Raw genomic sequence first — 72,089 nt, forward strand, 5'->3', positions numbered from 1 at the left:
TTTTGTTAGACATGAAATTGAAGACATTCTGTGCGAGGAGACAGACAGGTCTGCTCGCACAAATGACCAGTCACAGACACAGCTGAGAGCTGTCAGAGTCTTCACCCAAGTGCACAGCTGAGGCGGTCAGCTGTGCTCCCGGGTATCCTCGACTGACGTCACTGCAACACTGCCGTTAAGAGAGTGCTTGTCGGCAGTGACAGCACTGACATCAGAGTCAGGGTTACCTGAGGTCATTGCTGACATCACCGCAAGATATCACGAAAGGTCCTATAACCCACGAGGTAACAACAACATTCACACCAGACTGGTCACATGGCTGTGATGTCATAGAAGGTCTTGTAACTAAACTAAAAGAGGTGAAACTAAAAGGAAGGAGATTCAGATTAGACATTACGAAAAACTTTCTGACAGTGAGGGCAGTCATAGAGTGGAACAGGCTACTGCGAGAGGTAGTGAGCTCTCCATCAATGGAAATCTTCAAGCGGAAGCTGGATAAACATATAGCTGGACTGATTTAGGAAAACGTAGTCGCAGGGGGTTGGACCAGATGGCCCTTGAGGTCGCTTCCAACTCTTACCATTCTATGATTCTGTAGTCAGTGGAGCTTACCCGGGGCACAGCTGACCATCCTCAGCTGTGCACTCGGGTGAAGTCTCTGACAGCTCTCAGCTGAGTCTGTGTGAGCAGACCTGTGTTTGTCTCCTTGCAGAGATGTAGCAGAGCTGAAGAGATGCTTGACTATGGACTACAGCAGAGGTATTTTTTAAAACCCCTAGACCCGAACTGGATTTTAACTGTAACACGACTTTTCCAGGAAAACGTGTGTTCAGGACCTTGTGCACAAACACTATGTGTTCAGTACGAACCCCATACTTTACAGTTCGGGTTCGCCCATCACTACTGTTAAACATTTATAATCACACTTCCCTGTATTTGGTGCATGACAGCATGGCTTCAACACATTTCTCAGTTCGGCAGGAGGCCAGGGGGAAAAATAATAACAGGGTTCAGGATACAGAATCATTCATGGTTGTAACAAAAACATTATGGCCGTCAGAGTTTAAATAGTCTGGCTCAAAATTAACCATGGCTAATGCGCCATGATAAAGTTTGCAGGCTTCTGTCTCCCAGCATATACCGTGCATGTCACCAGACCATCCACTCACCAGAGCGCTGCACAGCCTAAAGTGCACACCAACAGGTCTTAGCAACCAGAGGTTTGGTACGTGCACCCCAGAATGGCCATGGGGATCGTGCATGAAATCCTGCCATGGCAACCAACTGGAAGTGCGGGGCATGCACTCCGTAGCGCCCGTGAAAATGATCAAGCAGGCGCAACCGTACCCACTCCGGGAATGAGTCAAGCTGGGAGGTGTGCACAAGAGCAGAGGTGGATAGTCCCGGCCTCAGTAACAGGTAGCAGCACGTAGGCACCCATCTTAGCGCACCAGAGTAGCGCACAGAGAGATATTCATACGCAGGTACACAAAAAGAGTGTATAGACATCCCACATTATGAACTAAATTACAGGGAAAACAACCCCACATTGTATTAAGCAGTGTATTAAGCCTAATAGAAAATGAATAGAAGAGAAAGTGGGTATTGAATGTGGTCCAGTGAAAACACTACAACAATCCTTGTAGACGTATAAAAGGTGAATGGTAAAAAATAAGTGTCTTCAACATATCCTGGTGAACAGTGGACCACTACAGCCTACAACCAAAGATGTCCAATGTGGATACTTAAAAGTACAGTCAAATCATGATATGGATTAAATCTTAACCAATAAAGAGGGTTTTATTTCAAAAGATAAACCAAAGAGTCCATCAAAAACTAAGGTCACTACACATTTAACAGATAAATAAGCTAAATAATAGCAGATCAGTCATACAAATGCATGTAGAACAACCTCTTTTTCAGATGAATATACTGTACATGGGTAATGATTGTCTATTCCCAAAAGAAATTCATCATTAGTTGGGAGTTCCATGGAAAGATTCATCTACAAATATGGTGTTTAAGTGAGTCTTATTTAAACTACTAGCTGTAGTACCCAAGCGTTTCCCGGGATAGTAACTGTGTCTCTATCTCTCTCCCAGTCTCTGTCTGTTGGTGTCTGTCTGTCTATGTCACTTTCTGTCTGTCTCTTTCTGTCTATCTCTTTCTCTCTGTCTGTCTCTTTCTGTCTAGTTCTGTGTGTCTGTCTCTGTCTGTTTTTCTGTTTGTCGCTTTCTGTCTGTCTGTCTGTCTCTTTCTGTCTGTCTGTCTGTGTTCCTGTCTCTGTGTGTCTGTCTCTGTGTGTCTGTCTGTGTGTCGGTATCTTTCTCTGTCTGTCTGTTTGTCTGTCTCTATTCTATCCATGCGTATCTCTGTTTCTATCCATGGCTGTCTGTCTCTCTGTCTGTCTCTATCTCTTTGTCTGTCTTTCTGTCTCTCTATCTCTGTTTCTGTCTGTGTCTGTCTCTCTCTCTATCTCTGTGTCTGTCAGTTTGTTTTCCCTTCTGTCTCTTTCCTCGTCTGTCTCTTCTCCATCTGTCTCTTTCCACATCTGTCTCGTTCCAGGTCTGTCTTGTTCCACGTCTGTCTCTTTCCCTGCCTGTCTCTTTCCCCATCTGTCCCTGTCTCTTTCCCTGTTTTTTTCCCTGTCTCTTTCCCTGTTTCTGTCTCTTTCTCTGTCTGTTTCTTTCCCTTTCTGTCTGTGCCTGTCTCTTTCCCTGTCTGCATCTGTCTGCCTCTGTCTCTTTTGACTGTCTGTCTCTCTCTCTGTCCCTTTCCCTGTCTGTTTGTCTGTCTCATTCCCTGTCTGTGCCTGTCTGTCTGTGTCTGTCTGCCTCTGTCTGTCTCTTTCCCTGTCTGGTTCTTTCCCTTTCTGTGCCCATCTGTCTGTGACTGACTGCCTCTGTCTCTTTGATTGTCTGTCTCTCTCGCTCTTTCTCTGTCTGTCTCTGGCTCTCTGTCTTTGTCTGTCTGTCTCTTTCCCTGTCGGCCTCTTATTCTGTCTGTGCCTATCTGTCTGTCTCTTTCTGTCTCTCTCTATCCATCTCCCTACCGATATCTTATTACGTCACACATAAGCTTCATATACTATGAATGTCCTTTGTTCCTATAGGATCAATCACAGCTGCCATTAATACATTTTAGCTTGCAGCTCCATTGACTTTAATGCAGGCAGTTTTTTGGAGAGCATCTATAAAGCGCGGGGTTAAATTTTCCCATCAAAACATAGTCCATGATGTTTCCTGAGTCACATGGGGTGTCTGTGCAAAATTTCGTGATTGTAAATGCGACGATGCGGATTCCTTCAGCGGACATACATACATACACATATACACTCAGCTTTATATATTAGATTGAGGGTCTGTGATCTCAGTCAGAAGATCCATTGTCATTCCTGCTGCAAGATCCTATTTTCCCTTTCACTCCCCTGGGGTTTACTTATTATATCCACCACACTGAAGGACACAGACTTGGAGTCACCCTGATGGTACATGTCTGACAATAGCGGTGTCCCTTTTGTGTCTTATATCCCTGATGTGCTCCTCTATCCATCTCCTCAGTTCTCTTGTGCTTTTTCCCACAAAATTAAGAGGGCACCTACTGTACATGTGGCCATATACACCAATCCACTGCTTTTGCAATTTACAAAATCTCTCATATAATAGTGGTGGCCCGTACTGGCACTGGTGAAAAACTGGGAAGGTACCACCCAGCACAATACTTACGGCCCCCATAGCAGAAATTCCCCAATCGTTTTCTGCCCAGTTACGTCCAAGGTGTTCTGAGTCAACTGTAAAAGTATGCACTAGGTGGTCACCTATGGAGGCCCCTATTCTAAAGATCCCAATTGCGCTGTATTGCTTAAGGAAGTTCTGATCTCCTGAGCAATTTCTCTGTATTCTGAGTTATTGTCCTATGAGAATACCCCACTTGAGGGGCGGGTAGGATGGAAACTGTCCCATCTAAGTAAACAATTCATTGCAGTTGGTTTTCTAAACGTTTTAGTAGACAGAACCCCCTCTTTGTTGATAATGATCAGAACGTCCAGAAATGCAAGTTGTGAGTGATAGACTTCACTAGTAAATATAAAATTCAGCTGGTTAACATTAATAAACACTACAAATTCAGGATATTGATCTGGGGTGCCTGACCAAATACTCAGAACTAGAGTTGAGCGATGTTCGATTTGAATGGTTCGCCAATTTCAAATTCGAGTGATTTTGGAGGGTGTTCAAGTCATTCGACGAACTCGAACGATTTGCTTCAAGTTCGGCAGTTCGAGTTACCGTTCGATAACAGTTCAATCACCAAAAGCGTGGCTTTTCACAGTAAGCCTATGTGCGCACATTGCATATCTGCATGCATACTGCATCTCCAGCACAATCCCTCTCTCTTTCCTACTCACTGATCATGGGCGCGAGGCTGCACGGCTATCACAAATCTCCGGCAGCTTTTTCTCTTTTGAAAATGGTTGCCGCTTCATTATTCAATCAGGTATTCCCTGCTTTCCCCGCCCACCAGCGCCCATGATTGGTTGCAGTCAGACATGTCCCCACGATGAGTGACAGCTGTCTCACTGCAACCAATCACAGCCGCTGGGTCTATATCATGCAGTAAAATAAATAATTTAAAAAAAAAACTGCGGTTCCCCCCAATTTGATATCAGCCAGGATAAAGCCACACGGCTGGAGGCTGGTATTGTCAGGATGGGGAGCGCCACGTTATGGGGAGCCCACCACCCTAAAAATATCACCCAGCAGGTGTCCGGAATTCCCGCATCCATTAGATGCGGCAGTCCCCGGACTCTACCTGGTTCATCCCGAATTGCCCTGGTGCGGTGGCAATCGGGATAATAAGGGGTTAATCATTTCAGGCGTCTCCCCGAGATACCTTCCATGATTAACCTGTAAGTGAAAGTAAATAAACACACACAACAAAAAATCCTTTATTTGGAATATCGGACAAAAACACTCCTCATTTACCTCTTTATTAATCCCCAAACAACAATCTAGGTCCGAAGTAATCCACACGACACTGTCATCTCTGCTACATGAAGATGACAGGGAGCGCCGTAGAACACGAGCGCACTGTGTCCTCTCCACGCAGCACCAGAAGTGAGCTGCGCTGTCATCGGAGACTTCACTCTGCAATGCAGAGGTCAAGATGATCAAATCTTCCTATGCTTCTCACTAGAGGCAGTGGCTCAATGGTTAGAGCTACTGCCTAAGGAGTGTTAGTTCATGAGCTCAAGTCCCAGCCGCCCCAGTAAAGAATTTAATTTATTTTTCATTTCTTAATTATAATTTTTATTTATTTATAATTATAATTTCATCTAATTTAATTATGCACTGAGGGGAGGAGCTGGACATAAGCTGTGAGCCGCGGGACACACCTCAAAAATCGGAGCAGTTCATGGAAGGAGGCTGCATTGCTCTCTCCTCTCTCTCTTCTCTCTCTCTCTTCTCTCTCTCCTCTCTCGTCTCTCTCTCATCTCTCTCTCTTTTTCTCTCCTTTTCTCTCTCTCTTGTTCTCTTTTTTCTCTCTCTTTTTCTCCCTTTCTCTTTCTCTCTCTTTTTCTCTCTTTCTCCCTATTTTTCTCTCTATCTTTTTTTCTCTTTCTCTCTCTCTCTCTCTTTTTCTCTCTCTTTTTCTCTCTCTCTCTCCTCTTTGTAGCTGAATAATCCCCTTCTGGATTCTCAAGTGCAAAACAGAGGTGAAGACTACCAAATCTTCCTGTGCTTTTCATTAGAGGCAGTGGCTCAATGGCTAGAGCTCCTGCCTGAGGAGAATTAGGTCACAAGTTTGAGTCCCAGCCGTCTCAGTAAAGAATTTAATTTTAAATTATAATTATTATTTATTTATAATTAAATTTAATTTAATTATGCACTGAGGGGAGGAGCCGGACATCAGCTGTGAGCCGTGGGACACACCTCTAAAATCGGAATGAGGCTGCATTGCTCTCTCCTCTCTCTCCTCTTTCTCCTCTCTCTTCTCTCTCTCTTCTCTCACTCTCTCCTCTCTCTTTTCTCTCTTCTCTCTTCTCTCTCTCTTCTCTCCTCTTCTCTCTCTCTGCTCTCCTCTTCTCTCCTCTTCTCTCTCTCTTCTCTCTTTCTCCTTCTTCTCTTTTCTCTCTCTTTTCTCTCTCTCAGACCTGGTGATGATCTTCTGATGCAGACACCTCACGGAATCAGCTGACACTATAAGTCGAGCGGTGAGGCCGGCTTTTTACCGCCCGACCGGCTAAACTGTCAACTGCTGCTGTCGGACAGGAGTCTGCACAGAAGTGTGTAGTTTGGTTTTTTTGGGTTTTTTTTGCATTTTGATATTTGATTCAGGCCCTTGAACCTGACACAGGTTCCAGCAAACCGATCAGATGATATTGGATCCGGATTGGACAGCGCGGGACCCATGACCCAGGATTACTGCGGAGAGTTTCTTTTTATTTCAATAAAGATGGAGTCACTAATTGTGTTGTCTTTTATTTATAATAAAAATATTTTTCTGTGTGTTGTGGTTCTTTTTATCGGTACTAGAAATTCATGGTGGCCATGTCTAATATTGGCGTGACACCATGAATTTCGGGCTTAGGGCCAGTTGACAATATACAGCTAGCCCTAACCCCATTTTTACCCAGTGAGCCACCCATCACCTGGGCAGCTGGAAGAGTTGGATACAGCGCCAGAAGATGGCGCTTCTATGAAAGCGCCATTTTCTGGGGCGGCTGCGGACTGCAATTCGCAGCAGGGGTGCCCCGAAACCTTGGGCACCCTGCACTGCAGATTCATATCCCCAGCTGCCTAGTTGTACCTGGCTGGACACAAAAATTGGGTGAAACCAACGTTATTTTTTTTTTATTTTTTTGTGAAATTCATGAAATAATTAAAAAAAAAAGGGCTTCCCTATATTTTTGGTTCCCAGCGGGTACAAATAGGCAGCTGGGGGTTGGGGCAGCCCATAGCTGCTTGCTGTACCTGGCTAGCGTACAAAAACATGGCAGAGCCCACATAATGTTTTTGGGAGGCAATAAACTCCTGCATACATTCCTAGATGGAGTATGCTGAGCCTTGTAGTTCTGCAGCTGCTGTCTGCTGTTTGTCTGTACGGAGGAGAGCAAACAGCAGCTGCAGAACTACAAGGCTCAGCTTCCTCCATCCAGGACTGTATGCTGGAGGGAGAGACAGGGGGAGCAGAACTACAAGGTTCAGCATGCTCCATTCACTAATGTATGCAGGAGAGCGGACAGCAGCTGCAGAACTACAAGGCTCAGCATGCTCCATCCAGGACTGTATGCAGGAGTTTTTTGCCCACCAAAAAAATGATGTGGGCTTCGCCATATTTTTGTATGCTATCCAGGTACAGCAGGCAGGTACGGCTGCTCCCAACCCCCAGCTGCCTATTTGTTCCCGGCTGCGAACTAAAAACATAGGGAAGCCCTTTTTTTAATTATTTCATGAATTTCATGAAATAATTAAAAAAAACAACAACATGCGCTTCGCCCCATTTTTGTGTCCAGGGCAGCTGGAAGAGTTGGATACAGCGCCAGATGATGGCGCTTCTATGAAAGCGCTATTTTTTGGGGCGGCTGCAGACTACCCAGAAAGTTTGGGCCAACCTGTGCTTCGGATTCCAATCCCCAGCTGCCTAGTTGTACCTGGTTGGACACAAAGATGGGGTGAAGCCCATGTCATTTTTTTTTTATTATTTCATGATTACGGAGATGGTCAAATGAACACCGCGTTTCGGAGAGATGCACTGACAGGGCCTAGCATGACATCTAGCCATGTTTCCGGTCTGTAGTCAGTGAGATAATACACATGTGACTGGTCACATGCTATTTTGACGTCACGGAAGGTCCTTTCATCAGTGCTGGTTACCATGAGGGCACAGCAATTGTCAGAAGGGAAAGCGGCAGGAGACAGAGTGCAGGACGCATCGCAGGGACCTGTAAGTGTAATGGCAATGTTTAGTAACTGTATGTGTATATGTATAAGGTGTTTGTATGTGTTTGTATTTGCCTGCCATTGTTTTCAATGGGGTTCGTCGAATGTTTGGCGAACGGAGCCGCCGTTCGACGAACCAAACCGAACTCGAACACTAGGTGGGTGGCTCAACACTAATCAGGACATCATCAATATATATCCCCAATATTAGATCAGAGGAACCCACCAAGGTGTGTCCACATGGAAGATGATTGTTTCCTCCCAACAGCCCAGGAAAGGGTTGGCATAAGATGGGGCAGAAGAACTCCCGTCACTGTGCCCCTGAGCTGGTGGAAGTACTTGCCATGAAACATAAAGTAGTTGTGCCTAGCACAAAATCAAATAAATCCATTCCAAACAAATTGTGGACCTGAAGGTAGGTAGCCCATGATTGTAAAAAAATAATATACTACTTCAATTCCCTCCTTAAGCAGTGTGGAGTTATAAAGCGACTCAACATAAATTGAGGCCAGGTAGATTTTATGGTCCACTGTGACATCTTGTATTTTCAATAATAGTTCTGATGTGCCCCTAATGAGTGAAGAGGGGGCCGAGACAAATGACCTTAAGATTTTGTCCAAATATATGGTTGCTGCGTTTTGGGTTACTGAATCCACCCCGAAGACTATGGTCCATCATCTAAGGGGCTCAAGCCCTTTATGGACTTTTGGAAGTGCATAAAAAGTGGTGATTGTTGGTTTACTGAGTATCATGAACTCGTATTATTTTTTAATTAATTTAGGTGACAGGAGCCAGTAAATGATTGGCTATAGGGAGTGAAGGAGAGATCTGTGTCAAATATGACCCCAAGACAACAGGAGTGCTGCTGGGGAGTAATGCTCGAACCACACATGGAAGTGGTATTATTATTGAATTAAGGAAGGTTAGTAGAGGGAGGAAACATGAGAAGTTCAGTTTTTAATAGAATCAGTTTTAGATAGAATGAGAGCATTTTGTTGAAGAAAGCAGATAGACAATCACTTGTATTATGCAGTAATGAAGGGGTGATGTCAGTAGACGATGTGTATAATTGGATATTATCAGTATACAGATGGTACTGGAAAGCAAATCTACTGATAGTTTGTTGAATAGGGGCAGTGTACAGAGAGAAGAGGAGACGGCCTAGGATCAAATTCTGAGGAACCTCGACAGTAAGAAGAAGGGGAGGCGGCAAACGATACAGTGAAGGAGTAGTCAAAGATGTAGGAGGAGAACCAGAAAACGGTGGTGTCTTTGTGGCCGATAGAGCAGAATATAGTGAAGAGGAGATCGTGATCCACAGCATTGAATGCAGCAAAGAGATCTCTGAGAATCAGCAGGGAATAGTGACCATTAGATTTAGCTGTTAGTAGATCATTAGAAACTTTACTAAGGAAGGAGTAGTTTCAGTAGAGTGTTTTCAACATAAACTGCATTGAAAATGGGCAGGAAGAGAGTTATCTAAAAAGATAGCAGATTAAATGGGAGTGGACCAAATGTTCCAGAATTTTAGAGATCAAGGGGAGATTAGAGACAGGTCTGTAATTAACAGCACAGTTTTCAGTGAGGATTTAATTTTTCAGTGATGGGAATATGCTGGCATGTTTGAAGGAGAAGGTAAAGACAACAGATGAGAGACAGAGGCTAAATATTTTATTTAGGTGAGTGGTGACAGCTTGATAAAGGAAGTGATGGAGATGTGAGGATAAGAGGTCACTAATGTAGGTAGTAGGGCGAAAAGATGAATGGAGCCATATAACTTCTTCTTGCATGCAGGATGAGAATGCAGGAAATTAGGAGACTGGGGGAAACGTTCCTGTCAGATATGGTCAATTTTTTATTTAAAATAATTGATTATGCGTGCTGAAGTTGGTGGTTGAGGCCTGCACTCTTGGACTGAGGGGGGAATGAAAATAGTAGTTAAGGATTGTTGAATACTGAGGTGATGAGGGTGTTGAAGTAAGATTGTTTGTAGAGATTAACCCCTTCACCCCCGGGAGTTTTTTCTTTCATTTTTTTTTTGCTCCCCTTCTTATGAGAGCCGTAATTTTTTTATTCTCCATCTATCTTCCGATATGTTGGCTTGTTTTTTGCGGGAAAAGTTGTACTTTTAAATTAAACCATAACTTTTACCATATAGTGTACTGGAAAACAGCAAAAAATTTCAAGTGGGGAAAAACTGCAAAATAAGTGTGATCGCACACTAGTTTTTAGGATATTTTATTCATCATGTTCACTGTATGGTAAAACTGATGTGTTACTGTGATGCCAGAGGTTGGTATGAGTTTGTAGACATCAAACATGTATATGGTTACTTACAGTTAGGTCCAGAAATATTTGGACAGTGACACAATTTTCGCGAGTTGGGCTCTGCATGCCACCACATTGGATTTGAAATGAAACCTCTACAACAGAATTCAAGTGCAGATTGTAACATTTAATTTGAAGGTTTGATCAAAAATATCTGATAGAAATTGTAGGAATTGTACACATTTCTTTACAAACACTCCACATTTTAGGAGGTCAAAAGTAATTGGACAAATAAACCAAACCCAAACAAAATATTTTTATTTTCAATATTTTGTTGCGAATCCTTTGGAGGCAATCACTGCCTTAAGTCTGGAACCCATGGACATCACCAAACGCTGGGTTTCCTCCTTCTTAATGCTTTGCCAGGCCTTTACAGCTGCAGCCTTCAGGTCTTGCTTGTTTGTGGGTCTTTCCGTCTTAAGTCTGGATTTGAGCAAGTGAAATGCATGCTTAATTGGGTTAAGATCTGGTGATTGACTTGGCCATTGCAGAATGTTCCACTTTTTTGCACTCATGAACTCCTGGGTAGCTTTGGCCGTATGCTTGGGGTCATTGTCCATCTGTACTATGAAGCGCTGTCTGATCAACTTTGTAGCATTTGGCTGAATCTGGGCTGAAAGTATATCCCGGTACACTTCAGAATTCATCCGGCTACTCTTGTCTGCTGTTATGTCATCAATAAACACAAGTGACCCAGTGCCATTGAAAGCCATGCATGCCCATGCCATCACGTTGCCTCCACCATGTTTTACAGAGGATGTGGTGTGCCTTGGATCATGTGCCGTTCCCTTTCTTCTCCAAACTTTTTTCTTCCTATCATTCTGGTACAGGTTGATCTTTGTCTCATCTGTCCATAGAATACTTTTCCAGAACTGAGCTGGCTTCATGAGGTGTTTTTCAGCAAACTTAACTCTGGCCTGTCTATTTTTGGAATTGATGAATGGTTTGCATCTAGATGTGAACCCTTTGTATTTACTTTCATGGAGTCTTCTCTTTACTGTTGACTTAGAGACAGATACACCTACTTCACTGAGATTGTTCTGGACTTCAGTTGATGTTGTGAACGGGTTCTTCTTCACCAAAGAAAGTATGCGGCGATCATGCACCATTGTTGTCATCCGTGGACGCCCAGGCCTTTTTGAGTTCCCAAGCTCACCAGTCAATTCCTTTTTTCTCAGAATGTACCCAACTGTTGATTTTGCTACTCCAAGCATGTCTGCTATCTCTCTGATGGATTTTTTCTTTTTTTTCAGCCTCAGGATGTTCTGCTTCACCTCAATTGAGAGTTCCTTAGACCGCATGTTGTCTGGTCACAGCAACAGCTTCCAAATGCAAAACCACACACCTGTAATCAACCCCAGACCTTTTAACTACTTCATTGATTACAGGTTAACGAGGGAGACGCCTTCAGAGTTAATTGCAGCCCTTAGAGTCCCTTGTCCAATTACTTTTGGTCCCTTTAAAAAGAGGAGGCTATGCATTATAGAGCTATGATTCCTAAACCCTTTCTCCGAGTTGGATGTGAAAACTCTCATATTGCAGCTGGGAGTGTGCACTTTCAGCCCATATTATATATATAATTGTATTTCTGAACATGTTTTTGTAAACAGCTAAAATAACAAAACTTGTGTCACTGTCCAAATATTTCTGGATCTAACTGTATATCTAAGGGGTTAAAAAAATTCACAAGTTTGTCCAATAAAAGTGGCTCATGTTTTGCGCCATTTTTCAAAACCCGTAGCGTTCTCATTTTTTGGGATCTATGGCTCAGTGTCAACTAATTTTTTGTGTCTTGAGCTGATGTTTTTAAATGTACCATTTTTGCGCAGATGCTATGTTTTGATTGCCTGTTATTGCATTTTGCGCAAAATTTATGACGCCCAAAAAACATAATTTTGGCGTTTGGAATTTTTTTGCCGTTACGTTATTTAACAATCAGATTAATTGATTAATTGATTTTATATTTTGATAGATCGAGCATTTCTGAACGTGGTGATACCAAATATCTGTATATTTTTTATTTTTTTAACCCTTTAATATTGAATGGGGGGTGATTTGAACTTTCAGGTTTTTTTACTTTTTTTCATTTTTTGAAACTTTTTTTAACTTTTTGTTTTTTATTTTACTAGGTCCCCTAGGAGACTATAATGATCAGCAATCTGATCGCTCTTCCATTTCTCCAGATTACAGCTACAGAGCTGAGATCTGGAGAAAATCTGCTCTCCTCTCTAACACTGCCCTCTGCCGGCAGTGAGAGAAAGAGACTCATGATAGCTACAGGAGTCATCACACCATTACCAACCAAGTCACGTGATCACATCACGTGACTTCCGATGGGGGCTGGGTATGTTACCGTTATGGCTGCGCGCATATACAGCTCGCTGACAGATTTTGGCAGCGAGATGTAAGGGGTTAATAGTCGCGGGTGGAATGCGATTCCACTCATGACTAGCAGGCACACATGTCAACTGTTGAACTCAGCTGATATGTGTTTGGATCGCCGTGGACTGCAAATGGCAGCCCGAGGCGATCATAGTGACACGATCCATGACGTACCAAATACGTCATGTGTCATGATGAGGATAAGGGTAGAGTTGTATGTTCTAAGAATAAACATTATAATGTTTCAGAGTACAGTTGGGAAATGAGAGGGAGGAGATTGGGGCTAGTGATGACTGAAAATGTTTTATAAGTTTCTGGATATTAATGGCACGAATATTCCTATATGTGTGGTAAGTGGATGTATCCTGACTGGGTTGACAGTTCTTGACAGAGATTGAAAGAAGGTTGTGGTCAGAGAGCAGGAGAGGTGTGTTAGTAAGATCGTGCACTGAGCAGAGTCAGAATACCAGGTCCAGCAAATTCCCATCTTCATGTGTAGAAGAGTTAGTAAGTTGTGAAAGGCCAAGAGAGTAGGCTAAATATAAAAGATGAAAACCAGATGTGGAGAGAGGATCATCAATAAGGATGTTAAAGTCTCCCAGCATGAGAATAGGAATCTCACAGGCTAGAAAATGTGGACGCCAAGTGGCAAAGTGGTCAACAAACTGATGAAAGGGGGCAGATGGGCAATACAGAACCACCACATGCATGGAGAAGGGCCTGTAAAGTCTGATTGTGTAGACCTCAAAAGAAGAGAAGATAAGTAGCAGTTCTGAAGGGATGACCTGAAAAGCATAATTTGTGTAAAGCAGCAGACCAACTCCTCCACCTGATCTGTTTTCAGTTCTAGTGGTATGTGGAAATTATAGGCCACCTTACGAGAGAGAAGTCGTGGGGGTGGTGTCTGACTGCTGGATCTAGGTCTCAGTAAGAGCTAGAAGGTTAACTGAATTTGGTAAGAAATTCTCTGGCATTGTCTATTATTCATGATGAGTATCTTGACACAAGGTATGTGACAGTTGTAGCCCATGTCCTGGATTTGTCTGTGTGTGTGGTGGCTCTTGAAGCACTGGCTCCAGCAGCAGTCAACTCCTTGTGAATCTCCCCCAAATTTTTGAATGGCCTTTTCTTCACAATTATACCAAGGCTGAGGGTTTTCCGGTTGCTTGGGCACCTTTTTTTATTCCACTTTTTCCTTCCACTCAACTTTCCATTAATAAACTTCAATACAGCACTCTGTGAACAGCCAGTTTCTTTAGCAATGACCTTTTGTGGCTTGCTCTCCTTGTGGAGTATGTCAATGACTGCCTTCTGGACAGCAGTCTTCCCCATGATTGTGTAGCCTACTGAACCAGACTAAAGGACCATTTTAAATGCTTAGAAAGCCTTTGCAGGTGTTTTGTGGTAATTATTCTAATTCTGAGGTAATGATTTTTGGGTTTTTATTGGCTGTAAACATCAACATTAACAGAAAAAAACACTTGAAACAGAAGACTCTTTTTGTAATGACTCAACATAAGCATTTCCCTATTTGTATTGAATTACTGAAATAAATTAACTTTTTGATGATATTCTAATTAATTGAGATGCACCTGTACCATTACAAAAAGAACCTCTGTTAGGGGAGATATTTCCTGTGACTAGGAGAAGGAGAATAGAGAGAGTGAGCAGATGGTTAAGTGATTGTGAGAGTGCCTCTTGGTTCTACGGTGAGAGTAAATAGCTCTTTGTGGTATGGTATAAGATTGTGAGAAGAGCATGAGAGCTGTATATAGCAGAGGGGAGATGAAACTGACTGATATAAATTGAATGTACAGAGTGGGTGTGAAAGAACAGTAGATATGAAAAATTTAAGCAGCTAGCACATAGATGACACATATATATATTGGGAAAACATTTTGCAGCGCAAATTAACTAGGAACAAGTTTGTTTGTCTTCCATGACTTACTTGTTTCCTGTCCTGTCAAACTGCCATATGTAACTGCAGGGCATAAAAATCTGGCACTTCTATAGAAGCTGCACAAATGCCCCCTGCAACTATTTAAATTATTATCTATGTATTTTTTATCTAGTACACATCACATATTTTTGTAATTATTTGTCATTGGGGAGCAGGTTTGTTTTATTTGGTGGTACCGCTCACACACTCTCTCATATTGGACACTGGAAGTTTAATATGGCACCTCATGGCAAAGAATTCTCTGAAGATTTGAGAAAAGGATTGTGGCTATACATAAAGATGGCCTAGGCTATAAAAATATTGCTAATACCTTGAAACTGAGTAGAAGTAGGAAAGCCAAAACTGTACAGTGATTTAACAAGGTTCCACTCAGAACAGGCTTTGTCATGGTTGACCAGAAAAAATCTGTCGCACTGGGTGTGGGGAGAGACACCCAGCAAGTGGACTCCTGGGAATAAGGGAGGCTTAAACACAAAGAAGGGAGGTTAACCAGGGGCTCCTGTGCTGACTCTGACACTGGGGGGCCCTGTGCTTGCCCTCAAACCACAGGCACCTATAATGGTTCGGAGGTGTGGCCCGCCAACGTTCCCCTGCCTAGCCAGCCCTAGGACTAAATCCCACCACCCACCAATCCACGGAGGGAAGAACAAACACAAAAATAAACAGCAAAAAGGGGAAAAAGGAAAGACAACAACTTATCTTGAGAGGGAATCTTCAGAATGTACTGCAACAGTAGTCTGAAGCCACAAAAAGGAAACACAACAACTTATCTTGAGAGGCAATCTTCAGAATATACAGCAACAGAAGTCTTTAGCCACATGCACTCCTGAGCAAGCAATTTCTCCAAATGAAGAGTATAACCTGCACTGCAGGAATCAGAGGTCTCATGTTATAAAGTCCCTTAATTACCAGCTGGAGGATAGGCTCCTCCAACCTGGCAAGGAAACAGAAAAAAAACTAAATCAAGCCCTTAAAGGGACAGCATCCATTAATGTTTGGACGATTGCCGGGCCCTTCTGCACCTGGTCCCAGCAGCAGCACCTGAAGGTCCAGACACATCCGTCACAGAAACTGAGTGCACGTGCTCAGCATCATATTCAGAAATTGTCAATTCAAATAGATATAAAAATGCTGCCAGCATTGCTTTAGAGTTTAAAGTGGGGAATCAGTCTGTGAGTGGTCAAACCATACACAGCACATGGCTTCAAATTGGTTTGCATGGCTGAAATCCCAGAGGGAAGCCTCTTCTAATGATGATGCACAAAAAAGCCCGCAAACAGTTACTATTGGGACTGTATCTAACGTATTGCCAGGATTACTAAAGATTTTTTCCTTTTTTTATAATCAAACTTTAAATGAAAATTAAATTTTATTCTACATGTGAATATGATCCTTTTATGGAATTTTTCTCCTGTTGTATTCCACATCAAAGGCAGGAACACCACCTTGGACTTCTCACTTGTGGGAAGGGGTTAATGATATTTTGGATGCGATTGAACGTAAAATGTTAGTCTATGAGACTCATTATTCATAACTATATGTGGGAATAAAAACTGACCTAGATTCTATAATATTACAGAAAGATCTAGATAGTGGTCTCCATGGTCAAAGCATAGCAAATTAATTTTAATGTTGATTAATGTAAAGTAATGCACCTCTACCACAATAATTAAAATTGTATTGCTACATATTGCTACAGACATAAATTATAAATATACAGTACTAGGGTTACAGAACAGGAGAAGGACTTTTGTCTCTTGGCACAAGTAAGTTAGGCAGCAGCACTCAATACTAGAGATGAGCGAACCGGTCGCGGTTCGGCTCTAGTTCGGTTCGCAGAACAGAGGTCTCGTTCGAGTTCGGTTCGGCGAACCAGTTCGGTGAACCACTCGAACCGCATAGGAAACAATGGGAGGCAATCACAAACACATAAAAACACCTAGAAAACACCCTCAAAGGTGTCCAAAAGGTGACAAACAACTCACAACACAACACAAACACATAAGAAAGTGACAAGAACATATACTCATGCGAAAACAAAAGAGCTGGACAAGGAAAAAGAGGAGGAGACACAGATATATGAGTATATGCAAGGAAACATCGATCCCATTACTGTGCAACATGAGCCCTGCTCATTTTAGGCTTCCAATCTAGATAAATTGCCTGAGCTCGCCACGTACGCCTTCGGGATCTTGTGGTGTCCTGCAGCCAGCGTTCTCTCGGAACCTGTCTTCAGTGCTGCTGGGGGTCTGCTGGCAGATAAGCTCACGCGTCTGTCCATTGACAATGTCGACATGGCTCTCAGAGGACTTTTCTTCCCCTGGGTCATCTAGGAGAGGCGAAGGGCACGCGTATTTTTGAGAGTGCTTCATGCAAAGCATTTTTTTCATTTTGAAAAGGGGGATCAACTGATGCCAGTCAAGTGAGGTGTGTGTGGCCCAATTAGTGGAAACGAGGGAGACTGTGGTTGGAGTCCCCTCGCTGTGTTTCTAAAAGAACCAAGATGAACAAGTCATGGCTCTCAGAGGACTTTTCTTCCCCTGGGTCAGCCAGGGGAGGCGAAAGGCATGCGTATTTTTGAGAGTGCTTCTTGCAAAGCATCTTTTTAATTTTGAAAAGGGGGATCAACTGATGACAGTCAAGTGGGGTGTGTGTGGCCCAATTAGTGGCAACAAGGGAGACTGTGGTTGGAGTCCCCTCGCTGTTTTTTACATGATTTTCGAAGTGCATGACATGCCTAAGAGGTTTAGTTTCAGCATCTGAAACTTGTTGGCTACAAAAAGGCTGCCTTTACACCCTTTTGTCACCAAGGATTTTCGAGACCTTATGCCCATTGCAGTGCCCCAAGAGCCAATGGCCATTTGCCACTCCTTCTCCAAGAAAGGGGTGCCCACGCTAACACAGCAGATCGCACACAACATCACCGCTTCCTTGAGAAACTCTGTGTGTGACAGGGTGCATTTCACCACAGATACTTGGAACAGTAAGCATAGACAGGGGCGTTACATGTCGCTGACTGGGCACTGGGTAACTATGGTGATAGATGGAGAAGTGTCTGCTGTACAAGTCTTTCCGTCCCCACGAGTTGTGTGTTTCAATCCTTCCTCTGTATGTACAAGTTCCTCCACTGCTTCTGCCTCATCAACCTCGTGTTGTTCCTGCACCTCAGCCCAAACCCTGTGTGGTCAGGCCACCCTTCCTTGTAACTGTGCCCAAGGAATCCCACACACCTCCTTACTATGCTGGCAGCAGAGCTCAAGGCGATCAGGCGGTCAAATGTTTACTTTGAAATGTAGGGGAAATGTGAGACACTGCTGAGGAGTTGTGGACGGTTAGCTCTGTAGAGTGAGACCGAGTTTCATCAATGGTTGTCTCCACTCAACCAGCAGCCAGGGAATGCTGGGTGCGACAATGATGCTTAACAGTCTGCGGCCCTTCTTCAGGGCAATGTGACACACATGCCTTGTATGGCTCACGTGTTGAATCCGAATCTCCAGCAATTTTTAAAACACTATCCCGGCCTACATGTCCTTCTGTCGAGGGCATGGTGTAATGCCTGCCTGGATCGACACACTCAGACGGGCTGTAAAGGATAGGCTAGAGGGAACCCACTCACCAAGCTGGACCCCCAGAACCCTGAAACCCTTTAATCCCTATACAGTGATGTTGAATGACACAGGGCCCAAGTTGATCAATACCTGTGGAAGGCTGCAGTTCCAGAGAATAGTAGTCATGAAGGGTCAAAATATTAATTGAGGAAGAGGAACGGAATGGGAGGGACAGGACTTAATCAGAAAACAAGCAGAGGTGAAATGCAAATCGGCCACCGAGGTACCTAAATAGCAAGCAGGAAAAGTAGTCAGGTAACAAGCACACAAACTCATAAAACTAAACTGGGGGCAACAGTAACCAGAGGTTCATACCTATGTCTGGCAGTGGTCTTCAGACAGGAGGGGCCTAAAAAAAGGTGTTGTGTCTTCCCATTGGTTGTAGCTGAATGATGGTACTTCATCTGTGAGATACCCACTACTTACATTCAGCCATTGGTTCTGCATATGTCAAGGTAATGCATCCCAGTGGGTGAGCATAACCTGCGTCCACCTGCGCCGCTGGCGTCGACTCCTCTCCCATCATCAGCACTATGCACGAAAGGAACACATTGTCACCTTGCGACAGGAGTACAAATTGACGTAGCGGACTACGGTGGTGACATAACAGCCGTGTGCGGCAATGATGCAAACATTGCAGCGTGCCTTTGTCAGGCCAATGTGACACACGTGACTTGTATGGCTCACGTGTTTAACCTGATTCTCCAGCAATTTTTAAAACAACATCCCGGCCTACATGGCCTTGTACAGCAGGCACGCTCACTATGTGCTCACTTCCATCATTCGCACCCAGTAGCTCAACAACTTTCATCGCTCCTGAAGTCTTAAGGTCTAGCGGTTAAACGTCAGAAATGCGATGTTCCGACACGCAGGAATTTTAATCTGCACATGTTGCAGCGTCTGTGGCAGCACCGCAGAGCCCAGCTGAAATACGTTATGACGTATACCCTGGGCTAACTTGATCCAGAGGTGGTGCAGATCACGCTGCTGGAGTGGTGTCAGATCAAGGACATATGCACCGTTCTACACAGTTTACAAATGTCGACGCAGATGTTTAACACTGGCGATAACATTCTCAGCGTGACAATTTTGGTCATCTACATGATGGAGCACACTGTAAGTATTATTCGGAGTCAGGTGTTGGTCCAAGAGGAAGGGAGGAAGTACTGGAGGAGTCATATGTGGAAGGGATAACAAGATCTACAAGGTCCAGACGGTCAGCGGCACCTTGGCGTCAGTCATGGTACGGTGGGGGAGAGGGATTATCAAGGGAGCATAGTATCAGCAAAACAGTTGAGGAAGGTGCAGGAGCCCAGGAAGAAATGGAGGACTAACTGGTGATGGGCATGGAAGACTCAGCAGATTAGTTAAAGCTTGCTCACATTTTGGTTATGCGAGGTTGTGGGGAGAGGGCAGAGGAAGGAGGCACGATTCTCACCTCTCCGCCAACAACACACCAAGGACTTGGTCCTCCTGGATGCTCAAGACACATGAGCGCCTTCTTGTTGCACTACCTACAAGATGACCCTCGGATTGTACGATTTCCAAGTCATGCTGACTACTGGGTTGCCACACTGTTAGATCCCCGGTACAACACAAAATTTAGCGAAATAACTCCTGCCATAGAAAGGGACGCACGTATGCAGGAGTATCAGCAGAAGGTGGTACGCAATCTTACATCTGCTTTTCCACTAAACACCAGTGGTGCACAGAGTTAATCTTAACGCTTTTTCATTGATAGGAGGAAATGGTGTTACTTGTCCACATCTGAGGGACCGAGGGCTGGCTGCCGTGCTGAGACGGCGTTGAGTACGGTGTCTCTGCAGAGTTGCATTTTTGGTCATATACAAACTGAGTTGAAAAAGGACAGATGCTGGTGGAAAGGTGAACAGGTGTGTTGGAAGGGTAAAAAAGTTTGTGTCCGTGGGTTTGGTGGTTAAGCAACATTAACATTTGCTGAAGAAACAACATCTGGTATGGTGGGACTGGCAGATTTGGATAAGGTGGTATATACTATGTTACCGCTATATAAAAAATATTAAGAAGAAAAGAAAGAGAAAGGTAGATATCCCAATCGCCATTTGGTGTCCACCGTGCTCACAGATGGAAAAGGAGAGGTTGACAACTGGAAGGTTAGGTGGAGGATACAGAGCAGGTTGACTCTCAAACAAATAGTAGCCTGAACCGAGTTAGACGCAACTCGGATCTGGAGACTTGGAGCCCTGTTAGCGTGACAGGGTCCACACGACCACCCAACCCCGGAACTCCCTGTTAACAACACAGGGGCCATTGGTTACGCTGTCCGTGTGCATAGGGGACACAACTGTGGACAGCAGGCGCATCAGCAGCAGCAGGCCTGTTTATGCCACTGGGCTGCACTAGCAGGACTGGTAGGACAGGAGCTGTTCTTAAACGTTCTGCGTTACCAACTATGGTGGCGGCCTGCATCGATGACCTATCCCTGCCTACCTCTGGCCTAAAGCCGTAATGGGTTCAACGCATGGAGGTGTGCTCTTTCGGAGCATAATAGATGACTGGGCACCTTCTTCTTGGCTCCAGCCCCTTTTATAACCTGGGTCCGCCCGAAACCAGGGTGGACCACAATGCACCTCCTGGAAACAAAAGCAGAGTGACACGTCATGAGTGGCATAACTAGCGTCCTATTTTGAACCGCCACTTGAATGATGACCCATTGGCTGCCACAACCAAAACACCTCAACAGTCATCGTCTGACCAACAACAATGAGGTGACAAGTCATAGGGGTGGCCCTCTGCAAGCCTGTTGGGAGTGGCCTGGCCAAATTGTCAGGACACCTGATGCCCTGTGGTCTATATGGGCCCCCCACATCAGGGGCAGGGCCAAAGAGTTCATTACCCGACCTAGCCTCTGATGCAGTAAGTGCCTGAGCATGCTCAGTAGCATGAAATACAGTTTCTGAAAAAAAGACTATCCGCTTCAGCATGCTGTCTAGGCACAACACAGGACTTAGACCCGGCACGGAGTGCAAGTACCTGTGCAAAGAGGCTTTTCTCAGTCAGTGTGAAGCCCCACAGGTGTTGTGTTGGTGCATTACCTTCAGGGACTCCACGGTTGAGGAAGAGTCTGGTCACACTTAGGTTGCTTCTTTATATGTATTTTCGTGACGCCACTCTCGGTATTGCGGTCAGTGGGGACCGCCACTGCAGTGTAAGGGGACACCTGGGGCTGATGTTGGGTGCAGTTAGTTTTAGTGGCCTCCCGAGAGTGAGTCAAGCACCAGGGCCCTGTGTAAGTGTGTTGAGCCGCAGGTCGCAGAATGACTCAGGCACAGTCCAAACGAGCATGTGCTGTAGCCCAAAATTAAGACTTTGCCTCAGGAATGACACAGTCAGGCAGAGCATACTCAGTTGGCGAAACACTGGAGTTAGGCTGCGGCTGGGGTAAATTGGCACACAGGAAGGAGCAACCGCGGAAACACTTCGTTCAATTGTGAGGGGAGTCATTTTGGAGTTTGGTGAGGAGTACCGTAACGCCAGTGAGCAGCATCCTGTGCCACAGACCAACATTCTTCCGGTGCTGTCTATACTGTTAACCATGATAGGAGTGTAAAGTCTGTATTTATGGCAACTGAACATCACATTACCCGGGTACAGTAGGCTTTGCCCAGACAGTAATGCGTGCACGCAACAACTTTGTTTTATTATGAAAACATATATCTGTTCTGGGTAGGACGACTATATAGACAATCATACTTGCTGCCTCTGCACTGTCAAATTGTCACGTACAGTTTAAATCATAGAGGGACAGCGACACATGTTTGCATTGAATGTTGCTTTTCAATATTTACATGACTGTGTTGCAGAGCTGTGTGGTTTGCATTCACACTGTTATCATCTGCCTTATCTGTGAGGCTTCAGCTAACAAGGGTATTCAGGGTGGGTGATGTGTTTTATCTATGTTTAGGTAGATAACTGGGAAGCTCTTGTGATGCGCCACTAGTAAGTTGTCTTCGCACACACACACACACACACACACACACAAACACACAAATACTGATACGCAGAGGGCTTAGCAAGCAGTAGGCCACTGAAAAGATTGTTCTATTATTTCAATTTAGTGCATGGTTCTTATTGTTTGTTTTGGGAAAGTGAAAGAATCATTTATGAACCCAAGTGCAAACAGTGCTTTTCATGTTGCGTGGTTTTGCTGCATTCTGTCGATCCCACCAAATACAAGACTTAAAATGAAGCATAAGTCGCAAAGGGAATTTCACTGTGCTACAATGCGGCCTAGCGGGGCTGTGCAACCACCGCCTGCTCCACCAAGTGCATCTGCGTGCTCTTCATCCTCTGTGACTGTGGGAACAGCAGTCACACATGCTTTTTCACGATGAACTTCCACCCCTTTACCCGTAAGCGGGAGTGTGATTGGCAGGTCGTCACTTGTTTTGGAACTGGAAACAGATGGTATTGTTGAGCTGTCAGACATCGAGAGAACCACCATTGGATGAAGGCAACATTATATCCACGCATGCACCTTCATAACAGATTGGCTACCTGCAGTTAATAATTGCGTTCCAGAAATGGAAAGGAGTGTAGAATGCACATTTGTTGTACCTTGCTTGGCAGCAAAGGAACACTAATTTAGTATTCCAGACAATTTTAGGATGGCAGAAAAAGTGTCAGCTCTTTGGGCAAATTAAATAGCGTGGCAAAAGTGGGCAGGTGGGTACAGTGGCCATGTTCTGTGTGTACCAGGACAGTAAAGGAAGCCTCACTTTCTATCCCTCCTAATGATGAAATGCAGCAAGGAATTCCCTGAGTTTGCTATAAAAATAGCGTTGCAAAATGTGCATGAGGGTGTAATGCAGAGGTGCTAGAAATAGCTTGGCACCATTGGGGCACAAATGGAGTACAACACCCACTTTTTGGATGCCACTAACTGGCAGCATTATTTGCTATTATTATAGCTTATTAAAAACAGAGCAGGAGGGTGTCATGCAGAGGTGCTAGAAATAGCTTGGCACCATTGAGGCACAAATGGAGTACAACAGCCACTTTTTGGATGCCACTAATTGGCAGCATTTTTTGCTATTATTATAGCTTATTAAAAACAGAGCAGGAGGGTGTCATGCAGAGGTGTTAGAGATAGCTTGGCACCATTGGAGCACAAATGGAGTACCAACAGACACTTTTTTGGATGCCACTAAGTTTACTCAGTGTTTGCTAGTATAATGGCTTAGTAACAATGAGCTTGAGTGTGCAATGCAGTGGTGCTGCAAATAGATTTGCACTAGTGAGACACTAATGGAAGTCCAACAGCCACTTTTAGGATGCCACTAAGTTTACTCAGTGTTTGCTAGTATAATGGCTTAGTAACAATGAGTTTGAGTGTGCATTGCAGAGGTGCTGCAAATAGATTTGCACTAGTGGAACACTAATGGAAGTCCAACAGCCACTTTTAGGATGCCACTAAGTTTCCTCAGTGTTTGCTAGTATAATGGCTTAGTAACAATGAGCTTGAGTGTGCAATGCAGAGGTGCTGCAAATAGCTTAGCACCAGTGGGACACTAATGGAAGTCCAACAGCCACTTTTAGGATGCCACTAAGTTTACTCAGTGTTTGCTAGTATAATGGCTTAGTAACAATGAGCTTGAGTGTGCAAAGGGCAGGAGGGTACAGTGGCAGGGTTGTGGGTCAGTGTACAGGAAAGGAAGCCTCACTTTCTATTCCTCCTAATGGGGAAATGCAGCGAGGAAGTCCCTGACCTTAGCTACACAGACGCTGTTATCTGTAGCTGTTAAAATCTGTTTCCACGGACCTGACTGTCACCTATGGCTCTGAGCCTGCTGTTATTAGCCCTTACAAGGGCTAATAGAAACTTCTATCCCTATTCTGTATAGCGCTGTGTGTAGAGCATACACAGCAGTATCGCAGACAGGAGCTACGCCAGCGGTGACTGACACCCAGACGCAGAAGAGATAATGGCGTCCGGACGGGCAGATACCCATTTTTATAATGCAGGGACATGTGACATGGACATCCTATCGCACATGCCGTTGCTTCTCTGGCTAAAAGTCCACTTAGCTGTGTGTGTGTCTGGGATTGGCTGAGATGCAGGCCCGCCCCACTACACGTGCGCGCTTAGGGAAGGAAGACAAGGAAAAAAAAGAAAAATGGCGATCACCATTATCCCAGCAGCAGTGATTTGAATGCGCTGTTCCCGCACACTATACGCTGAAATTTCATAATAGTGTGAGTCACAGAGTGACTTACACTATTACAGCAGAAAGCCAGCTAGTAATTAGCTTGGCTTTTTGCTGCTAGAACCGTTCTCAAACGTAACTAGAACTATCGAGCTTTAGCAAAAAGCTTGAGTTCTAGTTCGATCTAGAACAGCCCCCAAAATCACTCGAACCGCGAACTAGAAAACCATGAACCGCGAACCACGCTCAACTCTACTCAATACCAAGCAGCAGCTCCAATATAAAATGCGGTTTTAAAATGTGTAGAAAAATAGTTAAAAGCATGTGATCGCAATGCAATTGTACTTTTTAAAAAATCACTTGTGCGTCAAAATCCTAAATAAGGGATCCAGGTTTGAGCACTATATTCTAAAAAAAGATATTGGAAAGCTATAGTTGGGTCAAAGTTAGGTAACTAGATTTGTACAAGAGATGGATGTTCTCTCATAATTAGAGGTTAAAAAATCTGGGCCAGTTCAATTCATAAAACAACTTCTCAGGCCTGGCACAAGATTTATTCCTAACAAATGACCAGGGGACACTTATTACATTTGGAGGAAAGGAAAAAATGCCATCTAAATAGGAAATGTATCTTTACAGTTTGAGTACTGTGACATCTTCAAGGTACTATACAGGAAAACAGACCATTTAAAAGTTCAGGAGTTTATTAAGAAAATGTAAACTGGTCTTCAGAAACACAACACACGGATGACAGTCAATAAAGTTGGAAATCGCCCGCATAGGTTTGGATTCACTTCTCCGCAGTAGAATCCCCAGCCTTTATTCCCACTGACTCCAGTCACGATTCATCCATAGATTTCAAGTCCATCTCATTTGCGGATATGCCCGTGTGGCGTCCCTGACCTGGTCAGGCAGCACTGAGTACTGCACCCATGCTGGGGGCAGTACAATACAGGTAAGCCAGAATGCTGACCGAGGTGTGACTGCACAGCGCATAGTAATCAGGTCTCACACATGTACCTTTGGGAGGACTCCTGAGAGCTTCCAGGAGGGGGCGTGCCTCCATGTCCACTCAAGGGGTGTGGAAGAGAGCCTGGTTGCTAGGTGGCGTAGGCAGGCACAAGGGGGAAAGAGGAAGAAGGAGGGAGGAAAAGTCTAGAGCAGGGAGTTGAAGAGAGAGGAGTGTGGAAGTGGAGCTCAGACAGAGCAGATGTGCAGAACCCACAAGTGAGCCAGTTTAGTGTGGAGCTCAGGGAGAGTAGACGGAGGGCCCTGGAGCTGCTGCAAGCTAACAGCGTCCGTGCAGTGACTACTGACGGGGGAGATCGATCACCTAGTAGTGCCACCCGAAATCCACCCAAGGCTAAAGAGAGCAAACGGGTGGCAGAGTAAGGAGACTGCTGGGGAGGTACCAGGCCCACAAATGGGTGACAGGTCCCAGTGCAGAGATAGATTCACCTTTCTTCTGCCAAACCTGCCTGAGGGGGCACTTCAAACCCCCAAGACAACACCAGAGAGTCCGCAGCCACGTAGCAAAGTGAGGGCCCATAGTTCACAGGAGGCAAGCAGCCGGAGTGACCTGGTCCAGGCTACAAGCAAATGGGCTGAAACGAGGGGAGCAGCAACTCCCCTGGGTGACTCCCGTAGGGACTGCAAGTCGGGGTCATCACAAACAACAGAAGGGCTAAGGAAGGCGAGTCAGTAGCCACCCTCATAAGTCAGCCTGAAGGACGCCTGGTTCCAGCCTGGTTCATCCCAGCTACGCTCGGGTTACTCACCCTGACATCAACAGTGAGTAAAACCCCTGAAAGACATTCTGCTTGTGTTTGAGTCATTCTGCACCTTGTGGTTCCACACACTTACACAGGGCCCTGGGGCTTGCATCACTCTCGGGAGGCTACTACAACTGACTGCACCCACCATCAGCCCCAGGCATCCCTTAACCTGCAGTGGCGGTCCCCACTGACCGCAATTCCGAGAGTGGCGTCATGACAATCCAAAAAGAAGACATCTTACCTGTGACCAGAACCGTCCCACCACGTGGAGTCCCTGAAGGTAATGCACCGCTACACCGCACCTGTGGGGCTTCACACCCGCACTGGAGGTATAGCAACCTCCCCACACTGGCTCCTGCCAATGTATACACTTTCAACAGAGGCTCCGTCTTATGGCCCAGCACTCTCCATGCTGGCTGCTTCTCACACACACTTTGACTCCTGTCAGGCTCTCCTCATGCCAAACACAGACTGACTCCATTAAACCTGTCATGTGACACACCTATGGGAGGAGGTATGTAGGTAGCTAGACACACCCATCTCTCCAGCCACCTGTAAACCTGACCCAGAGAACACTATACAAACATGTGGCATTACATATACCACAATGGACATTCATGTTTACACTACTTCTGTGGTACATATCAGCCATTAATAATGTAGCCAGTAACCATTTTAAAGTACTTAGAGAATAGAATGCCCTACCACAAGAGGTATTAATGGTAGATAAAATGTAAGCATTTTAAAGATGGCTTGATGCTTTTCTCATAACAAAACATATTCCGTATTAAAATCTACTTAGAATACATGATGTGGTTGTTTAATAGCCTGTGTAGGCTGTCCCCATTTTATAGGCGCAATGAATGAGCAGTAGGAGATAGTACAGTGTGCATAGGCTGCCATTGTTCTTGGCAGCACAGTTCTTGTCTACATAGTGTGATGCTCTGCGAAGAAGAATGATTTGTGCAACTAAAACCACTAGTGTTGAGCGAGTAGCTAACTATTTGCACTCACTATGATGTTAGCGAGTACTGTCTGCTACTCGCATATTGGATACGAGTAGCAGGCGCAATGTAAGTCAAGGGGAAATACTCACTAAGTAGCGAGTAACCCGAAAGTCATAGTTTTTGTGCGAGTAGCGAATAGTACGGCATTCGGGTAACTCACTACTTAGCGAGTATTTCCCATTAACTTACATTGCACCCGCTACTTGTAACGAATATGCGAATAGTGGACAGTACTTGCTAAAAGCATAGCGAGTACGAATAGTTAACTACTCGCTCAACACTAAAAAGAACCCTTCCCTGACAAATGAATGTTTTCACCATTCTTCAGGCAATTGGCAGTGTTTTTAAATTGCATGATATTCAGAAATCAGCTCTCCTGAAAATACTTATTTCATGATAATCGTGCAGAGCAAATGTGCCTTTATAAAAATAATCTTATGATAATGTATAATTGGTATAAAAAAGATTAACTTGATTAACCAATGTAACCTATGTAATCCTATGGAACTATGTAAAAAATTAAATGTTTCTGCAATATTGTTTATCCATGTAATTTTAACACAGTATGATTTGAAAAATAGTAAGTAATAAAAAGAACTGTGCAAATCATTTAGAATTTGTCCCAGATAATGACTAAAGTAATGTCAGAGAAAAGATGAAAATGTGGTATCATTAAAAAGTGACAATGACAACTATGGCAATGATGAATAATAGTATTATTGTGTCTAATTTAATAATAACTTTAAAAGACTGCAATAATAAAAGAAATATAAAATAAAGCACTGCGACATTGCTCAAAACGCACTTGCTCTTTGGGATGTATAAGAGCTCTGGATCATTTTTAGAGAACAGCTGAAAATATGGTATCATCATAATGACATTAAGTGATTTGAAAATATATAGTTTCTCTGCATGATATAACATTCTCTTATCCTTAGGGCTCCATGTGTTTCTGCAAAAATTGAACTTAAGCATCCGTTTCAATGGAATTGTTGTAGATAACTGTTTGATACATTTTACTGCCTTTCTTGGATTACAGCCAGTAAAAGATTTTTTCCAGCCTTACCCAAACAGTTATTTTCAGATCTGTATTAAAGTTTCTATAAAATGATTAATATAGTAAATAGTGATGAACGTGCTCAGTACTTGATCAAGCATTACTGTGCTTGAAGTGCTCAATACTCAATTGTTGCTCGGATGCCATGCTTAAGTCCACGCCCTGTATGCTTACCAGCTTTTTTTTAGCCAGTTAACATGCAGGGATTGCCTGCCAATATTGTAATGCCATAGCCATCATGGCTACCAGCATTACTGTGATTGGTCAGCTGCATAGCATCATTGGGTCTATATAAGACCCAGAAACACCATGTTTGCTGCATTTTACCCAGAAATAGTGTAGGGGTTAGGGGGAGATTATGCTTGAGAAGGGTCAGTGTGTTATAGTGTGAAAGTACCTGCTGGTACAACAGTAACCCATTAGTCATTTTGAGGGCTAATTGAAAGCTATTCTATTTTCTAATAATTCTGTTCTTATGCTTCATTTAGTGTAGGGTGAGCTGCTGGAGAAGGGTTTGCATATTAGAAGCCTGTGGGCAGAAATTCTAGCCTCACAGAACTTGCTTGTGCTACCTTAATAATCTATTCTATTATCTGATAATACCGCTCCTAGCTTCATTCATTATAGGGAGAGTTGCTGGAAAAGGACTAGTTTAGCATGAGAGGCACCTAGGCAGGGTTTATTGTCTTACAGACCTTGCTAGTGCTACCTAGGAAACCTATTCTACTATCTAATAATACCGCTCTTAGCTGCACTTAGTGTAGGGTGAGCTTCTGGAGAAGTGTTAGTGTATTAAAGGCTTGTAGGCAGGAATTCTAGCCCTACAGAGTATGCTGGTGCTACCTAAAAATCTATTCTATTATTAAATAATATTGCTCTTAACTAGAGATGAGCGAACCGGTCTCGGTTCAGCTCGAGGTCGGTTCACCGAACGGAGGTCTCGTTCGAGTTCGGCTCGTCGAACGTTCGACGAACCGAACTCGAACTGCATAGGAAACAATGGCAGGCAATCACAAACACAGAAAAACACCTAGAAAACACCCTCAAAGGTGTCCAAAAGGTGACAAACAACTCACAACACATGGGAAAGTGACAAGGACATATACTCATGTGAAAACAAAAGAGCTGGACAAGGAAAAAGAGGGGGACACACAGATAGATGAGTATATGCAAGGAAACATCGATTCCATTATTGTGCAACTTGAGCCCTGCTCATTTTAGGCTTCCAATCTTGATAAATTGCCTGAGCTCGCCACGTACGCCTTGGGGATCTTGTCGTGTCCTGCAGCCAGCGTTCTCTCGGAACCTGTCTTCAGTGCTGCTGGGGGTCTGCTGGCAGATAAGCACACATGTCTGTCCACTGACAATGTAGACATGGCTCTCAGAGGACTTTTCTTCCCCTGGGTCAGCCAGGGGACGGGAAAGGCACGCGTATTTTTGAGAGTGCTTCATGCCAAGCATCTTTTTCTTTTTCAAAAGGGGGCTCAACCGATGCCAGTCAAGTGGGGTGTGTGTGGCCCAGTTAGTGGAAACGAGGGAGACTGTGGTTGGAGTCCCCTCGCTGTGTCTCTAAAAGAACCAAGATGAACAAGTCATGGCTCTCAGAGGACTTTTCTTCCCCTGGATCAGCCAGGGGACGGGAAAGGCACGCGTATTTTTGAGAGTGCTTCATGCCAAGCATCTTTTTCTTTTTCAAAAGGGGGCTCAACCGATGCCAGTCAAGTGGGGTGTGTGTGGCCCAGTTAGTGGAAACGAGGGAGACTGTGGTTGGAGTCCCCTCGCTGTGTCTCTAAAAGAACCAAGATGAACAAGTCATGGCTCTCAGAGGACTTTTCTTCCCCTGGGTCAGCCAGGGGACGGGAAAGGCACGCGTATTTTTGAGAGTGCTTCATGCAAAGCATCTTTTTCTTTTTCAAAAGGGGGCTCAACCGATGTCAGTCAAGTGGGGTGTGTGTGGCCCAGTTAGTGGAAACGAGGGAGACTGTGGTTGGAGTCCCCTCGCTGTGTCTCTAAAAGAACCAAGATGAACAAGTCATGGCTCTCAGAGGACTTTTCTTCCCCTGGGTCAGCCAGGGGACGGGAAAGGCACGCGTATTTTTGAGAGTGCTTCATGCCAAGCATCTTTTTCTTTTTCAAAAGGGGGCTCAACCGATGCCAGTCAAGTGGGGTGTGTGTGGCCCAGTTAGTGGAAACGAGGGAGACTGTGGTTGGAGTCCCCTCGCTGTGTCTCTAAAAGAACCAAGATGAACAAGTCATGGCTCTCAGAGGACTTTTCTTCCCCTGGGTCAGCCAGGGGACGGGAAAGGCACGCGTATTTTTGAGAGTGCTTCATGCCAAGCATCTTTTTCTTTTTCAAAAGGGGGCTCAACCGATGCCAGTCAAGTGGGGTGTGTGTGGCCCAGTTAGTGGAAACGAGGGAGACTGTGGTTGGAGTCCCCTCGCTGTGTTTTACATGCTTTTAGAAGGTCATGACATGGCTTGGAGGTTGACTTTCATCATCTGCAAACTGTTGGCTACCAAAATGCTGCCTTTCCAACAACTGTGGTTATAGACAATGAGGAACATACTGGTGAAGATGAGACGCAGATACCCGATTGGGATGACAACTTAAATATTCGGTCAGGGCAAGAAGAGGCTCGGTCTGAGGGGGAGGGGAGTGCAAACACAACAATTGATGATGAAGTTCTAGATCCCACCTACTGTCAACCCACAGTCAGACACTCGAGGAGGTCAACAGAGGCGGTGGAGGAGGATGCAACCGACGACGAAGTTACCTTGCGCCTTCCTGGACAGAGTCGGAGCACTGGTAGCACGTCTACAACTGCATCCTCAGCCACCACTCTGCCTCTGAGCATTATTCGGGGTGGATCAACAGGTCGCATGGCCTCTAAGCCTTGCCTAGCCTGGTCCTTTTTTGACATAAAAAAAGATCGCCCAAATTATGTGATCTGTAACATTTGGCATGGTTATCTTACTAGAGGTCAAAACCTCAGCAGTTTGACAACTTCTTCCATGAATCGTCACATGAATAAATATCATATGGCCTGGTGGGAAGCTCACCGTGCTGCAATGCGGCCTAGCGGAGCCAACCATCCACCGCCTGCCCCTTCCAGTGCATCCGCGTGCTCGTCATCTTCTAGGACTGTGGGGACAGCTGTCACACCTGTTTTTCCACCCACAACTTCCACCACTGTAACCGCAACAGGCAGTTTGCTCGGTAAGTCGTCAGTTGGTTTGGAAGGGGAAACAAGTGATTGTGTACAGCTCTCTCAAACATCGATAGCACCAACATTGGATGAAGGCAACATCATGTCTCCGCCTGCACTTTCCTCACAAACCTGCATTTTTCAAGGGACACCCTACTCAACACCGTCTACACACAGCAGCCAGATCTCTGTCCCTCAGATGTGGTCAAATAAAAGGCCACTTCCTGCGACCCATGACAAAGCTAAGAGGTTGACTCTATCCCTCTGTAAGCTGTTGGCTACCGAAATGCTGCCTTTCCGCCTAGTGGACACACAGGATTTTAGAGACCTTATGTCTGTCGCTGTGCCCCAGTACCAGATGCCTAGTCGCCACTACTTCTCTAAGAAAGGTGTGCCCGCGCTACACCAGCATGTCACACACAACATCACCGCTTCCTTGAGAAACTCTGTGTGTGAACGGGTGCATTTCACCACCGATACTTGGACCAGTAAGCATGGACAGGGACGTTACATGTCGCTGACTGGCCACTGGGTAACTATGGTGATTGATGGTGAAGGGTCTGCTGCACAAGTCTTGCCGTCCCCACGACTTGTGTGTCAATCCTCTGTCTGTCCAAGTTCCGCCACTGCTTCTGCATCCTCCACCTCATCTGGGTCCTCCACCTCCGCCCCAAGCCTGCCTGGTCAGGCCACCAGCGTTCTCACTGCGCAGAAGGAATCACGCACCCCTCATTACTATGCTGGCAGCAGAGCGCAACGGCATCAGGCGGTCTTTAGCTTGACATGTCTTGGGAATAAGAGTCACACAGCTGAGGAGTTGTGGTCAGCTCTGCGGTCCGAGTTTAATAAATGGTTGTCTCCACTCAACCTGCAGCCTGGTAAGGCCGTGTGCGACAATGCTGCAAACCTGGGTGCGGCCCTTCGCCTGGGCAAGGTGACAAAGGTACCTTGTATGGCTCACGTGTTGAACCTTGTCGTCCAGCAATTTTTAACACACTATCCCGGCCTAGATGGCCTTCTGAACAGGGCACGAAAACTGTCTGCTCACTTCCGCCGTTCAAGCGCCGCAGCTGAGCGACTTGCATCACTCCAGAAGTCTTTCGGCCTGCCGGTTCATCGCCTGAAATGCGATGTGGCGACACGCTGGAATTCAACTCTCCACATGTTACAGCGACTGTGGCAGCACCGCAGAGCCCTGGTGCAATACGTCATGACGTATAGCCTGGGCCAACGAGATGCAGAGGTGGGGCAGATCACCCTGATGGAGTGGTCTCAGATCAAGGACCTATGCACCCTTCTGCACAGTTTCGACATGGTGACGAATATGTTTAGCGCTGACAATGCCATTATCAGCATGACGATTCCAGTCATTTACATGCTGGAGCACACGCTAAACACTATTCGGAGTCAGGGGGTGGGACAACAGGAAGGGGAGGAACTACAGGAGGATTCATATGCGCAAGACACAACAACATCACCAAGGTCCAGACGTTCATCATCACCAACGCGGCAGGCATGGGACCATGGGGGACAGGGATCAACAAGGGCGCATGGTAGCAGGCGAGATGTTGAGGAAGGTGCAGGAGGACATGAAGATATGGAGGACGAACTGTCCATGGACATGGAAGACTCAGCAGATGAGGGGGACCTTGGTCAAATTTCAGTTGAAAGAGGTTGGGGGGAGATGTCAGAGGAAGAAAGAACGGTTAGCACCTCTATGCCACAAACACAGCGTGGACTTGGTCCGCATGGCTGCGCAAGACACATGAGTGCCTTCTTGTTGCACTACCTCCAACATGACCCTCGTATTGTCAAAATTAGAAGTGATGATGACTACTGGCTTGCCACACTATTAGATCCCCGGTACAAGTCCAAATTTTGTGACATAATTCCAGCCATAGAAAGGTACGCACTTATGCAGGAGTATCAGCAGAAGCTGTTACTCGATCTTAGATCGGCTTTTCCACCAAACAACCGTGCAGGTGCAGGGAGGGAATCTCCCAGTTGTAACTTGACAAACATGGGACGGTCTCGTCATCTTCAACAGTCTACACGTACCAGTAGGACCGTATCTGGTGCTGGTAACAGCAATTTAATGGAATCTTTTCATAATTTTTTTAGACCCTCCTTTGCAAGGCCACCAGAGACAACAAGTCTGACACATAGTCAACGGCTAGAGAGGATGATACAGGAGTGTTACGAGGGGGACCCGGGGAAGCGTGCCAAGATGGGAAATGGACTGCTTCCGCCGGTCAAGGTCCACTGTGCGGTGTAAGGGACCGCCGCTATGGTGGGTGAAGAGTGAGCGGGTTGCTGCTAGCGATCGTCTGGAATGTCACAGACGATCTATGTACACCGATCTGCCTTAACCTGTGAGGGTTGTATGGCACAGATCTCACGTCTCGGTGTACCTGTTGCACGGGGAAGCACAGAGGTGCCCACGCACGTGTGCCAGTGGAAGTCACGAGAATATGGCACGAGGGTAGCACAGAGGTGCCCACGCACGTGTGCTTTCAATAAGCAGGTGAGTCCAATGGAGACTTGAGGAGCTCACCTGGGACAGGAACACGGCCTGTTGACGGGGGTACTGCCGGAGCAGCAAGGCAGGAACACGGCCTGCAAACGAGGTACTGCCGGAGCAGCAAGGGCCAAGCCCACAAGAGACAGTAATGCCTGAGCAGTGGCGTGGCAGCACGCTGCCAGACATCCAAACATAGAAGGACGGTCGCGCGCTGCCATGATGGCAGGGGGAGCTTTTAAGGAGGTGCAGCTCCACCCGAGGGCGGGCGCGAGGCGGAGATGACGGACTTGACCCAATCAGGGTCCACGACGTCCCAGCCTGGCCAGTCAGGATTGACCACGTCACCAGCCTTGTCATCAAGCCGTGTGACGTCAGTGAGCGAATCAGGACCCACCACGCATTGCACATGCTCACCCTCCTGCCTCTGGGAAATAGAGGCGGGATCCTCGGTCTCACAATGTGCAGAGATAACGGGAATCTCACTGCTTCCCTGAGCAGTAAACCTCTGCACATTGCGCAGCCTCGCAGACCTTCGGGGCCGCTGAGCAGGAGAGTCTGCGGCAGGCCAGGAATGGGAGACCGCTTCACTCCTTGTAACAGGAGAACCACTAGGTGTCACCCTTCTGCTGCCTCTCTGAGAAGGTATCTCCTGCACACTGCGCAGTCTGGCAGACCTTCGGCGCTGCTGAGCAGGAGTGCTCGTGGCAGGCAAGGAATGGGAGACTGCCTCAGTCCTTGCCTCAGGAGAGCCACGAGATGTAACATTACCCCCCCGTCTAGGCCCCCCCCCTGTCCGTGCTCGAAGGCTGCTATCAAACCCGGGGCGCGGATATGATCCACCAACTCCCAGGATCTATGCTCCGGACCACGGCCGGCCCACTCCACGAGGTAGTACCTCTTGCCCTGTATGACTTTTGTCTCCACAAGTTTTGCCACCTCAGGGTCATCGGACGGGGAGTCGGTTTGAGCCGGCAGGGACCCCGAGAATTTATTAAGTCGTACGGGTTTCAGGAGGGACATGTGAAAGGTGTTGGCTATAGCCCAGCGTGGAGGGAGCTGGAGTCGGTATGCCACTGGGTTTACCTGCTGTAGTACTTTAAACGGACCCAGATACCTAGGGGCGAATTTGGCTGCCTGTACCCGTAGGTTAACATTCTTAGAGGACAGCCATACTAGGTCACCAGGGGCGAAGGATGGTGCAGGGCGGCGGCGAACATCAGCCGTTGTCACCATCCGGTCTTTAGCCCTTTTAAGAGCCTCTTGGGTGTCATCTCAGATCTCCCGGGCCTTGGTAGCCCAATCCTCCACTCTAGTATCGGGTGACGTAATGGGCATCGGAACCGGGATTCTGGGATGTTGTCCGTTATTGAGTAGGAACGGAGTCTGGCCAGAGGATTCATGGACCGAATTGTTAATGGCAAATTCGGCCCAAGGAAGGAGGTTAGCCCAGTTGTCGTGGTGCGCGGATATAAAATGGCGGAGGTAAGTTACCAAGGTCTGATTAGTCCTCTCCACTAGTCCATTGGTCTCGGGATGGTATGCGGAGGAGATGTTCAGCTCTATCTGCAGGAGCTTACAGAGCTCTCTCCAGAAGCGAGACGCGAACTGGGGACCCCGGTCGCTCACCACCTTGTCAGGCATGCCATGCAACCTAAATACATGCCGAATGAACAAGGTGGCGAGAGCACGTGACGTCGGGAGTCGTGGGAGAGGCACCAAGTGGACCATTTTAGAGAAGTGGTCCGTGATGACCCATACGACCCTGTGCCCTGCTGATTTGGGCAGATCTCCCAGGAAGTCCATCCCTACCACTTCCCAGGGACGATCCGGCACTGGCAGTGGGTGAAGAAGACCTGCCGGTCTCTGCCGGGACGGCTTATTCCGAGCACACGACATACAGGCTCCCACATATTCCTGTATGTCCTGGGGTAGTCTCGGCTACCAATAATGCTTGGTCACCAGGTCTCTAGTCCTTTTGACCCCGAAGTGACCCCCGACCTTGGAGGCATGGGCCCACGATAGCACCTCGTTCCGTAGTTCAGGGGGAACGAGGGTTTTGCCAGGTGGCACCTGGTCCAAAGAAGTGGGAGTGACCATCCTCAAGCTGTCCGGGGGTAGTATAAGACGAGGCTCCTCCTCGTCCTCCTCCAACACAACCATACAACGTGACAAGGCATCGGCCCGTACGTTCTTCTCACCGGCCAGGTGGCGGATAATAAAGCGGAACCGGGAGAAGAATAAAGACCAACGGGCCTGCCTTGGGTTCAGGCGTTGTGCTGTCTGGAGGTATGTGAGGTTTTTGTGGTCAGAAAAAACCTCAAATGGATGCTTCGCACCCTCCAGGAGATGCCGCCATTCCTGGAATGCTAGTTTCATCGCCAGTAACTCCCTATCCCCTATGGAGTAGTTCCTCTCGGCCGAAGAAAAGGTCTTGGAGAAAAAGAAACACGGATGTTTCCTTCCTCGTTCGTTTTTCTGGTACAGGACTGCACCTGCACCGACCGAAGAGGCGTCTACCTCCAGTAGGAAGGGTTTGGAGATGTCTGGACGATGAAGGATGGGAGCTCTGGAGAAGTGAGTTTTGAGAGTGTGAAATGCCTCTACCGTTTCCCGTGTCCATGCTTTGGGATTAGCGCCCTTGCGGGTAAGGGCAATGATGGGTGCTGCCACCGTCGAGAAGTTGGGAATGAACTGGCGATAATAATTGATAAACCCCAAGAATCGCTGGATCGCCTTCAGCGAGTGGGGCTCAGGCCAGTTCATCACTGTCTCCAACTTCCCCGGATCCATTGCTAACCCCTGACTGGACACTATGTACCCCAGGAACGGCAAGGATTCCTGTTCAAAAACGCACTTTTCCAGCTTAGCATATAACGAATGGGTGCGGAGCCTCTTAAGTACTCGGATGACATCCCTCCGATGGGTGGTAAGATCGGGGGAGAAGATAAGAATGTCATCCAGGTATGCAACCACGGAAAGATACAAATCCCGGAAAATGTCATTCACAAAGTCTTGAAATACGGCGGGGGCATTGCAGAGTCCGAAGGGCATTACTAGATACTCGTAGTGACCGTCCCTGGTGTTAAAGGCGGTCTTCCACTCATCGCCCTTTCGGACTCGCACTAGATTATACGCCCCGCGTAGATCCAGCTTTGTGAAGACCTTTGCCCCGCGGAATCGATCAAATAGCTCAGTAATGAGGGGCAAAGGGTATTTGTTCTTGATTGTGATTGCATTTAATCCCCTGTAATCGATACAGGGGCGCAGATCCCCTTCCTTCTTCTGCACAAAAAAGAACCCTGCACCAGCCGGTGAAATAGACTTGCGAATGAACCCCTTCGCCAGGCTGTCCTGAATATATTTGGACATAGCCTCCGTCTCTGGAGCAGAGAGGGGATACACTCTGCCCCTAGGGGGCTCGGAGCCTGGCTTCAGGTCTATTCGGTAATCATATGGCCGGTGGGGAGGAAGAGTATCTGCGGCCCTTTTGGAAAAGACATCCCTGTAGGCCTCATAAGGTGTCGGTAAACCCAGCCCCTCAGTATTCCCTGAGGACCCAACCGACCTAATGGTAGCGGGTGGTTCGGTAGTCACGAGGTGCTCTCTACAGGATCCTGCCCAGGATGAGATCTCCCCTGTTGCCCAGTTGAGTATAGGAGCATGCTGTCTCAACCAGGGAAGGCCCAGTAGGATCTCATCCGTCCCCCCTGGAAGCACCAGGAAGGACACCTGCTCATGGTGTCCCGGTGGTACATCCATCCTGAGAGGGATGGTGATCTGGGTGATAGGATCGAGTAGTATGGACCCGTCGACTACCCGGACCCTGAGTGGCTTGGGCAACAGAACCAGGGGAACTGAGTATCGGGTTGCCAGGGAGGTCGAGATGAAATTGCCTTCAGCGCCTGAGTCCAAGCAAGCCAGGGCAGAGAAGAGAGTAGTGCCGAACTGCAACTGGGCGCTGATAGTCAACCTAGAGGGAGAAGTAGCGTCTAGAGTCCCCCCTCTGATAGAAACTAGACGCTGTCTTTTCCCGACGGTTTGGGACATCGGGTAGCTATGTGTCCCCTCTGCCCACAGGAAAAGCAGATGACACAAGACCGAGAACCTGGGGCAGAGGAGACCACCTTGGACACCTCCATTGACTCCACGGAGTCGCCTACAGGACTGGCTGGGGGACCTGTCTGATGGAAGACGGGAGACAGACGCTTTTTAGGCCGAGAAGACGTGGGTGCTGAAGAGACCTCGAGCCTTCGCTCCGCCTGGCGGATGTCTATGCGAGAGGCAACCTGAATCAAGGACTCTAAAGTGGCAGGCACCTCACGTGTGGCCAGTGCGTCTTTGACAAACCCTGCCAGGCCCTCCCAAAACACAGGAACAAGGACCTTATCCGGCCAGTCCAGCTCTGCGGCCAGTGTCCTAAAGTGTACAGCAAAGTCCCCGACTGAAGCAGACCCTTGCCGAAGTCGTAGGAGGCGCAGCGCGGAATCGTGGGTGACTTGAGGCCCGAGGAACACCATTCTCATGGCCCCAAGATAAGCTGCTAAGTTATTCACCACACGATCTCCGCGCTCCCACAACGGCGTGGACCACTTCAGCGCTCTCCCTGTGAGCAGGGACTGGACGAAGGCTACCTTCGCCTTCTCGGTAGCGTAAAGAGTCGCGGACAGCTCTAAGTAGGTGGTAACCTGGTTTATAAAACCACGGCACTCAGAGCTGTTGCCGCTAAAGCGCTCTGGAAGCGCAAGGCGAGGAGACCTTCCGCCCAATAGCACAGCCTGGGTAGCCGCCTGGGTGGCGACTGTCGTCAGAGTAGTCTTATCGGAGGAAGACTGCTCCACTGCTGCCAATCGTGACTCCAACTGCTGCACATAACGCAGCAACTGCTGCTGCTCTTCAGCCATAGCCAGACCTTTGGCACGACCGTAATGTTACGAGGGGGACCCGGGGAAGCGTGCCAAGATGGGAAATGGACTGCTTCCGCCGGTCAAGGTCCACTGTGCGGTGTAAGGGACCGCCGCTATGGTGGGTGAAGAGTGAGCGGGTTGCTGCTAGCAATCGTCTGGAATGTCACAGACGATCTATGTACACCGATCTGCCTTAACCCGTGAGGGTTGTATGGCACAGATCTCACGTCTCGGTGTACCTGTTGCACGGGGAAGCACAGAGGTGCCCACGCACGTGTGCCAGTGGAAGTCACGAGAATATGGCACGAGGGTAGCACAGAGGTGCCCACGCACGTGTGCTTTCAATAAGCAGGTGAGTCCAATGGAGACTTGAGGAGCTCACCTGGGACAGGAACACGGCCTGTTGACGGGGGTACTGCCGGAGCAGCAAGGCAGGAACACGGCCTGCAAACGAGGTACTGCCGGAGCAGCAAGGGCCAAGCCCACAAGAGACAGTAATGCCTGAGCAGTGGCGTGGCAGCACGCTGCCAGACATCCAAACATAGAAGGACGGTCGCGCACTGCCATGATGGCAGGGGGAGCTTTTAAGGAGGTGCAGCTCCACCCGAGGGCGGGCGCGAGGCGGAGATGACGGACTTGACCCAATCAGGGTCCACGACGTCCCAGCCTGGCCAGTCAGGATTGACCACGTCACCAGCCTTGTCATCAAGCCGTGTGACGTCAGTGAGCGAATCAGGACCCACCACGCATTGCACATGCTCACCCTCCTGCCTCTGGGAAATAGAGGCGGGATCCTCGGTCTCACAATGTGCAGAGATAACGGGAATCTCACTGCTTCCCTGAGCAGTAAACCTCTGCACATTGCGCAGCCTCGCAGACCTTCGGGGCCGCTGAGCAGGAGAGTCTGCGGCAGGCCAGGAATGGGAGACCGCTTCACTCCTTGTAACAGGAGAACCACTAGGTGTCACCCTTCTGCTGCCTCTCTGAGAAGGTATCTCCTGCACACTGCGCAGTCTGGCAGACCTTCGGCGCTGCTGAGCAGGAGTGCTCGTGGCAGGCAAGGAATGGGAGACTGCCTCAGTCCTTGCCTCAGGAGAGCCACGAGATGTAACACAGGAGTATCTACAAATGAACATCGATGCCATGACTTTGCAAATAGAGCCTTGCTCATTTTGGGCTTCAAATCTAGAAAAATGGCCAGAGCTATCCAGTTACGCCTTGGAGATTTTGTCGTGTACAGCTGCCAGCGTTGTCTCTGAACGTGTCTTCAGTGCTGCTGGGTGTGTGCTGACAGATAAGCGCACGCGTCTGTCCAGTGACAATGTGGACAGACTGACGTTCATCCAAATTAACAAGTCATGGATCCAGAAGGAATTTACAACCCCTGTGTCATCCTGGGGAGAGTAAATGCTTGTGGATTTGGAATGTGCTTGATGCAAATCTAGCTGTGAAGTGTACAACTATGGCACAACTGTTGCCACTGAATGGGTGGGTGTGTGTGGGGCCCAATTTTTGGAAAAAAGGGAGGCTCCGCTTTGAGTAACCCTTGCTTACATTGTTTTTAAAAGGAGCCAAGATGACCAAGTCATGGTTCAGCAAAGACTTTATCTACCTACCCCGGTGTCATGCTGGGGACGGTTAATTATGGCGTATTTTTGAATGTGCTTGATGCAAATCAAAACATCCTGTTTGCAACTAGGGCACAAGTGCTGCCACTGATGGGGTGTCTGTGTGCCCAATTTTTGGAAAAAAGGTAGACTCCGCTTGGAGTAACCCTTGCTTGCTGTGTTTTTTAAAAATGATACAAGATGAACAGATCTGAAGGCAAGATGAAGGCAACATCATGTCTCCGCCTGCACTTTCCTCACAAACCTGCATTTTTCCAGGGACACCCTACTCAACACCGTCTACAGACAGCAGCCAGATCTCTGTCCCTCAGATGTGGTCAAATAAAAGGCCACTTACTGCGACCCATGACAAAGCTAAGTGGTTGACTCTATCCCTCTGTAAGCTGTTGGCTACCGAAATGCTGCCTTTACGCCTAGTGGACACACAGGATTTTACAGACCTTATGTCTGTCGCTGTGCCCCAGTACCAGATGCCCAATCACCACTGCTTCTCCAAGAAAAGCATGCCCGCGCTACACCAGCATGTCGCACACAACATCACCACTTCCTTGAGAAAATCTGTGTGCGACAGGGTGCATTTCAACACAGATACTTGGACCAGTAAGCATAGACAGGGTCATTACATGTCACTGACTGGGCACTGGCAAACTATGGTGAGAGATGGAGAAGGGTCTGCTGTACAAGTCTTGCCGTCCCCACGAGTTGTTTCAATCCTTCTTCTGTATGTAGAAGTTAATACACTGCTTCTGCCTCTTCAACCTCGTGTGGGTCCTCCACCTTGGCGCAAACCCTGTGTGGTCAGGCCACCCTTCCTTGCAACTGCGAACAAGGACTACCACACACCTCCTTACTATGCTGGCAGCAGAGCTCAATGCCATCAGGCGGTCAAAGTTTTACTTTGAAATGTATGGGAAATGTGAGTCACACCGCTATTCCAGAGAATAGTAGTCAGGCAGGGTCAAAACATTAATTGAGGAACAGGAACACAATGGGACGGCCAGGACTTAATCAGAAAACAAGCAGAGGTGAAATGCGGATCGGCCAACAAGGTACATAAACAGCAAGCAGGAAAAGTAGTCAGGTAACAAGCACACAAAATCCTAAAACTGAACTGGGGGTAAAATTAACCAGAGGTTCATAGCTATGTCTGGCAGTGGTCTGCAGACAGGATGGGCATAAAAAAGGGTGTGGTGTCTTCCCATTGGTTGTAGCTGAATGATGGTATTTCATCTGTGAGATACCCACCAGCTACATTCAGCCAGAGATTCTGCATCTGTCAAGGTAATGCAGCCCAGTGGGTGAGCATAACCTGCGTCCACCTGCGCCGCTGGCATCGACTACTCTCCCATCATCAGCACTATTCATGAAAGGAACACGTTGTCACCTGGCGACCGGAGTACAAATTGACGGAGCGGACTCCGTTGGTGACTTAACAGCCGTGTGCGGCAATGATGCAAACCTGGCTGCGGGCCATCCTCAGGGCAATGTGACACACGTGCCTTGTATGGCTCACGTGTTGAACCGAATTCTCCAGCAATTTTTAAAACACCATCACGGCCTACATGGCCTTGTGCAGCGGGCACGCTCGCTATGTGCTCACTTCCATCGTGCGCACACAGCAGCTCAACAACTTTCATCACTCCGGAAGTCTTAGGGTCTGGCAGTTAAACGCCGGAAATGCGATGTTCCGACACGCAGGAATTGGAATCTGCACATGTTGCAGCGTGTGTGGCAGCACCGCAGAGCCCTGCTGAAATACGGTATGACATATATCCTGGGATAACTTGATCAAGAGGTGGTGCAGATCACACTGCTGGAGTGGTGTCAGATCAAGGACCTATGCACCCTGCTACACAGTTCACAAATGTCGACGAAGATGTTTTGCACTGGCAATGTCATTCTCAGCGTGACAATTCTGGTCATCCACATGATGGAGCACACTGTAATTATTATTCGGAGTCAGGTGTTGGGACAAGAGGAAGGGGAGGAAGTACAGGAGGAGTCATATGCGGAAGGGATAACAAGATCTACGAGGTCCAGATGGTCAGCGGCACCTATGCGGCAGTCATGGTGAGGGAGAGGGATTAACAAGGGCGCATAGTATCAGCAAAAAGTGTTGATGAAAGTGCAGGAGCCCATGAAGAAATGGAGGACGAACTGGCGATGGGCATGGAAGACTCAGCAGATGAGTGAGAGCTTGCTCACATTTCGGTTGTGCGAGGTTGTGGGGAGAGGGCAGAGGAAGGATGCACGATTCTCACCTCTGTGCCACCAACACACCAAGGACTTGGTCCTCCTGGATGCACAAGACACATGAGCGCCTTCTTGCTGCACTACCTACATGACCCTCGGATTGTATGAATTTGAAGTAATCCTGAATACTGGGTTGCCACACTGTTAGATACAAGACAAAATTTGGCGAACTAATTCCTGCCATAGAAATGGACGCACGTATACAGGAGTATCTGCAGAATGTGGTACGCAATCTTAGATCTACTTTTCCACTAAACACCAGTGCTGCACAGAGTGAATCTCAACGCTTTGTCATGGATAGGAGGAAATGGTCTTTTACTTGTCCACATCGGAGGGACCGAGGGATGGCTGCTGTGCTGAGATGGCGTTGAGTACGGTGTCCCTGCACAGTTGCACTTTTGGTCATATCCCAAAATGAGTTTAAAAAGGACAGATGCTGTTGGAAAGGGGAACAGGTGTGTTGGAAAGGGGAAAAAAGTTTTGGTCCGTGGATTTGGTGGTTAAGCAACTGTAACATTTGCTGAAGAAACACCATCTGTTACAGTGGGACTGGCAGATTTGGATAAAGTGGTATATAATCTGTGACCGCTATATAACGAAAATTAATAAGAAAAGAAAGAGAAAGGTATATATCCCCATCAGCAGTCAGTGTCCACCGTGCTCCCAGTTGGAAAAGGAGAGGTTGGCAACTGGAAGGTTTGGTGTTGGATACAGAGCTGTGTGGCTATGAAACTAATAGTAGCCTGAACCGAGTTAGACGCCATTCGGATCTGGAGACTGTGAGCCCTGTTAGCGTCACAGGGTCCACATGCCCACCCAGCCCAGGAACTCCCTGTTAACAACACAGGGGCCATTGAGTACGCTGACCGTGTGCGTAGGGGCCACACCTGTGGACAGCAGGCGCATCAGCAGCAGCAGGCCTGTTAATGCCACTGGGCTGCACAAGCAGGACTGGTAGGACAGGAGCTGGTCTTAACCGTTCTGCGTTACCAACTGTGGTGGTGGCCTGCATCCACCACCCTATCCCTGCCTACCTCTGGCCTAAAGCCGCAATGGGTTCAACACATGGAGGTGTGCTCTTTCGGAGCATAATAGAAGACTGCGCACCTCCTTGTTGGCTCCAGCCCCTTTTATAACCTGGGTCCGCCCCAAACCAGGGTGAACCACAATGCACCTCCTGGAGACAAAAGTAGAGTGACACGTCATGAGTGGCATAACTAGCGTCCTATTTGGAAACGCAACTTCAATGATGACCTCATGGCTGCCATGACCCAAACACCTCACCAGTCATCGTCTGACCATCAATAATGCGGTGACAAGTCATAGGTGTGGGCCTCTGCAAGCCATTTGGGAGGACACCTGATGCCCTGTGGTCTATATGGGACCCCCACATCAGGGCCAGGGCCAAAGAGTTCATTACCGGACCTAGTCTCTGATGCAGGAAGTGCCTGAGCATGCTCAGTAGCATGAAATACAGTCTCTGAAAAAAGACTATCAGCTTTAGCATGGTGTCTAGGCACAAAACAGGACTTAGACCCGGCACGGAATGCAAGCACCTGTGCAAAGAGGCTTTTCACACTTAGTGTGGGAGCATGCGCTGTATCCCGAAAAGAAGACTTAGCGTCAGGAATAACACAGTCAGGCTGAGCATACTCACTACGCGAAACACTGTAATTATGCTGCAGCTGGGGTACATCGGCACACGCATGCGCACTAGCTGCCTCTCCACACTTAGACGTGGAGGGGAAATTGCTCTTGGAGATGCTGTCTATGAACAGAAGGAAAAGCTAAAGGAAGCCTGACTTTCTATCCCTCCGAATTATGAAATGCAGCAATGAATTCCATGAGTTTGCTATAACATTAGCGTAGCAAAATGTGCATGAGGGTGTGATGTAGAGGTGCTAGAAATAGCTTGTCACCAGTGGGGCACTAATGGAATACAACAGCCAGTTCTATGATGCCACTAAATGGCAGTATTTTGTGCTATCATTATAGCTTATTAAAAACAGAGCACGAGGTTGTCATGCAGAGGTGCTGCACATAGATTTGCAGTAGTGTGAATAGACAAAAGTCCAATAGCCACGTTTAGGATGCCACTAGGTACACTGAGTGTTTGCTAGTATAATGGCTGAATTTAAAAAAGTTTGAGTGTGCAATGCAGGCAGACGTGCTGCAAATATCGTTCCAATAGTGTGAATAGACAAAAGTACAATAGCCACGTTATGGATGCCACTAGGTACACTGAGTGTTTGCTAGTATAATGGCTGAATTTAAAAAAGTTTGAGTGTGCAATGCAGGCAGACGTGCTGCAAATATCGTTCCAATAGTGTGAATAGACAAAAGTAGAATAGCCACGTTTATGATGCCACTAGGTACACTGAGTGTTTGCTAGTATAATGGCTGAATTTAAAAAAGTTTGAGTGTGCAATGCAGGCAGACGTGCTGCAAATATCGTTCCAATAGTGTGCATAGACAAAAGTACAATAGCCACGTTTAGGATGCCACTAGGTACACTGAGTGTTTGCTAGTATAATGGCTGAATTTAAAAAAGTTTGAGTGTGCAATGCAGGCAGACGTGCTGCAAATATCGTTCCAATAGTGTGAATAGACAAAAGTACAATAGCCACGTTTAGGATGCCACTAAGTACACTGAGTGTTTGCTAGTATAATGGCTGAGTTTAAAAAAGTTTGAGTGTGCAATGCAGGCAGACGTGCTGCAAATATCGTTCCAATAGTGTGAATAGACAAAAGTACAATAGCCACGTTATGGATGCCACTAGGTACACTGAGTGTTTGCTAGTATAATGGCTGAATTTAAAAAAGTTTGAGTGTGCAATGCAGGCAGACGTGCTGCAAATATCGTTCCAATAGTGTGAATAGACAAAAGTACAATAGCCACGTTTAGGATGCCACTAGGTACACTGAGTGTTTGCTAGTATAATGGCTGAATTTAAAAAAGTTTGAGTGTGCAATGCAGGCAGACGTGCTGCAAATATCGTTCCAATAGTGTGAATAGACAAAAGTACAATAGCCACGTTTAGGATGCCACTAGGTACACTGAGTGTTTGCTAGTATAATGGCTGAATTTAAAAAAGTTTGAGTGTGCAATGCAGGCAGACGTGCTGCAAATATCGTTCCAATAGTGTGAATAGACAAAAGTACAATAGCCACGTTATGGATGCCAGTAGGTACACTGAGTGTTTGCTAGTATAATGGCTGAATTTAAAAAAGTTTGAGTGTGCAATGCCGGCAGACGTGCTGCAAATATCGTTCCAATAGTGTGAATAGACAAAAGTACAATAGCCACGTTTAGGATGCCACTAGGTACACTGAGTGTTTGCTAGTATAATGGCTGAGTTTAAAAAAGTTTGAGTGTGCAATGCAGGCAGACGTGCTGCAAATATCGTTCCAATACTGTGAATAGACAAAAGTACAATAGCCACGTTTAGGATGCCAGTAGGTACACTGAGTGTTTGCTAGTATAATGGCTGAATTTAAAAAAGTTTGAGTGTGCAATGCAGGCAGACGTGCTGCAAATATCGTTCCAATAGTGTGAATAGACAAAAGTACAATAGCCACGTTTAGGATGCCACTAGGTACACTGAGTGTTTGCTAGTATAATGGCTGAGTTTAAAAAAGTTTGAGTGTGCAATGCAGGCAGACGTGCTGCAAATATCGTTCCAATAGTGTGAATAGACAAAAGTACAATAGCCACGTTTAGGATGCCACTAGGTACACTGAGTGTTTGCTAGTATAATGGCTGAATTTAAAAAAGTTTGAGTGTGCAATGCAGGCAGACGTGCTGCAAATATCGTTCCAATAGTGTGAATAGACAAAAGTACAATAGCCACGTTTAGGATGCCACTAGGTACACTGAGTGTTTGCTAGTATAATGGCTTAGTTTAAAAAAGTTGGAGTGTGCAATGCAGGCAGACGTGCTCTGCAAATGTCTTTGCACTAGTGGGACTATAGCAAAGTCCAATAGCCACGTTTAGGATGCCACTAGGTACACTGACTGTTTGCTAGTATAATGGCTTAGTTTAAAAAAGTTGGAGTGTGCAATGCAGGCAGACGTGCTCTGCAAATGTCTTTGCACTAGTGGGACTATAGCAAAGTCCAATAGCCATGTTTAGGATGCCACTAGGTACACTGACTGTTTGCTAGTATAATGGCTTAGTTAAAAAGAGTTGGAGTCTGCAATGCAGGCAGACGTGCTCTGCAAATGTCTTTGCACTAGTGGGACTATAGCAAAGTCCAATAGCCACGTTTAGGATGCCACTAGGTACACTGAGTGTTTGCTAGTATAATGGCTTAGTTATAATGAGTTGGAGTGTGCAGAGGACAAGAGGGTACAGTGGCAGGATTGTGGTGCTCTGAGTAGAGGAATGGAAGCCTGCCTTTCTATTCCCTCCTAATGGTGAAATGCAGGGAGGAAATCCCTGACCTTGGCTACACAGACGCTGGCGCTGTTTTCAGGACCTGTCACCTATGGCTCTCTGACCCTGCCGGTTTGAGCCCTTAAAAGGACTGCTATAAAGTGCTCTCCCTAAGCTGTCTAACGCTGTGTATGCAGCGCATACAGCTGTATCGGCGATAGGACTCAGGAGGACGGAGCTGCGACAGTGATGTCTGACACCAAAGACGCAGAAGGCAGATAATGGCGTCCTGGAAGAAAATGTCCGGTTTTATAATGCAGGGACATGTGACATGGACATCCTATCACACATGCCGTTGCTTCTCTGGCTCAAAGTCCACTTAGCTGCGTGTGTGTCTGGGATTGGCTGACATGCTGGCCCACCACACAAGACGCGCGCGCTTAGGGAAGGAAGACAAGAAAAAAAAAAAAAAATGGCGATCGCCATTATAGAAACAGCAGTGATCTGAAGGCGCTGTTCACGCACACTATACACTGAAATGTCATAATAGTGTGATTCACAGAGTGACTTACACTATTACAGCAGAAACCAAGCTAGGATTTAGCTGGTTTTTTGCTGCTAGAACCGTTCTCGAACGTTTCTAGAACTATCGAGCTTTTGCAAAAAGCTCGAGTTCTAGTTCGATCTAGAACATGCCCCAAAATCACTCGAGCCTAGAACTGGAGAACCACGAACCACGAACCGCGCTCAACTCTACTCTTAACTGCATTTAGTGAAGGGTGAGTTTCTGGAGAAGGATTAGTGTAAAAGAGACCTGTGGGCAGGGATTCTAGCCTTGCAGACATTGTTTTGCTACCTTAAAAAAATCTATTCAATTATCTAATAATACTGCTCTTAGCTGCATTTAAGGAAGGGTGAGCTTCAAGAGAAGGGTTAGTGTATTAGAGGCCTGAAAGCAGGAATAATAGCCATATAGACCTTACTGGTGCTATCTAAAAAACTTTATCTTGTCTAATAATACCACTCTTTCCTGCATTCAGTGGAGGGTGAGTTTCTGGAGAACGGTTAGTGTATTAGTGGCCTGTAGGCAGGGATTCTAGCCTTAACAGTCCGCGCTGCTGCAATATAAAAACAAAAGTCCGTTTCCGGGCTACATCTATTCTTTTCCCTATTTATACCGCTATTAGCTGTATTCAGTGTAGGAATAGATGCTGCAGAAGAGGTAGTTTTGGATCACAGGCTTAAAGTTAAGGTACTGTATATTGCTTTTCATTCCTTCTATAGGTATTTTGCTTCTGCACCCTACCTGGGCTGGTAGGGGTATAGGTGATGTTCTAAGAGAAGTGCAGGTATAAGGCTGTGCCTGACGTGAAATCAGAATAAACCTTTACCACTTTAGTTCAATTAGGATTTCCAAAATTATTTATATTTGCCAAATGCCAGAATAATGAGAGAGAGAGAGAGAGAAAGAAAAAGAGAGAGAGAGAGAGAGGGAGAGAGAATGTATTAAGGCATTTTTATTACTTTCTGCAAAGTCAAAAGTTTACATACACTAAGGCGGGCTTTGCACACTACGACATCGCAGGTGCGATGTCGGTGGGGTCAAATTGAAAATGATGTACTTCCGGCATCGCATGCGACATCGTAGTGTGTAAAGGTTCGATGATACGATTAACGAGTGCAAAAGCGTCGTAATCGTATCATCGGTGCAGCGTCGGCGTAATCCATAATTACGCTGACGTGACGGTCCGATGTTGTTCCTCGCTACTGCGGCAGCACACATCGCTGTGTGTGAAGTCGCAGGAGCGAGGAACATCTCCTACCGGCGTCACCGCGGCTTCCGTAGGATATGCGGAAGGAAGGAGGTGGGCGGGATGTTTACATCCCGCTCATCTCCGTCCCTCCGCTCCTATTGGCCGCCTGCCGTGTGACATCGCTGTGACGCCGCACGACCCGCCCCCTTAATAAGGAGGCGAGTCGCCGGCCAGAGCGACTTCCCAGGACAGGCGAGTCCATGTGAAGCTGCTGCAGCGATAATGTTCGCTACGGCAGCTATCACAAGGATATCGCAGCTGCCATGGGGGCGGAAACTATCGCGCTCGGCATCGCAGCATCGGCTTGCGATGTCGCAGCGTGCAAAGTACTACTAAGAGTGAACAATATGGGACAGCCCATGTGATGATGTCATGTCTTTGGAAGCTTGACGAAACAAAATTGGACTGTTTGGCCATAATGACTAGAGATGAGCGAACCGGCCGTGGTTCGGCTCGAGCTCGTTTCGCCGAACGGAGGTCTCGCTCGAGTTCGGTTCGGCGGACCACTCAAACCGCATAGGAAACAATGGGAGGCAATCACAAACACGTAAAAACACCTAGAAAACACCCTCAAAGGTGTCCAAAAGGTGACAAACAACTTACAACACAACACAAACACATGGGAAAGTGACAAGAACAAATTCTCATGCGAAAACAAAACAGCATTACAAGGAAAAGAGGATGAGACACAGATATAGGCATGGCATGCCCTTCTAAAATCATGTAAAAGTGGAGTCTCCCTTTTTTTCCAAAAATTGTGCCACACACACACAAACCCCTTCAGTGGCAGCACTTGTACCCCAGTTGTAAACTTAACAGCTAGATTTGCATCAAGCACATTCAAAAATACGCCATACTTAACCGTCCCCAGGATGACACCGGGGTAGGTAGCAAAGTCTTTGCTGAACCATGACTTGTTCATCTTTGCTCCTTTTAAAAAACACAGCAAGCAAGGGTTACTCCAAGTGGAGTCTCCCTTTTTTCCAAAAATTGGGCCACACAGACACTCACCCCTTCAGTGGCAGCACTTGAACATTAAAAATCCACAAGCATTTACTATCCCCAGGATGACACAGGGGTAGTAAATTCCTTGTGGATCCATGACTTGTTCATTTTGATGAACGTTAGTCTGTCCACATTGTCACTGGACAGATGCGTGCGCTTATCTGTCAGCACACACCCAGCAGCACTGAAGACACATTCAGAGACAACGCTGGCAGCTGGACATGACAAGATCTCCAAGGCGTAAGTGGAGAGCTCTAGCCATTTTTCAAGATTTGAAGCCCAAAATGAGCAAGGCTCCATTTGCAAAGTCATGGCATCGAAGTCCATTTGGAGATACTCCTGTATCATCCTCTCCAGCCGTTGACTATGTGTCAGACTTGTTGTCTCTGGTGACCTTGCAAAGGATGGTCTAAAAAAATTATGAAAAGATTCAATAAAATTGCTGTTACCAGCACCAGATACGATGCTGCTGGTACGGGTAGACTGTTGAAGATGACGAGACCATCCCATGTTTCTCAAGTTACAACTGGGAGATTCACTCCCTGCACCAGGGTTGTTTGGTGGAAAAGCCGAGGTAAGATAGAGTAACAGCTTTTGCTGATACTCCTGCATACGTGCGTCCCTTTCTATAGCTGGAAATATGTGACAAAATTTGGACTTGTACCGGGGATCTAATAGTGTGGCAAGCCAGTAGTCATCATCACTTCTAATTTTGACAATACGATGGTCATGTTGGAGGTAGTGCAGCAAGAAGGCGCTCATGTGTCTTGCGCAGCCATGCAGACCAAGTCCACACTGTGTTTGTGGCATAGAGGTGCTAACCGTTCTTTCTTCCTCTGACATCTCCCCCCAAGCTCTTTCAACTGAAATTTGACCAAGGTCTCCCTCATCTGCTGAGTCTTCCATGTCCATGGACAGTTCGTCCTCCATTTCTTCATGTTCTCCTGCACCTTCCTCAACATTTCGCCTGCTACCATGCGCCCTTGTTGATCCCTGTCCCCCATGGTCCCATGCCTGCCGCGTTGGTGATGATGAGCGTCTGGACCTTGGTGATGTTGTTGTCTCTTGCGCATATGAATCCTCCTGTAGTTCCTCCCATTCCTGTTGTCCTACCCCCTGACACCGAATAGTGTTTAGCGTGTGCTCCAGCATGTAAATGACTGGAATTGTCATGCTGATAATGGGATTGTCAGCGCTAAACATATTCGTCGCCATGTTGAAACTGTGCAGAAGGGTGCATAGGTCCTTGATCTGAGACCACTCCATCAGTGTGATCTGCCCCACCTCTGCATCTCGTTGGCCCAGGCTATACGTCATGACGTATTGCACCAGGGCTCGACGGTGCTGCCACAGTTGCTGTAACATGTGGAGAGTCGAATTCCAGCGTGTCGGCACATCGCATTTCAGGCGATGAAACGGCAGGCCGAAAGACTTCTGGAGCGATGCAAGTCGCTCAGCTGCGGTGGTTGAACGGTGAAAGTGAGCAGACAGTTTTCGTGCCGTGTTCAGAAGGCCATCTAGGCCGGGATAGTGTGTTAAAAATTGCTGGACAACAAGGTTCAACACGTGAGCCATACAAGGCACGTGTGTCACCTTGCCCAGGTGAAGGGCCACACCAAGGTTTGCAGCATTGCCGCACATGGCCTTACCAGGCTGCAGGTTGAGTGGAGACAACCATTTACCAAACTCAGTCTTTAGAGCTGCCCACAACTCAGCCGCTGTGTGACTCTTATTTCCAAGACATTTCAAGCTAAAGACCGCCTGATGCCATTGCGCTCTGCTGCCAGCATAGTAATGAGGGGTGCGTGATTCCTTCTGCGCAGTTACAACGCTGGTGGCCTGACCAGGCAGGCTTGGAGCGGAGGTGGAGGACCCAGACGAGGTGGAGGAGGCAGAAGCAGTGGCGCAACTTGGACTGACAGAGGATTGACACACAAGTCGTGGGGACGGCAAGACTTGTGCAGCAGACCCTTCACCATCTATCACCATAGTTACCTAGTGCCCTGTCAGCGACATGTAACTTCCCTGTCCATGCTTACTGGTCCAAGTATCGGTGGTGAAATGCACCCGTTCACACACAGAATTTCTCAAGGAAGTGGTGATGTTGTGTGCAACATGCTGGTGTAGCACAGGCACACCTTTCTTAGAGAAGTAGTGGCGACTGGGCATCTGGTACTGGGGCACAGTGACAGACATAAGGTCTCTAAAATCCTGTGTGTCCACCAGGCGGAAAGGCAGCATTTCGGTAGCCAAGAGCTTACAGAGGGATAAAGTCAACCTCTTAGCTTTGTCATGGGTCGCAGGAAATGGCCTTTTATTTGTCCATATCTGAGGGACAGAGATCTAGCTGCTGTGTGTAGACGGTGTTGAGTAGGGTGTTCCTGGAAAAATGCAGGTTTGTGAGGAAAGTGCAGGCATAGACATGATGGTGCCTTCATCCAACGTTGGTGCTATAGATGTCTGAGAGAGCTGTACACACGCACTTGTTTCCCCTTCCAAACCAACTGATGACCTACCAAGCAAACTGCCTGTTGCGGTTACAGTGGTGGAAGATGTGTGTGGAAAACCAGGTGTGACAATTGTCCCCACAGTCCTAGAAGATGAAGAGCGCATGGATGCACTGGAAGGGGCAGGCAGTGGATGGTTCGTTCCGCTAGGCTGCATTGCAGCACGGTGAGCTTCCCACTGGGACATATGATATTTATTCATGTAACGATTCATGGAAGAAGTTGTCAAACTGCTGAGGTTTTGACCTCTACTAATAGAACCATGACAAATTTTACAGATCACATAATTTGGGCGATCTTTTGCTATGTCAAAAAAGGACCAGGCTAGGCAAGGCTTAGAGGGCATGCGACCTGCTGATCCACCCCGACTAGTGCTCAGAAGCAGAGTGGTGGCTGAGGATGCCGTTGTAGACGTGCTACCAGTGCTCCTACTCTGTCCAGGAAAGCGCAAGGTGACTTCGTCGTCAGTTGCATCCTCCTCCACCGCCTCTGTTGACCTCCTCGAGTGCCTGACTGTGGGTTGACAGTAGGTGGGATCTAGAACTTCCTCATCAATTGTTGTGTTTGCACTCCCCTCACCATCAGACCGAGCCTCTTCTTGCCCTGACCGAATATTTAAGTTGTCATCCCAATCTGGTATCTGCATCTTATCATCATCAGTATGTTCCTTATTGTCTATAACCACAGGTGTTTCAGTTTTTGAATAAGGGTCAACATTATGCTCAGAAACTTGGTTCTCACGGCTTGAATCAGAGTCACAAAGGTTCTGGGCATCACTGCAGACCATTTCCTAGTTTGTACTCACTGTAGCTTGGGAGCAGACCTCTGCTTCCCAGGCTATAGTGTGACTGAACAGCTCTGCAGACTCAGCCATCTCAGTTCCACCATACTGTGCAGGGCGGATGGAGATTCAGAGCTGGGAGAAAGCAAGTGTGATTGGGATAACAACTGAGGACTGGTGTTTTTTGGATGTGGTAGTTGACGTGGCGGAGAGGGCCCTTGTTGGACCACTTGAGATCCATTCAAGCATTTTCTTTTTTTGGCCATCATCTACCTTTTGTTCCTGTTGTTCATGTCCGTAAAAAAGGGAGCACATCGGATTGTCCATTGTAAGTAGTAGACATCTTACTTTTGCTGGAAGATGGTCTATCTTCAGCAGATGTTAATGGACCTTTGCCACCTTCCCCACGGACAAACCCTTTTTTTCCTTTCCCAACACGCCTCTTCCCCTTTCCACCAGCATCTGTCATTTTGCCACTCATTTTGATTGCGACAAGATTGTGCACTTAAAATGTGGTAGTAAAAATTGAGAGGTGGTGTAGATTGCAGCAGTGGTCTATCTTTATTAACAGTAGAATAAACAACAATAACTATCCCTGACAATGCAACTATGGTCCTTAAACTGGCAGCATAGTTTGCTATTGGAATAGCTTAGTAACAATGAATTTGAGTGTGCAATGCAGAGGTGCTGCAAATAGATTTGCACTAGTGGGACACTAATGGAAGTCTAACAGCCACTTTTAGGATGCCACTAAGTTTACTCAGTGTTTGCTAGTATAATGGCTTAGTAACAATGAGTTTGAGTGTGCAATGCAGAGGTTCTGCAAATAGATTTGCACTAGTGGGACACTAATGGAAGTCCAACAGCCACTTTTAGGATGTCACTAAGTTTACTCAGTGTTTGCTAGTATAATGGCTTAGTAACAATGAGCTTGAGTGTGCAAAGGGCAGGAAGGTACAGTGGCAGGGTTGTGGGTCAGTGTACAGGAAAGGAAGCCTCACTTTCTATCCCTCCTAATGGGGAAATGCAGCGAGGAAGTCCCTGACCTTAGCTACACAGACGCTGTTATCTTCTGTAACTGTTAAAATCTGTTTCCACGGACCTGACTGTCACCTATGGCTCTGAGCCTGCTGTTATTAGCACTTACAAGGGCTAATAGAAAATTCTATCCCTATTCTGTATAGCGCTGTGTGTAGAGCGTACACAGCAGTGTCGGAGACAGGAGCTACGCCAGCGGTGTTACGAACCGGCGCCGCCATAGCCGCAAGCAGTCTGCTGCGGTTCCTGTTGCGCCCAGGTGCCGGCTGCCTTTCTTGGCCGTGCCTCGAGTCGTCCAGTTGGCTGTTCCTTCCACCACGTCTAAGTGTGGAGAGGCGGCTAGTGCGTATGCGTGCGCCGATTTACCCCAGCCAGAGTCTAAGCCCGGTGTTTTGCCTAGTGAGCATGCTCAGCCTGTTTGTGTTATGTCTGAGACTAAGTCCTCAGTTCAGGCTACTGAGCATGCTCCCACAATTAACCCTAACAGCCTCTTTGCACAGGTACTTGGACTTCGTGCTGTGTCTAAGTTCTGGGATGTGCCTACTGAGCATGCTCAAACTGATAGTCTGCTTTCTAAGCCTGTTGCTCAGGCTACTGAGCATGCTCAGGCACTTAGTGCATCAGAGGCTAGGTCCGGTAAGAACCTCACTGAGCATGTCCGTGAGGTGGCAGGCCCTGATAGGGGAGAGGGTGTCAGGTGTCCTGATGACGTGGCAACTCCGGACTGGCTCGCAGAGGCCCGCCCCTATGATCTGGCACCTCACCATTGGTCGTCAGACGATGACTAGTGAAGTGTTTGGGGCGTGGCTGCCATGAGGTCATCAATGACGTGGCGGTTCCGGATAGGTCGCATGTGACGTCACTGATGAGATGGCACTCTGCTATTGGACCTTGGTGGTTCCACCCTGGGTTTAGGGCGGACCCAGGTAATAAAAGGGGCTGGAGACAACATGGAGGTGCGCAGTCTTCATTTAGAGTTCTTGGTGGCATAAGCCTTGTTGGAAGCGGTAGGTAGCGCTAGGCGAACGGTGCCTGTCACGCCAAGATTCGTGGCTCAGCACATGAGGGTCAGGCGCCGTGCTTCCTTGCTACCGTTCCTGTTGTGCTAGAGCAGTCCAGTGGCATTAACTGGGCTGCGACTGCTATGTCACCTGTGCAGTTGTGCCTCTTACGCACACGGACAGAATACCTGTTTCGTCACCTGTCCGAGAGTGCCCTCTACGCACACGGACAGTGTACCTGCTGTGCCACCTGTCCGGTTGTGCCCTCTACGTGCACGGACAGCGCACCCCAGAACACCTGTGAAGTTAACAGGGTGTTCCTGGATTGGGTGTGTGAACCCTATTATCATCCTCGGCTTCCCAGTCAAATGCTAATGGTGTGACTACCTGGTCTGACGTGTCCTTTAGACACGTGGCCAGTCGAGTGGTGGCCAGAAACACGAATCGGAGGACCGCTCGGCCTGACGTGTCTTACACACGTGGCCGACAGGGCGCTGTCGCAGCAGTCTGCTCGGTCAACGCTAACTGGTTACCATCCGGCCTGACGTGTTGTTACACACGTGGTCAGAGTAGATTCCGCTCCACCGAAACGCTAACTGGGTTCTCGTCCAGTCTGACGTGTCCCTACACACGTGACCGGTTCCTTGAGTTATCTCAGAGCCATCCAGCTCTATAGTCTCCGCCTAACCCACAGGGTGCCAGTAGCTCCATTACCATCTGGAGCACAGTGGGCCCCGACTGGCGATTGGGATATATACCCTTGGTCCTAATCTGCTGGTTCCCCCGTAACAGTAAGACTGCGCCATTGTCTGGCTGGCATGGCGGAGATGGAGCAGCTACATCAGTTCATGCTGCAGCTTGATGCCAGAGTGAGGTCTCTGGAGAAGTCTGCTCTTGCTGCTGATATGGATGATGTGGTGGCTCAAGCGGCTGCAATGGTGTCAGTCACCAAGCCTACTCCAACCCTCCCTCACCTCTCGCTGCCCAACAAGTTTACGGGGAACAGCAAGGCATGTAGGGGATTCGTGAACCAGTGCTCAGTCCATCTAGAGCTGTTGGCTGCACGGTTTCCTACAGAGAGGTCAAAGGTGGGGTTTATTATCTCCTTGCTCTCTTATAGAGCACTGGAGTGGGCTACACCATTATGGGAGAGGAATGACCCCGTAGTACAGGACCCTAAGGAGTTTTTGGAGTCTTTACGACAAGTGTTCCTGGGGCCTCAGGTCACTCACGACTCAGCCCTACAGCTACTGACTTTGGAGCAGGGGCGTCAATATGCTGTGAGTTTCAGGACACTTGCTGCAGAACTAGGGTGGTCAGAGAGGACTCTCATTCCACTGTTCTGGAGGGGATTAGCCTCGCACGTGAAGGACGCATTAGCGTCGCGTGAGGTACCAACTACCCTTGAGGGCCTCATGACTCTGGCTACCCGCATTGACCTGCGGAACTCCGAACGTCAGCTGGAGCGCAGGTCAGAGGGTTGTTCAGCCACTGTAGTGGTCTCTCCTACTGCACCTCCCTTAGAGGACATCTCTGTCCCTATGGACATCGCTAGGGTTGGTGTTGCTAGGTCTTCGAGTCGCAAGGTCATTTCCTGTTTCGCTTGTGGGCAGTATGGTCATTATGCCAACCGTTGCCCAAAGCATCAGGGTAAGCGACCGCAATTGGTGACCATAGCTGGAGGTAGACTGGACTCTGCGTCATCCATTAGGGTGACGTTTCCCGCATCCATTTCCTTTAAGGGGTCAACATGGTCCACAAGGGCAAGTGTGGACACAGGTGTTGGGGATAGTTTCATTTCCTCCTCTTTTGCCCGGCGGCATGCCATCCCGCTGGTGCAAATGTCAAGGCCAGTGAGAGTCCGAGTGGTGGATGGGTCCTTGTTGCCCAAGGTAATTCACCAGCGGACAGTGCCCATTACCCTTGCCATGTCATCTGGTCATAGGGAGACCATTTCATTTCTGGTTCTACCTAAGGGTGCAGATGATATTCTGCTGGGTATTCCTTGGTTGAAGCGGCATTCCCCACATATCGACTGGTCTTCTGGGGTGAGTACGCGGTGGAGCGAGTCTTTTATCTCCCACTGCATGTCTCCATCTTCCGTCCGTCGCTCAGGGGTATCTGTGGCAACTATAGACCATTCGAGTGGGAGGGCCGCTAGAGGGAGGGGTACTATTACGAACCGGCGCCGCAAGCAGTCTGCTGCGGTTCCTGTTGCACTCAGGCGCCGGCTGCCTTTCTTGGCCGTGCCTCGAGTCGTCCAGTTGGCTGTTCCTTCCACCACGTCTAAGTGTGGAGAGGCGGCTAGTGCGCATGCGTGCGCCGATTTACCCCAGCCAGAGTCTAAGCCCGGTGTTTTGCCTAGTGAGTATGCTCAGCCTGTTTTTGTTATGTCTGAGACTAAGTCCTCAGTTCAGGCTACTGAGCATGCTCCCACAATTAACCCTAGCAGCCTCTTTGCACAGGTACTTGGACTTCGTGCTGTGTCTAAGTTCTGGGATGTGCCTACTGAGCATGCTCAAACTGATAGTCTGCTTTCTAAGCCGGTTGCTCAGGCTACTGAGCATGCTCAGGCACTTAGTGTATCAGAGGCTAAGTCCGGTAAGGACCTCACTGAGCATGTCCGTGAGGTGGCAGGCCCTGATAGGGCAGAGGGTGTCAGGTGTCCTGATGACGTGGCAACTCCGGACTGGCTCGCAGAGGCCCGCCCCTATGATCTGGCACCTCACCATTGGTCGTCAGATGATGACTGGTGAAGTGTTTGGGGTGTGGCTGCCATGAGGTCATCAATGACGTGGCGGTTCCGGATAGGTCGCATGTGACGTCACTGATGAGATGGCACTCTGCTATTGGACCTTGGTGGTTCCACCCTGGGTTTAGGGCGGACCCAGGTAATAAAAGGGGCTGGAGACAACATGGAGGTGCGCAGTCTTCATTTAGAGTTCTTGGTAGCATAAGCCTTGTTGGAAGCGGTAGGTAGGGCTAGGCGAACGGTGCCTGTCACGCCAAGATTCGTGGCTCAGCACATGAGGGTCAGGCGCCGTGCTTCCTTGCTACCGTTCCTGTTGTGCTAGAGCAGTCTAGTGGCGTTAACTGGGCTGCGGCTGCTATGTCACCTGTTCAGTTGTGCCTCCTACGCACACGGACAGAATACCTGTTGCGTCACCTGTCCGAGAGTGCCCTCTACGCACACGGACAGTGTACCTGCTGTGCCACCTGTCCGGTTGTGCCCTCTACGCGCACGGACAGCGCACCCCAGAACACCTGTGAAGTTAACAGGGTGTTCCTGGATTGGGTGTGTGAACCCTATTATCATCCTCGGCTTCCCAGTCAAATGCTACTGGTGTGACTACCTGGTCTGACGTGTCCTTTACACACGTGGCCAGTCGAGTGGTGGCCAGAAACGCTAATCGGAGGACCGCTCGGCCTGACGTGTCTTACACACGTGGCCGACAGGGCGCTGTCGCAGCGGTCTTCTCAGTCAACGCTAACTGGTTACCATCCGGCCTGACGTGTTGTTACACACGTGGTCGGAGTAGCGTCCGCTCCACCGAAACGCTAACTGGGTTGTCGTCCAGTCTAACGTGTCCCTACACACGTGACCGGTTCCTTGAGTTATCTCAGAGCCATCCAGCTCTATAGTCTCCGCCTAACCCACAGGGTGCCAGCAGCTCCATTACCATCTGGAGCACAGTGGGCCCCGACTGGCGATTGGGATATATACCCCTGGTCCTAATCTGCCGGTTCCCCCGTAACAAGCGGTGACTGACACCCAGACGCAGAAGGCAGATAATGGCGTCCGGACGGGCAGATACCCATTTTTATAATGAAGAAACAACAAAGAGCCAGCACCAATGTGCACTAAGGCATCAAATATTCCAAACTGCATTATAAAATTTTTTTTTTTTTGAGATTTTTGGCAAAAAATTGCAATTTCTTGAGCTGCTTCGCCACGTCACGGCAAATCTCATTTGAAGCAGTCCTACACTAAAATATTTTTATAAAATGTGCCATGCGGCCTCACATATAAATAGCAGAACTGCTCTCAGCAGCACTCACCTGGTCTATTGCAGTCCCGTACCCATGACTGAGTCATGGCTGTGGGCGGGACAGGTCCAAGCAAATGCTGCATGAAGTATATATATAGCCTGTGGACAAAGCCTGATGACCCAATGTGAACAGTCACCAAACGCCAAAATCTATACAGATGGAATACATCCCAAATTGGGGTGCATAGCAAGGTGGGGGTCAACCACCGACCAATTCAACAAAGAAACAACAAAGAGCCAGCACCAATGTGCACTAAGGCATCAAATATTCCAAACTGCATTATAAAATTTTTTTTTTTGAGATTTTTGGCAAAAAATTGCAATTTCTTGAGCTGCTTCGCCACGTCACGGCAAATCTCATTTGAAGCAGTCCTACACTAAAATATTTTTATAAAATGTGCCATGCGGCCTCACATATAAATAGCAGAACTGCTCTCAGCAGCACTCACCTGGTCTATTGCAGTCCCGTACCCATGACTGAGTCATGGCTGTGGGCGGGACAGGTCCAAGCAAATGCTGCATGAAGTATATATATAGCCTGTGGACAAAGCCTGATGACCCAATGTGAACAGTCACCAAACGCCAAAATCTATACAGATGGAATACATCCCAAATTGGGGTGCATAGCAAGGTGGGGGTCAACCACCGACCAATTCAACAAAGAAACAACAAAGAGCCAGCACCAATGTGCACTAAGGCATCAAATATTCCAAACTGCATTATAAAATTTTTTTTTTTGAGATTTTTGGCAAAAAATTGCAATTTCTTGAGCTGCTTCGCCACGTCACGGCAAATCTCATTTGAAGCAGTCCTACACTAAAATATTTTTATAAAATGTGCCATGCGGCCTCACATATAAATAGCAGAACTGCTCTCAGCAGCACTCACCTGGTCTATTGCAGTCCCGTACCCATGACTGAGTCATGGCTGTGGGCGGGACAGGTCCAAGCAAATGCTGCATGAAGTATATATATAGCCTGTGGACAAAGCCTGATGACCCAATGTGAACAGTCACCAAACGCCAAAATCTATACAGATGGAATACATCCCAAATTGGGGTGCATAGCAAGGTGGGGGTCAACCACCGACCAATTCAACAAAGAAACAACAAAGAGCCAGCACCAATGTGCACTAAGGCATCAAATATTCCAAACTGCATTATAAAATTTTTTTTTTTGAGATTTTTGGCAAAAAATTGCAATTTCTTGAGCTGCTTCGCCACGTCACGGCAAATCTCATTTGAAGCAGTCCTACACTAAAATATTTTTATAAAATGTGCCATGCGGCCTCACATATAAATAGCAGAACTGCTCTCAGCAGCACTCACCTGGTCTATTGCAGTCCCGTACCCATGACTGAGTCATGGCTGTGGGCGGGACAGGTCCAAGCAAATGCTGCATGAAGTATATATATAGCCTGTGGACAAAGCCTGATGACCCAATGTGAACAGTCACCAAACGCCAAAATCTATACAGATGGAATACATCCCAAATTGGGGTGCATAGCAAGGTGGGGGTCAACCACCGACCAATTCAACAAAGAAACAACAAAGAGCCAGCACCAATGTGCACTAAGGCATCAAATATTCCAAACTGCATTATAAAATTTTTTTTTTTTTTTTTTTTTTGAGATTTTTGGCAAAAAATTGCAATTTCTTGAGCTGCTTCGCCACGTCACGGCAAATCTCATTTGAAGCAGTCCTACACTAAAATATTTTTATAAAATGTGCCATGCGGCCTCACATATAAATAGCAGAACTGCTCTCAGCAGCACTCACCTGGTCTATTGCAGTCCCGTACCCATGACTGAGTCATGGCTGTGGGCGGGACAGGTCCAAGCAAATGCTGCATGAAGTATATATATAGCCTGTGGACAAAGCCTGATGACCCAATGTGAACAGTCACCAAACGCCAAAATCTATACAGATGGAATACATCCCAAATTGGGGTGCATAGCAAGGTGGGGGTCAACCACCGACCAATTCAACAAAGAAACAACAAAGAGCCAGCACCAATGTGCACTAAGGCATCAAATATTCCAAACTGCATTATAAAATTTTTACCCATTTTTATAATGTAGGGACATGTGACATGGACATCCTATCACACATGCCGTTGCTTCTCTGGCTAAAAGTCCACTTAGCTGTGTGTGTGTCTGGGATTGGCTGACATGCTGGCCCGCCCCACTACACGCGCGAGCTTATGGAAGGAAGACAAGGAAAAAAAAAAAAAAATGGCGATCGCCATTATCCCAGCAGCAGTGATCTGAATGCGCTGTTCCCGCACACAATACGCTGAAATTTCATAATAGTGTGAGTCACAGAGTGACTTACACTATTACAGCGGAAAGCCAGCTAGTAATTAGCTTGGCTTTTTGCTGCTAGAACCGTTCTCGAACGTAACTAGAACTATCGAGCTTTAGCAAAATGCTCGAGTTCTAGTTCGATCTAGAACAGCCCCCAAAATCTCTCGAACCGCGAACTGGAGAACCACGAACCGCGCTCAACTCTAATAATGACCAATGTTATTTTGGAGGAAGGAGGGAGAATCTTTGAGGCCTAAGAACACCATCTCAACTGTGAAACACGAGGGTGGCAGCATCATGTTTTGAGGTCGTTTTCCTGCAAGAGGGACTGGTGCATTTCACAAAATAGATGACATCATGAGGAAAGAAGATTATGTGTCAATACTGAAGTAACATCTCAAGACATTAGCTAGGAAATTAAAGCTTGTGCGGAAATGAGTCTTCCAAATGAAAAATGACCCGAAGCATACTGCCAAACTAGTTACAAAGTGGCTTAAGGACCATCACAAAGTCCAAATATCAATCCCAATGAAAATTTATGGGCAAAGCTGAAATGACAAGTGCAAGCAAGGCGACCTACAAACATGGCTCAGTTACAAAAGTTCTGTCAAAAGGAATGGGCCCAAATTCCTAACAACTATTGTGGGAAGCTTGTGGAAGGATATCCAAAATGTTTGACCCAAGTCATGAAAAGATAATATCCAGCTCACCCTGAGATCCATCCACTCTCCTGGCGATATGGAAGCAAATGATCCTCCTGCTGCCTAGCGTTGGAACACAGGTGAATTTAAGAACGATCCAGCTTAAAAATGTATGTTTTCTAAGGAGGATCCAACTCTGGATAAAATTTTATCCAATGGAATAAAGATTGTATGCCGAAAAGCTCCTAGCTTTGGACAATATTTATCCCCCAGTTTACCAGTCTACCAAGATTCCATAATAAAGCACAAGATAAATCCTCACGGTTAAAGGTTTTTACAAATGTGGAAATTTCCCATGCAAAACATGTCAACATTACCATAAAACATAGTTTTTTTAGTTAAGTTTTAGTTTTTCTAATTAAAATGAAACTAAAAAATTTAAGATATGAGGATTTTTAAACTGCAATTCTGATCATGTGGTTTACATGATCTTTTGCAGTCATTGTAATGTAAAATACGTGGGATCCACTATTAGGAAACGTAAATGCAGAATTAGAGAGCATCTCTATGATATTCTTAATAATTCAGACAGAAATACAGAGTATCTAATGTGGCCAGACATTTTATTACATGCCACAATCGCAGTACTAGTAATTTCCGTGTAATTGCATTCGAATCTGTAAATATGATTGATTGCTCTCAGTGAGAGAAACAAAATTAAAATTTTGTAGTTGTGAATGTGATACCTTTTAATGGCTAACTAAAATTAAAAATAAAATATGATGTTATAAAGCAAGCTTTCGAGACATCTCAGGTCTCTTCCTCAGGCATGGTATGACAAAATATCTGAAGAAACACAAATATACACACACAAAACAGGGCAGAGTGATGCATAGTAAAAGGACATTTAAATAAACAAACACTGAGCTTGGAAAGTGAATCCTTAATTAGCTTTGATTAGTGGTGTGTTTTATTGTCCCAATATCCATGTAGGTTCAGAGGCCTGGTGCCCTCGTAGTCTCTGGAGAGGGCACCAGGCCTCTGATCCTACATGGATTTTATATATATATATATATATATATATATATATATATGTAACAATTTCCATAAGGATTACATATAGTGTGCCCCTTAAATTAAAGGGGCAAAGAGCACACTCAAGGGCAAATAAAAACCGGAGAAACACGAGTATATTGCTTGCAAAAAATGATTTTACTGATTACTTTGGCAATTAAAAAATCTTCAGCCCATGACCCCTCGACCATCCGGGCCATCCCTACTGGCCAATTTCTGCGCATGAAGCGCATTTGTTCTACTTCGGATAAATTTGAGGTACAATCAACTGATTTATGTCACCGTTTTTTGGATAGAGGTTACAGCAAACGCAATATTAAACACGGGTATCTAAGAGCTAAAAACACTCCTCACAACGAGTTATTGCAGTATAAAAAGAGAACCTCTGCACAAGATCCAGTGATTAGATTCATTAGTACCTACAATGCACAGTGGGATATTATGCGTTCTGTCCTTAAACGGCATTGGCCGGTCCTTAGAACGGACCCCGTCCTGTCTAGTCTCCTTACTGATTCTCCATCTAGGACCTCTCGGAGGGCGCCGAATATACGAGATGTACTGGTTCATAGCCACTACATTCCCCCCATTAGGAATCCCTTTGGTAGTCGGGGACCGAATCATGGTTGCTTTCCATGTGGCCACTGCGTGGCGTGCCCCAATGTCCTTCGTAGTGCCACTTTTCACTCCGCCGAGGGTGGACGTGTATATGGGATTAGACATCATATCTCATGTGGCACAACTCACGTGGTCTATTTTGCCACATGTGCATGCTCCCTCATCTACATCGGTCTCACGTCCCGTGAGCTCCGGGTACGGGTGAGGGAGCATGTGAGGGATATTGGGGCAGCTAGGTCGGTGGAAGATACCTCTCTTCTTAAGACATTGCCACGTCATTTTTTGAATCATCACAATTGTGACCCCAGTTCATTGAAGGTGAGGGGTATCGATGTTATTCATGGTGGCAACAGGGGTGGAAACCTTAAAAAACTTTTGGCCCGTTGTGAGGCGAGGTGGATTGCTGTTTTGGGGACCCTCACCCCAAAATGTCTCAACGAGAATATTAGCTTCTCATCCTTTTTATGAGTCCCTTCTATGAGCCCTTGTTTTTGCGATGTTCTTCAGTCTCTTCCCCTTGGGTTTAATATATATATATTTTTCTTTTCACTTGTAATCCTCTTTTTTCTTTTTTTCCCCTGGATGTTTTCTGTTATTATTAATTGTTTCTAATCACTATTTTTGCTATTTTTGTCTTTCCAGATTTAATCTACTTCTTTTTTATTCACCATGATTAATTTTTCTGGTCTTGACTCCCATCATGTCACGGCGTCGGCTGCATTTTGAAGAAAATGGACATGAAAATATTTTATGATTCTGGACTAAACTGCCGTTTTACCACATATGTTGTTGTCACTAATAATGTTATTTTGTGGCATTTTAGTTATCCATGTCTGTTTTCCCCCTGCATGTCTGGACTTTTACTACAATACATTGCCTGTGCGTTCATGCTCCTCTCCCCCCGCCCTCGGTCTCCGGCGTCCTGAGGGCTTCTGCGCATGCGCGGGCGTCATGGCGGTGGCCGTGCCACCCACGCGTGCGCGCTGTGCCTGGACGGCTGGATCCCGTGAATGGGGTGGGGAGGACCTTGCATGCATGCGCCGCTTCAGCAGTGTTTGAACGCGCGTACAGCTGATTGTTATTGTGACATTAGATGGAGGGTTTAAAGCAATGCACATCGCATCCTGGGATCACTATTCTTTCTTTCCCTGATGAAGCTGGTGGTTACCTCACTCTTGTGAAACGTACGTAGGTGTTTTCTTTGGTCCCAGGATCCATGGCTTGCTGATTTATTTTGATTTCTGCCTGTGTTGTTTGAGATCTTTATGAGTACTGAATTGTGCACCTTTATTTGGAGGCGCCGGTTGCACTATGAGCACTTTAGCTCTGGCATGCACTTACAGTCTATGTTTACATCTCTTTTAATACACAGGCACTTTATATTTGTTATTTATTTCAATTTTGTCCATCCTTTAAATATTTATCTGGGCTTTGTGCAATTTATTGTATTGACTGTCCCTGTATAGGTCGGACATATTTATACTTTTGAGTGGCTTATAACCATTGTTCCTGGGCCTCCTTTTCACTTCCTTTCTTCACCTTTCTCTCTTAACCCCTTGGGGTTTTTTTTTAATTGCCACAGTAATCAATAAAATCATTTTTTGCAAGCAATATACTCGTGTTTCTCCGGTTTTTATTATATATATATATATATATATATACTGTATATTAGTGAAGGCTAATTCTTGTCCAGTTTTTGAGTCAGAGATTTAGAGTGCTTTCGGAATTGATCCAAAACTGGAATCTGAGTGTATTCTGTTTGTTTACTACTGGCTGTAAGGCCATTCCTCCTGCTCATTTGGCTAATCCTCACACTGTATGTATTTCCTTTGCCTTTTTGAGAGTCAAGCATTAAGAGTGTTTTAAAAAATTGATCCCAAAGCGGGATCAATGTCTTCTGTACATCTGTTGCTGGCTGTATTGCCATGCCTCCTGGTTGACTATATCGGCTGAATGCCTGGGTGCACAGTTAAGGGGGCTTTACACATAACGACATCGCTAACGAGATGTTGTTGGGGGTCACGGAATTGCACATCTTGACTCGTTAGCGACGTTGTTGCATGTGAAATGCACCAACGACCGCTCACTATCAAAATTACTTAACTAATCATTGATCGTTGACACGTCCTTCTAATTCCAAATATCGTTGCTGTTACAGGATGCAGGTTGTTCGTCATTCCTGCGGCAGCACACATTGCTATGTGTGACACCACAGGAACGAGGAACAACATCGTACGTACGGCCGCCGGCAATGAGGAAGGAAGGAGGTGGGCGGGATGTTCTGGCTGCTCATCTCCGCCCCTCCGCTTCTATTAGGCGGCCGCTTAGTGATGCCGCTGTGACGGCGAACGAACTTCCCCCCTTAGAAAGAAGGCGGTGTGCCGGCCACAGCGACGTCGCTAGGCAGGTAAGTATGTGTGACGGGTCCTAGCGATGTTGTGTGCCATGGGCAGCGATTTGCCTGTGGCGCACAACCGACGGGGGCGGGTGCTAGCAATGTTGCTGCATGTAAAGCAGCCTTTATTCTCTTCAGATGACCACTGCCTCGTAAACTGTGAAACGTGCTGGTCAGTCCCCTTTCCTGGACACATGCTTCTCACCCTGATAGTGTCTTGCATATTCTCAAACATCATCAGCAACCATGTCGACTTCCTTGTTTCTACCCCTTGCCTTGGATCGCAAGCGTTAATGCACTGTCACCCACTCACAGGCCAAAACAATAAAAGGCCATATTTTCAGACAGCTTTGCCTGCAAATGTTGACGTTTAGGCTTGTAGACACTGATGATTTCCACAACCTCATGGCAGTGGCCATCCCTCTATACTTGATCCCCAGCCCTCACTATTTCTCCAGGTGTGGAGTCCCCGCCTTACACAACCTTGTGTCTCATAACATCATCTGTGCCTCATAGTCATTTTGCCTAGGATTCTTACTACCTGCAGATCCTTACCAGTTTACCTATTAATACCGCTGTCATCTGCCTCTGTAATTTAATATGTGCTGGCCGTGTGGTAAGGGACAGGGAAATGGCCATGCTGCTGATGTTGCACAGACAGGTCAAGATATTTGGGCAGATGAACTGTGACTGCTGCATGGAAAAAACAAAATGCATACCATATATGTTACACTCTGGCTCATGGGCCAAATCTGGCCTGCATGCAGATTTTATTTGACCTGTGAGGCTATTCTGTATAGAAAACTATGTGGGGCCCTTTATTTTGTATGGAGTGCTGTGAGGGGTCTATTTTTCTGTTTGAAGGGCTACGCGGGGTCCCTTATTCTGTTTGAGGGCTACGTGTTGCCCATTTTTCTGTTTGGAAGGCTATGTTGTGTCTTCATGCAAAAGAGCATAAAAAATAGTAAAATCGACAGCTTTTGCGCAGCAGTTTTTCTGCCAAGAGATGCAGAAATGGTACAGAAATTTTTGCAACCAAATACTCACCTTGCACAAATACTCTTAGAATGAATATAACCATAGGGATGGAGCGGGCAGTTTTTCTCGTTCTAGGTAAATTTGACCTCGAAAGATATCATTATAAAGGAAAAGATATTTCCTAACATTTCGTCCATTAAAATCTATTTTATAGTAATTTTTTTGTACGTTTTCTTGTGAGTCCGTTACAGTGGCATACTTCTCTGACAACATTGTTTTTAGCAGCTATTTTGGAGTCAGAGGTGTGTCCAGGTGTCTTCCCCATACTGTTCCAATTCCATCTCAGCAGTGTTTCCATCCATTTCAGTGATCCCCAGCCTCCCCTCTCAGACCTCCCGTGGGATCTGCCAGTAAAATTCTAAAGTTTCCCCTTCACTTTCGTTGTGCTCGATACTCAAGATGAGCACTCGAGCATAGGAAATTGCTGGCTCGATTACCAAGCACCCGAGCAGTTTAGTGATCGCTCATCACTAGTGATGGGCTCACCCGAACCATAAAGTTCAAGGTCGGTTCCAAACACATAGTGTTCGTGCACACGATCCTCAACAAGAGCTCTCTGGGAAGCTTGTGTTACAGTTTAGGTCCAGTTTGGGTCCAGGGGCTGTCAAAAAAAAAGCACACCTGGAATATTGTGTCCAGTTCTGGGCACCCTATTTTAAAAAAGACATCAACAAACTGGAGCACGTTCAGAGAAGAGTGACCAGAATGGTGACTGGTCTGCAAACCATGTCCGATGAGGAACGGTTACAGGATTTAGGATTGCTTAGCTTGCAAAAGAAAAGACTGAGAGGAGACCTAATAGCTGTTTACAAATATCTTTAAGGCTGTCACACTGTAGAAGGATCAGTTTTATTCTCATTTTCACAAGGAAAAACTAGAAGCAATGGGATGAAACTGATTGGTTGGAGAGACAGATTAGATATTAGATAAAACTTTTTTACAGTGTGGGTGATCAACGAGTGGAACAGGCTGCCACGAGAGGTTGTGAGTTCTCTTTCAATGGAAGTCTTTAAAAAGAGGTTGGACAGACGGACACAACCACACTGCTCGTCACTTGGCAGTTTTTGGCTTTTTTCGGCCATGTTCGCATGACGTCAGGGTTCAGAAAAGTTCATGAGCCATGGACTCAATTGAACTTTGACTGTCACTGTGCGAGTCTTGCATTGGTATCACCAGGCATGATGCACACTCTGCTGACAGGAGCGGGTCGACTGCATGTATTTCCATGTAGCTGAGGCGCACCTGTCAGGAGAGTGTGCGTCGTACCGGGTGATACCGATGCAAGACTCCCAGGAGTCATAGGCTAGCCTCAGCTGTGCACTCGGGTGAAGGCTCTGACAGCTCTCAGCTGAGACTGTGTTAGGCTGCTTTCACACCTCCGGTTTTAGCAGAGCCGGCCAATCCGGCTCTAAAACCTATGCAACGGATGCGGTGACAAAACCGCATCCTTTGCATACGTTTTTGACATGTGGCCCGTCAGGTTTTTGCCGCTTGCGGCAGGCTACTGAGCATATGCAGTGGAAAAAACCGCATGCATCGGCAATAGGCATGCATTACAAATCATGCCGCATCGGCCGGATGCGGCGCGATGCGTTTTTTTTTGCCGGACAAAAAAACATGCCAGGCAACGTTCCATCCGGCCGCCGCATCGGCTAAATCTGCCGCATGAGGCAAAAAACGGACGGAACGCAAGCCCATGCGGCACAATACGGCACTAATGTAAGTCTATGCAAAAAAACGCAACCGGCGGCAAAAAAAAACGGTTGCGGTTTTTCTGCAAAGCGCCGATTGTGCTGCACAGGAAAAACCGGATGTGTGAAAGCAGCCTTAGCAGACCTGTGTTTGTTTTCTTGCACAGATGTAGCAGACCTGAGGATACTCGCCCACCTTTGGACTACATCGCAGGGTTTTTTTGGGTAATAAAGATGGAGTCCTAAATGTCTTCTATTTTATTTCTAAAAAATATTTTTTTCTCTGGGCTGTTTTATTTTACTGTTAAAATAACAGACAATCACAGATGCTGTCACACAGTAGGCGTCTGTGATTGGATGCTGGAGTATCCTGAAACCAGCCCATATATTCTAGCATCTAGAATATATGGGCAGACTCCAGGTTACTCCACCAGCCAATCACAGATGCCCATTCTGCGTGAGAGCATCTGACATTGGCTGTTGGATCCCTCACACATATGGTAGTGTAAAAATAAATAAATAATTGTAATAAAGGATGTAGCGCTCGGCAGTACTTTTGATTCTCAGTGCAGATAAAGCGGACGGCTACGTGCTGCCACCCCCATCTGCCTGTCTTTACCTTGGCTGGCAATCAAAATACAGGTAAGCCCATTCATTTTATTTTTAATTATTTAAAAAAATAATAAAAAAAATATGCGTGTGTTACCATGGTAGTTTGATCGCTAGTCAGGTACAACCAGGCAGCTGGGGGCTGGGATTCTCCACAGCCTGCAGCCGCCTCTGGAAGTGGCGCGTTGTTTCTTAGCGCTATTTCTAGGCACTTTACCTTGCTGGTCCAGTGGCCCTAATGGTGGTGGCACGCTGGGTAATAAAGGGGTTAATACCAGCTTTACATAGTTACTTAGGTTGAAAAAAGACCTAGGTCCATCTAGTTCAACCTTCCTCCACCAGTTCTACATTTAGTCACTAAGTCATTTATAACCAACAATGTTTTGTGTACTGAGGAAATCATCCAGCCCTTTTTTAAAAGCTGTTATTGTATCTGCCATTACTACCTCTTGTGGTAGGGCATTCCACAGTCTGACCGCTCTAACTGTAAAGAACCCTTTCCTATTTAGGTGTCGGAATCGCTTTTCTTCCACTCGCAGTGAGTGCCCCCTGGTCCTTAGTATTGTTTTCGGAAGAAATAAGTTATGTGCCAGTCCTTTATATTGACCACACATGTATTTATACATATAAATGAGATCTCCTCTGAGACGTCTTTTTTCTAAGCTAAACATATCTAACTTTTTCAATCTGCCATCATATGGGAGGCCTTCCATTCCTTGTAATAGTCTAGTTGCCCGCCTTTGAACTGACTCTAACTTCTGAATGTCCTTTTTAAAATGTGGAGCCCAAAACTGGATCCCGTATTCCAGATGTGGCCTTACAAGTGATTTATAGATGGGTAACAATACGTTGGGATCACAGGATCTAATCTCTCTTTTTATACACCCTAGAATCTTGTTTGCTTTTGCAGCTGCTGCTTGACATTGAGTGCTGCTGCTCAGCTTATTTGTAATGAGAATACCCAAGTCCTTCTCCTGTTCTGTAGTCCCGAGTTTACTTCCATTTAATGTATACGCAGCTATAGGATTACTCCGTCCTAGGTGCATTACTTTACATTTATCAACATTAAATCTCATTTTCCAAGTATCTGCCCATTCTGACATCTTATCCAGATCTTTTTGTAATATTGTACTATCCAGGTCAGTTTTTAATATCCTACATAGTTTGGTGTCATCGGCAAAGACTGACACTGTACTATCAATCCCATCCACAAGGTCATTAATATAGAGAGTAAAAAGAATTGGTCCTAGCACAGATCCCTGCGGCACCCCACTGCTGACTATAGCCCATTTAGAGAATGTAGCATTTATGACTACTCTTTGTTTCCTATCTTTTAGCCAATTCCTTACCCAGTTGCATATTGTGTCCCCTAGTCCTTGCTTCTGGAGCTTTAGTATAAGGCTATTATGTGGTACAGTATCAAATGCCTTTGCAAAGTCCAAATAAATCACATCAGCTGCATTACCAATATCCAGGTTTGCACTTACCCCCTCATAGAACCCCAACAGGTTGGTTAGACACGACTTATCTTTCATGAATCCATGCTGTTTGTCAGTTATCATATTATTTTCTGCAATATATTTTTGCATGTCATCCCTTAAAATGCCCTCAAAAACTTTGCATACTACTGATGTCAGGCTTACTGGACGGTAGTTGCCTGGATCTACCCTCTTACCTTTCTTAAATATCGGTACCACATCAGCAATCCTCCAATCCTGAGGCACCAACCCTGTTACAAGTGAGTCTAAAAAGATGAGATACAGCGGTCTGTCGATTACGGAGCTCAATTCCCTCAATATTCGTGGATGAATGCCATCTGGCCCTGGGGATTTGTCAATGTTTAATTTACTCAGACGTAGGCGTACTTCATCTTGTGTTAAATTAATTATATCAGGTGGTGGACTTTGATTTTTCACTTGTTGAATGATCCCTGGTACAGTCAGTTCCTTGGTGAATACAGATGAGAAATGCCTATTTAATATCTCAGTTTTTTGTTTGTCCTCTATAACTAACTTGTTATTATATTTTAAGGGTCCGATACTATCCTTTGTTTTCCTTTTGGCATTAATGTATTTATAAAAGATTTTGGGATTTATTTTAATGTCATTGGCGATTTTTGTTTCAGTAGCTAGTTTTGCTTGTTTGATTTCTTTTTTGCATTGCCTATTGATATCTTTATACTCCTGCAATGCTATTTCTGTATTCTCAGCCTTTAAGATGTTAAACGCCCTTTGTTTTTGTTTTATTATACTTTGTACAGTCTTATTTATCCATAGTGGTTTCTTTTTATTCCTGGACATTTTATTACCAGAGGGTATAAGTTTTTTACAGGACTCTAGCAGTATATCCTTAAACTTACCCCATTTATGTTCGGTATCCCCAGTTACCATGACTCTG

The sequence above is a fragment of the Anomaloglossus baeobatrachus genome, chromosome 4 (genome assembly GCF_048569485.1).
Source record: "Anomaloglossus baeobatrachus isolate aAnoBae1 chromosome 4, aAnoBae1.hap1, whole genome shotgun sequence".
NCBI lineage: Eukaryota > Metazoa > Chordata > Amphibia > Anura > Aromobatidae > Anomaloglossus > Anomaloglossus baeobatrachus.